At 51.1% G+C, this 70,519-nt stretch overlaps 1 protein-coding gene across 9 annotated transcripts; it reads right to left on the bottom strand.

The window, feature by feature from the left end:
* Nucleotides 1-215: 215 nt before the first annotated feature.
* NDRG4 (NDRG family member 4) lies at nucleotides 216-39,864 on the bottom strand. 9 transcript variants are annotated; one of them, XM_072826877.1, is made up of 17 exons: nucleotides 39,145-39,286; nucleotides 20,963-21,057; nucleotides 16,914-16,958; nucleotides 9,501-9,606; nucleotides 9,159-9,279; nucleotides 9,005-9,067; nucleotides 8,798-8,858; nucleotides 7,618-7,704; nucleotides 7,482-7,538; nucleotides 7,029-7,132; nucleotides 6,128-6,184; nucleotides 5,999-6,050; nucleotides 5,008-5,055; nucleotides 4,795-4,830; nucleotides 4,641-4,692; nucleotides 3,150-3,188; nucleotides 216-2,331 (listed from the first exon to the last, which is right to left on the bottom strand). In XM_072826877.1, the coding sequence occupies exons 1-17, from the start codon at nucleotides 39,179-39,181 to the stop codon at nucleotides 2,177-2,179; spliced, it is 1,215 nt and encodes a 404-aa protein (XP_072682978.1). In that variant the 5' UTR covers nucleotides 39,182-39,286; the 3' UTR covers nucleotides 216-2,176. The 9 variants fall into 9 exon arrangements, with proteins under 9 accessions (XP_072682978.1, XP_072682982.1, XP_072682981.1 ...); XM_072826885.1 differs by lacking the exons at nucleotides 216-2,331; nucleotides 3,150-3,188; nucleotides 39,145-39,286 and adding exons at nucleotides 3,960-4,354; nucleotides 4,444-4,518; nucleotides 39,731-39,864; XM_072826876.1 differs by lacking the exons at nucleotides 216-2,331; nucleotides 3,150-3,188 and adding exons at nucleotides 3,960-4,354; nucleotides 4,444-4,518 and having other exon boundaries at nucleotides 39,145-39,291.
* Between the last annotated feature and the right edge of the window lie 30,655 nt (nucleotides 39,865-70,519).

Here is a 70,519-nt window from a genome sequence, read left to right on the forward strand (position 1 = left end):
AGCATGTGATTCTTGATCTGAGTGGTCCTGAGTTCAGGTCCCCAGGAGTTGAGTTTTTTAAATAGAACTAGAAGTAGAAACAGCAATGGGAACTCCTGCATACTCAGTCCCACCTAAACCCAGGAAGGACCTCAATGCTGCCATCTCAAAAGCTTCCCGTAACGGGCCTGGCGGCACTATACTTGAATTCTTCACTTATTAGTTTGTCAACACAGTTAATTAACTCTATTTGACAGGGTTTTTATTTGTTTTACATTTTGTCATCTCAAAGTTTCATGACATCAGCCACCAGAATACATAAAGTTAGGTTCTTCACTTTATACAGAGAGGAAAATAATAAACTCCAGTAGAAGTTCACTTGACCAAAGAGACCACCTCTGATGGAAAACCACACCCAGGAAGACCCAATATACATACACACACACACACACACACACACATATATATATATATAATGTATAGATATTTATAGATATCTCATCTGAAAGAACACAGAAAAAAAAAATCCAAGGTCTGCAGCACTATCTACAGTAAAGAGGGATTAATTCTACCAGCTTTTCAAACAGTCACATTTGATATTCAAAGGAAGCACGTGAATGAATAGAACTGGGCACAGACTAACACTCCACCAGGCTCTAGAGCAGTCTAGTAATGGCTTAAGATTCTAGAAGGGTGTGATATGTGCAAAGGAAAGGTGGATGCAGGTGTCCGCTCAGCCTCAGAGCACCCCACACACAACTGTCCCCTCCACAGCCCTGCAGTTTTCATTGCTCTCTCTCCCCTTTTACTATTTCGTTTTGTGCAATTGAGTCTCTGAGACCAGTAGCTCCAGTTTTCAGATTGGGAAATTCTCCCTGTGTGGGTGGGTAGGATGTGTATGGCACAGTCCTAGGCTTCACGTGAACGGGGAGGGGACCAGGGTGTGTGGAGAGCCTTTCTCCTCTGCCTGGCCCTTGTTCACTTTAGGAACCTTCACCTCCCACCCCAGGACCCAGCAAGGCCCAAGCCACTCCAATAGTCCTGAGACGGTGATGTGGGCCTGCAGAAGTCTGCCTTAGACCAGTTATCTCCAAGTAAACTTCCTTTCTTAGTGATACCCACAGAAAATATTGGCATAGCTTGACCAGAAATCTAACACCACCATGTTTCCGGTGGCCTTGGACACGCTGCTGTTGATTAGGTTGTCCTCTATGGAATTGGGAATCAGCCACCATGGCCTCTGGCCACATACTGCTTCCCCAAGGCAGGCACCATGAAGTGGTCGGGTCTGCCCAACCCCGATGGGCTCTCCTAGCATTTAAGCTCAGCCCCCAAATCCAGTCCCAATGGAAACAGAGGATCAGGCAACTTTCTACCTCAAGGCCTTGGTACAGACATCGGACAAGGCCAGGAGGTGGTGTAGTGTATGGGCTGAGACAGTCTGTGGGGTTCCTGCCTTTATGGTCCTCTGTGTTCTGTCTTCCTTGGGCAGAGAAACTCTGTTAGTCCCTGCCTGCCTGGCCCACATCACCAGGCCAGCCAAGAGAGCACCAGGAAAACTGCTGCCTGGTAGGAGCACCCCCTTGTGGCTATGGTTCAGATGATTGTCATATGTGCAAAAAGACAAACAGATGTGCTTGGTGAGGAGATGGGGAGAAAGGGGCCTGCAGAACTGCAGGGTGCCTGCCTCCCACTGCTCCCCAGTGTTGTCTCCTGGTTGTCACCTCAGTACCTGAGCTGGACCCTGTGCTCCTGCTGTCCCAGCACACCACTTCAAAACCCCACCCCATCTTCAAACCTGTCTGCCCAAGGGGGTCATCCCATGCTTTCTTCCGCCTAGGATATCCTGGATCCTGCCCAGAGAAGGACTCCAGCTCTCTCCTTAGCAAATCCCCTTCCTCCCTCTACCCCGCCCTGACTGTGGGGAGTTGGAAGAGGGAATCTAAGTCAGCCAAGTTAACAAGGTGAGCTGGGGTGGGGGGAGGAGCCTCTCAAACCATCTGGACATTGTTCTGCAGCATCTAGGATGAATCCCCTCATCTTTTTAACAAAAAAAGAAGTAAACCCATTTCCTCCCCTTGGCCTTCACAAAAATAAACTAAAAGGGAAATGAGCCGGAGCGAGGATGGCAATGGGACATTGATGCAGAGGATGAGGGAGTGGGGGGCAGCTGGGTGGCTCTGCTGGGCCAGGGGCTTCAACAGGACACCTCCATGGTGTGATTGACCTGGCCCAGGCCCTCGCTGCTTTCTGAGTGGGTGCAGGCCTGCGGGCGGCTGCCATCCACCGAACTGGCACTGGTGAGTGACGCGGTCCGGGAGCGGGCGAGGCGGGTCATGCTAGCCGAGGGCACTGTGGATAGAAAAGGGACAGGCATGAGGACTGGCAGGCAGGGCTGAGTGCCAGCAGGCAGGAAAAGGACTGACGCAAGCAAAGCGGCCAGCAAGACCCGTTCTTCCAACGGCACAGAGGCCCATTTCAAGCCACGGCTCTGGCACCTACTTTGTTAAGCCAGAGGCATGCAGCATCAGCAACCGTAACTGAGCCAAAGAGGTGGGGGGTGACAACTGGCCAGAGCTCTGGCCAGAACAGGGTGATCCGACTGGGTACCCCTGAGCTGCTGCTGGGATGGGACGTTATTTCCAACGATACCTCCATTAAGAGGATGATGGGATAGGGGAGCAGGACTACTTCTGTAAAGGAGGACAAGGTGTGGTGGCCACAAACTGCCATAAGTCTAGTTTCTGTCCTTATTTGGACTTTGACAAGACTCCTGAGAGCAAGCTCAGGTGGGCAAGCTCCACCTTCCTGGACTCAACTGGCCACCCATTCGGCTCAGGCATGGCTGGGCACCCTTGCCCCTGTGGCCAGGCCCGGGCAGTACCTCTGAGAGGCTCTGGTTCCAACAGCCTGAGCTGTGGAAGCCACGTGGCCCATGGCAACCCAGAAACCAGACTGCTCTAAACCCCACCCAAGCCTCATGTGGGATGCAGCCCACTTGGCCCAGGATCAGTGAAAAAGCAGGACGCTCTTGGGCTTTGGAGGCGAGCAGGACATAAGAGAGTTCCCAACCACAGCAAGATGAGGCCCGGCTGCAGCACCACACAGAGGCAGGAGCAGGGGGGACTGGGGCGGGGGTCCATGCATCAGGGGAGGGGCCACAGGGCTACCTGCTCCTCCACTCAGCCTTCGGTCCTTCAAGTATGCAACTAAGAGAGAAGACAGAGCCAGAGGGGCGGGGCGGGGCAGGGTGGGGCGGGGGGAGACACAGAACATGGGTGAAGAGTGTGATCCGGCAAGGCCGGGGTGTTGCAATGGGTCGGAGAGAGAAGACGACAAGACAGCAGGCACAGAGTGGGCTAGGGCAGGCCCAGAGCCTCAGGAAGCCCACCCCTGCCACCCACCAGAGTAGCAGCCCCGGAGGGAACCCTGACACCACAGTGGGGGCAATCCTCTTGCCCCCTCTTCTCCAGCCTGGGCTGCAGCGCTGAGGGCCTTGTGTTGACAGGGCTTTCTGGGGCCCATATCTGAGTGCCAGCACCTGCACCCTTCTGGATCTGTCTCCCCAGGTACAAAATGGGGGAGGCCTGCACCAGCTCCTAAATCCTGCCCACCTCTTGGGCTGCCTGGTGGTATTTCTCCCAGGGCCTTGAGCATATGTCCCAGCCCAACAAGCATTGCTCATCTCCTCATCTCACAGGTGTTCACTGAGAGCCCCCTGGGCTCAGGCCCAACCTCTGAGTTCCCACTGTGTCCCACCGCTAGCTTCGGCCTCTCTCTGCCCCACTTTTTCACAGAGAGGGAGCGCCTCTCCTGGCTGGGCCCCCAGCCTTCCCCTGCAGGCCTTCCAAGGAGGCACAAGCTCCAGGGACTGAGGTCTGGGTGGAGAGATATTCAGGTAGGGGAGTTCTGCTTCCAGCGGGAGGGCCAGGTATGTTCGGGAAAGGGGAGGAATCAAGTTGATAAGGTGTGAGTGTGCTTGCGTGCATGTGTGTATGTGTGCGTGGGTTTTGGAGGTGCTCTTGAGCAATCTGGGTGGCTCATCCCTGCACAAGAGGTGGTTTGGAGAGGGGAGGAGAGTGGGCATTGCCACCCCACAGCCCCTATCATTTTGGGGTCTTCACATATGCTACCCCCAGGCTCAGCTGCCTTCGGCTCTCTCCAAACACCCAGATGGCCCCACGCGCCTTTGTCAGGCCCCAGACTTCAAGACCACTCTGCTGCCCCTGGGACCATCCACCACTTGTGACAAAAGCCCTTCTCAAGTGCTGTAGGTCTGGCAGGGGAATGGGTGGTGTGTATGACTCACCTTTAGGTAGCCTTTCTGGGCAGGCCCCCACCCCAGGCTCTGGTCCCCCAGGCCTGGAAAAAGAGCCTACCATTTCAACATTGCCATGAGAACGTGTCCCACAGCCTCCCCAAGGGCATGGGAGAGCCAGACACAGCCTGGGATCATCTACTCACAACTCAGGTGGAGGTGCCCTAGAGAGTCTCCAGTCATAGTGGGGAGCATGTGGTGAGTGGCACAGCATCTGGGCCCTGCTGACACAGATCTCATATGCCCCCAGGCTGCTTGGTGTCACCTGCTGCTGCTGGTGCCAGTCCCACTCTGCCCCCTGCCCACCAGTCCCCAGGGCAGGGGCAGGGGGAAGTTAACTTACTGTAGCCCATGCCTTGCAGGAAGTATTTGAAGGCCTCAGTCAGCTTCCCTGGCTGCAGGACAGAGGGACAGTCACATGCTTTGATTGGCTGCCTGGGATTGGGGGGAGGGGAGGCTCCTCCCACCTGGGCTAAGATGAGGGAGAGAGGGCTCACCTGTGTGACCTGGGGGAGCCCCCCGGAATCTGCCATCTGCAGGGAAAAGAGGGGGGTGAGCTGGGCAGGGGTCCCCCCACACCTTGCCCAGGCCACCCTGAGCAGACACACTGTCCTGCTCCCTCCTGCCTGCCCTAGGACCCCAGGCAGGCCCCTCCCTGAGGCTGGGCCCTTGTCTGGGGAGGAAGTGGAGGAAGGGGAGGAAGGTCTCACCTTCAGGAAGGTAGTGGTGGTTGGGTCCAGTTTGGAGTTGCACTCCACCTAGGGATAAGGTCAACACAGTAAGGCAGCCCCAGCCCCATATCCAGGGAGCCCCCCACCCCAGTCACTAAGGCAGGGTCTGTTGCCAGGCCCGGAGACTGTACTGGGGAGGTTCAGCGTGCAGGGGGCAGACACAGGTGGCAACGCAGCCCTGGCTGAGGCTGCCCCTCACCAGGCTGCCTTCCCAAAGTCCAAGCCTCTGCAGGTAAGGGAGCAGCCCTTAAGGGCCCTGAGACCCCTGGACTCCCACCCATGGCTGCTGGCAGGGTAGGCCTGGGGCAGGGGCAGGGGCTGGGCCAGCTCCTCATGGGGAGCCAGGGGCCCCCTTGGTGGGAGTGGCTGAGGAAGACCCAGGGACCACAGGGGTCAGGCGGTGAGGTGGGGGAGGGCCAAGCATCGGCAGGAGGCTGAGGCCTGCGCCTGGACAGCACAGCCCACACCCCATTCCCAAGCCCTCAGACATAGGGAAGGCATACTAGTTTCTGTACACATTGGGGACTGCCCTGGGGACTCCTGGACCCTCTGTGCTAAGGGGGACATGAAACCCCTGGCCGCCTGCCTCCAAAGTTCCAGTGGGAAAGGTTATAATCCCCAAATGCAGTGGGTGCAAGTCGTAGTCAAAGGATGCAAATGCTCAGGAGTTATTTCACAGTGAACGGAGCAAGCTGTAGAGAGGAGAGCTCTGTGTCTGGGCCTGGAGTGGGCGAGGTCAAGGTGGGACTGCACTGCGGGAAGGGAGGGGTGGAGGGGTTGACTGGCAGGCAGGTGGTCTGGCCCCAGCTCCCTCAGGGTTCCATGCCTCCCTCACTGGAAGGGTGGGGCTGTGCCAGGTGGGGATGCTTGGCTCTGAGAGCCGTTAAATCAGGGCCTGCCCCGCTGGCCAGAGGCCAGTGGTCCCTTCCCTCCCACCTCCCACCCCTACTCAGGGCGGCCCCAGACTCACCACCCCATCCTCAGCAGGTGCATTATCCCCCACCACCAGCATCACGGGGCAGCTGTAGACACAGAGGAAAAGAGCTGTCTGGACTGGGCATGGGGGGCAGGGGCGGGCCGGGGGGTGAGGGGCACTCACCGGAGCGTCTTGGCATTGGGCACTGTTCCAGGCCTGTTAATGTCCAGGTCTCTGCGGCTGCAGGGAGAGACAGAGGTGGAGGGGGGCCGTGTGCCCCGGGGCCATAGCCCATCCTCCCACAGCACCAGTATGGCCCAACATCCCAGGCTGGGCCCAGAGTTGGGGCTTAAGGTTACTGAATTGTCTCCGCTACGGAAAAGGCTTCACAGATCCCAGCTGGTAAACAGGGAGACAGGGTCATGCTCTGCACAAATAGGGGGGTCTTCAGGTCTCCCCTCAGGTGGAACTTCTCAGACCACCCCAATTCATGCCAGGGGGCCCTCGAATTTGGGTCTCTCTCCCCCTTGAAGCACAGTTCTAACATACAACGCCACCTGTGTGTGGACTTGCCGGGTCATAGCAGGAGGCCGGGCCTGATTCTCATTCTTCATGATATCCCCAGCACCATGCATAGGTGCTTAATAAATATTGGGAGGAGAGAGGAGGGAAGGCCAGTGGGCTCCAAGGAGCACAGCTTGAAAACCATGAACTTCATCCAACCTCCTCCTCATCTTCCGATGTCAGGCCTGAGGCTCAGGCTGTGGGGGTCAGTGATGTTGCCCACACCCCCCATGGCTCCTGGCTGGACAGCAGTGCCCCAACGGAGAAGGCGTGGAAGAGAACCAAGAACCAGAGTCTGCAGCCCTGCTTCCCCTCTGCCCTTCAAGGGAGGGTGACCCTGAGCAAGAAGTGACTCTTGTCAGAGATACAGCAAGCTGCTCATCCACAAACTGGGGAGAGCATGTCCCCTGCTGGCCTCCTTCTATGATTGTTGTACAGAGGGGACCCCAACAGAGTGAGCACTGTGTGGCCTGGTGCCGCAGAGCTGAGCTCCACCCCCACCCACCCCCATCGTCAATACCTGTTGTACATGTTCCAGAAGAGCTGCAGGTTGGCCTGGTTCACCACGTTCCCAATCTGCTGCCGGTAGCTCTGCACCAGCTCTGTGTTGCTCACCAGCTCCTCCTGGGGGCCCCCGGGGGATCAAGGAGGGGAAGATGTACAGTAGACAGGAAGCCACATGGTCTCAGAGGGGTCATGCAGGAGGCGCAGCCAGAGCAGCCCCTGTCCCCTTCCCAGCAACCATGAGGGTGTTGGGGGCAGGGCCCCATGAAGTGAGGGGAGGGCTCTAGCCAGGGGTGGGAGTAGGCCCCCCCACATCTGTCTCAGAGGAGTAGAGTGAGACAGGGCAGAGGTCACAACCCAGACCCCCTCCTGCTGCCCGGCTAGGAAGGGGACTAGAAGCCTTGGGCACCCCCGAGAGTGGGCAAGAGGCTCCCAAGACCACCAGTCCAGCCACTATCCACCCCCTTACCTGGCTGAAGAGGTGGGTTAGCACCGTATCAGGTAAAGTGCTGGTCAGGCCAGAGAGCTGTGGGCCGGGATGGAGACCAGTGTGAGCGGGGCCCCTTACCCCTGCCCCCTACCCCATCTAAGTGTCCCATGCTCACCTTGGTGGCCGCCCAGTCAATCCAGCCTTTGCCGTTGGGGTCAATGTTCATCAGCACCAGCCCTTCCACCAGGTCGGGAAAGATGAGCTGCCGTGAGAGGAAGATAGGGCTTGGGAGGCGGAATAATGCATAGGGAGCCCCAGTCTTCCCACCCAGAAGGCTGTAAGGAGGTGCTGGGCCTGCCTATCTCACAAGGGCAGGAGGGGCCCAGTCCTGGAAGGACTTCAAGATGCCAGTGGGTCATACAGCTGGAACCTTCCTGGGAGCTCCCTCCAGCTGCCCCTGCTTGTCCTCCTTCCCACTTGGAATCTTTCCAAATTCTTTGATCAACTTCGAACCTATGCCTATCACACTGATTTCCACTCCTTTTAACAGATCTTTGAGGATACTGCTATTGTAAGCCTGAGGAATACACATCTTCAATAAAGCATTTTGTTTTTTTGCTTTCATAGAAAAAGAAGTTGTAGCGGAGTAACAAAGTGACCTTTCCAAAGCCTGCATTGTGTTTGATTGTAAAAGAAATCGGAATGATTTCTTCAGGGGAGAATGATCACATATGTATGACACTGTTATCCTGTGGGGTTCATCTAGGGTGACAGGGGGTTGGCTGACAGTTAACAAGTTGGTGAAGTGCTGAAATCCGTACTGGGGTTCAAAATTCTTGCTCTTTTCTTTGGAAAAAAACATTTTAAATCCTGAACATTAAGCTTTTGTTTTCAGAGATGAGAAGCTTGTGGGCTCCTGCCCAACATAATGTTTCTGAAATGCAACTTTCTTTAAACCTTCCAAACTTTCACGTGAGCGTAATTTTTGGTTAAGAGATGACTCATGTTTAAATATTACCCGAATCAGTGCACAAATGATTAGGATAATCCTCCCTTAGAGGCCAAAGCAATTCTTTGTGTAGTTTGTGGATAACAGAAAATTCTCTGGCTAGTGGTTAAACACGTTATAATTTATAGTCTTTGGAGGAAATGTATTAAAAAAAATACCTCCTTTTTTTTCTAATTTCCTAGGATGAAAAACAGGGGGAAAAAGGAGCTTTTCTAAGTAATGAGGAAGTAGGGGGAGGGGAAGGAGCAGGAAGAAAGAGCAAATGTTCCTGTGGTTGAAGGGTTGAAGGGAGAGGGAGTCAGCCCCTGGATGGGTGTGGGGGTGGGGTGGGTGTTGGGAGACTCACCGCAAACTTGGCCAGCACATAGGCCCCAGCTCCCACTCCGATGCCAATCACGTACTTGAACCTGGTGGAAAGCATGGCTGGTCACTTGAGGGCTAGGGGAGCCACTTCCCAGGATTGCTGTCAGCTGGAGCCTGGTGGCCCTGCAGTGGCAGGAGGCACCCTCTGGCCCCCAGCACAGGGATAGAGTCTGGGGAGGGGGTTTCTCACCCAAAGTGCTGCACCACACTGGGGAGCATGGCGGCCAGCTGCTCCATGGAGGGGAACTGGTACCTGCAGGCAGAGGAGGAAGTCAGGGCACAGGTGCAGATGGGGCCACAGAGCTGCAGGGGGGGATTGGGAGGGGGTGCTCCCAGGTACCTACCCCTGGGGAAACTGTGACGCCCCCACCTGCTGACCAGGGGCATCCACGTGGCACACCACAAAGTGCTTGGTGATCTCCTGCATGTCCTCGAAGTTGAAGAAGGTATTGAAGCACAGCTTGTCTGCAAAGACACACTTCTCAGCGGGGGCTCAGCAAAAGGGTGGGGGGGCCACAGGCCTGAGAGGAGGGGCAAGGTGGAGGTGATCAGTGTTATGGGCCAGCAGGGACACCAAAGGCCCAAATAGCTAAGGTCACAGAACTCAGTGCAAATGGGGATCTGCGGGCCCCTGTGGGGAAGGTCGGGAGGCAGAGGAAGGCGGGATGAGGCTGGGGTGAACTTACGGTTAAGGCCCACGTCATGGTAGGTGAGGATGGCTGGGCGGTTCCCTTTGGGGGAGCCCCGGATCACCACATGCAGCAGGCCGTACGGTGTCTCGATGTCATGTTCCTGGAAGGGAAACAGCACTGGACACTCTGGGCAGCTCTCCCTCCTGGCCATGGGGTAGCCCGGGGGTAATGGGGCCTGTGCTGGGGCTCCCACCTGCCAACAGGAAGGCATCTCCTTCTCGTCACCCCCTCGAGCAATCCCCGGGGAGGGCGGACCAGATGGTGCACCCCTGCCTGGAGGTGTCCAGCTCAGGGACCCTCTGCTGACCAGTCCCTGGGCTGCCACTGCCCAGGTCCTGCTGCTCGCAGCCCTGCACGGTCCAGTGAGGTTCATCCTCTCCATTTTGCTGCAGCCCCTCAGGGACGGCTCTGTCACCCAGCGTGAGTCCTGCTCTCACCATGTCCCTCCTGCACTCAGGATCCTTCAGTGCCTACCCTGAAGGTGAGTGGCCTTGACAGTCTTGAATTACAGCCACCACCCCCATATCAGCCAAGCCCAGCCTCCAACCCCCCCACACCAGCCCTGGTTCCCACTGCCAGACTCCTACTCATGTTGTTCCTTCCACCTTGAATCCCCCTCCCCTCAACCCCCAGGGCCTCCCTTCCAGGCAGGGTAGGTTCAGACCCTCACCCCCACCCCAAAGACCTTCTGCAGTGACTACTCTGGGATCCTCCTGTGTTTGTGCCTTTGGTTTTGTGGCTTAGGCTTACTAGTCCTTTGGGAATGGGTGCTGGACACCATAGGAGGAGGCTGATGTGCTCAGACATCCTTAAGCCTTGGGGAAGTGCCATGCAGGCTCAGCAAACTAGTCACTTTCGGTCACTCAATGGACAGATTCCAAGAGGGTCTGTCAGAGCTGAATTATACCAGCCTTGCCCTGTACCATGGGGAACACTGGGAGTTGGCCCTGTACGTTGGAGGTGGGGCTAAGGTCAAGGGTAGGAAGAACATGGGACTGACCCCCAAATGTGGGCCAGGTACCAAGCATGTTATGCATACATTTTCCCCTTTTGCACATGGAGGACACTTAGGTTTAGAGAGAACCCAAGTTCCTGCTCCTGATGGAAAAGGGGAGACTCGGGAGACAGCGGACAGCTTCCTGGAGTCTGGTCTTCTTGGGTCGGAGCTCAGAGGACCACTGTTCAGGCCTGTGTCTCCAGGGGGAATGACAAGGCGGTGTCAACTCCATTGACAAAGGCCACACCCTGCGAGCCACAATTCTGCTGTGAGGCCCTGTTAAATAAACCTGATGTCCTTTGAGTGGGCCCAGGGCCACCACAGCCTTCCCACATCCCCGGCCTGTCCTCCCTCAGGGCCATCAACATGAGGAACACTTTCTGCTCACTGGCGGCTGACCAGCTACTTTTCATGTGTCTTCTCATTTACTTCTCACAGGGACTCAAGCCCCAAACTGAGAGGTTCAAAAGGAGAAATGACTTGCCCAAGGTCAAGTGCACAGAGGGCAAAGCAGGCCCTGCCAGCTGCCAGCCCCAGAGGCCAAGGGTATGCACTGAAGACACCACCCCAAAAATTTCCAAGCAGGCAGTTCTCTATAGCCGCCTGTCCCTGCCCTGGGGTAGGGGGGGCATGCTGCATCCCCCACCAGCCTCCATGCTCTTACCTCTGGAGGGCAGGGGTTGAGGGAAAGATTGGGAGGGTGGGGAGGGTGGGGGCAGGAGGGACGCCCATTGCACAAGACCTGCAATGCGCTGCCTCCGCGTGAAGGGTGGATCTCCACCGGGTCAGCTCTAGTGCTAACGCTGCGGGCTATGGGTCAGGGCCCAGGGTGCAGGGTGCAGTCCTCCACTGCCAGTGGCTGTGCATGGGGGTGTCTGCCCCCTCCCAGGCCTGGTGTGACCGCGCCGTCCCCGGCACCAGTCCCTGGGTCGTGGGACTGGGTGCAGTGCTCTCCCGACTGAGGCTCGGGGGCGCAGGTGGGATGGGTTGTTGAGGGCAGCGGCCCAGTGACTTGGCTGAACCCTCCCTCCACCAATCCAGGAGCTCTGACCCGTCTCAGCGGGCTAGGAGCCCCGTCCCCATCCCTTGGGAGCCAGATGCCCCACAAGAGGGGTGACCTGAGGGCCGCAGCCTGGCCTGCTCGGAGCCCGGGCCCCCAGGGCCCAGCACTCCCATTGGCTCCTGGTGACGTCAGAACCCCCGCCTCCAGGTGGGCGCCGGCACTGCGGCAGCCAGGGAGGGGGCTCTGACGTTCTCGGTCTCGGTCTCGGTCTCGCCAGTGACCTTGAGGGTTGCAATGGGAGGGGAGGCTCCCAGCCGGGTATCAGGGTAGCAGCGAGCAGGAACGGGTGAGGGGCTGGGGGAGGGGTTGTCTAGTGTGATTCATTCCATCAACCACATCAGCAGTTTGGTGAACCAGGTCTGCCGCGGGGTAGGCGCGGACGTGCTGCCTGGGTGCTGCCTGGGTGCGGGGAGGCCCGGTGGTCTGTGCTCCCTTGCAGGGCAGGCCCAGCGTGGGGGTGGAGGAGGACTTGTGCCCTGCTTCTCCCTCTTTGAAGAATAGCACCTAGGGGCACTGCTGCCTGGGCCGCCTTTCCCCACCCACAAAATAAGACACGGCGACCCCCTCCTCGTCCCCTTCCCGGCAGGGACTTCGGCCTGAAGGCTGGGTCAGCACCCTGCCCAGACCTCCCCGCCTCGGCCAGGCTGGCACCGAGGCTCCCTGGGGACGACGGCGGAGCTGCAGGCAATTCCCAGGGAAGGAAGGGGACGCCCTTCTGTTCCCAGCCCAGTGCAGCCACCCAAACCACCAGGACAATCCTTGCTGGGTCAGGAGGGTGGACGTCCAGGTACGTGTCTCCCCCAGGGCTGAGGCGCTCAAGGGCGCGAGGCAGACACCGGCCGGGCACCTGCTGCGAAGGGCACACGGTCAGGTCAGCGGGGTGCGCGGTTCGCACAGCCCCCTCCGGCCCGCGGATCCCAGCCCCTCCCCGCAGGCCCTGCCGGGCGCTGACTCCCGACGGCGGAGGCTGCCAGAACCTGCAGGTAAGGAGGGCCCGAAAGCGGGGCGGCACCAGACAGAAGCGGAGGGATGTCCCTTCCTCCCTACCCCCCGGCCGCCCCCAGAGCCCTCACTCACCCCGTCCCAGCACTCCGGCATCTTGCCGAGCGAGCGAGAAGGCGATCTGCCTCTCCCAAGAAGGGCAAACAAAGGCCTGAGTCACCGGGGTCCAGAGGGAGGGGACAGCGCCAAGGGGAGCCGGCGGCGGCGAAGCTGGGGCACCGCTTCCTTCCGGCCTTTATATGCGGCGCTGGCCCGGCCCCCCTCGGGCTTTCCAGGCAGCCACTCGCTCTCCAAGCCCCGCTTCCAGATTGGCGGGCGGGAGACGAACCTGGCTCCCATTGGCTTCCGAAGTCCTGGCTCAGCCCAGCTCCTGCTCCTCCTCCAGCTCCACCCCCATCCCAGCAACAGAGCATCCTAAAGGGTCCCCAGGCCCCGCATCCTGCCTGCCCCCAGCACGCAAGCGCGTGCGCGCACCCCCCCACCCCCCACCACAGCCACTGCTGCACGCGGGGCCCTGGGAAGATGAGACCAGGAGTCACATGTACAGGTGTGCCCTGTGTCAGGTACACAGGAGCCACTCACTGACACACACACCAACATAGGGCAGGGTGGGCTCACAGGCACGCCCCAGACCGTGCAGCCCTTGACCCATTCCCTGGGGAGCAGGGAGGGCCTGAGAGGGCCCCGTGCCCAGCCTCCACTTCAGGAAGGTCTGAATCCACCGCTTAACCTTGAAGGGATGGGGCAGTGACTGGCTGTCTGGGGGCAACCTTCTGTTGTGACCCTGATCCAGGGACTGCTCCTTCACCACTCCCCAGGGTCTCCCCTAGGGCACCCCTCATGCCCCATCCCCGTGTAAGCCCAGCGCTTGCCCTTGGTGCTGAAATGGGGCTTCTGGGGGCGAGGGGCCTGAGCTGATGGTAAGATGAACAGCATGGTGGGGAACACACCTGCTTGCCCTCCCCACCCCCATCCTACATCAAGGGGCTGGAGGCCACCAGGGAGAGGACAGGAGTCAGCCTGTCAAAGTGGACATGCCCACCTCCTGCAGAAGCTCCCCAGTTCTCTCTCCTGGGGCCAACCAGTGTGCAGCTTGGCTCCCAGGTCTCTGGGGAGCAGGATGCATGGGCCACCACAGGCTCCATGCCCTGTCCTCCTGATGGCAAGGACTTGTGTAGGGAGTTGGCAGGTAGAGGAATCTGGGGAGGAGGAGGCAAAGGAGAACAGACAAAAGGAAACAGGTCAGGGAGGGGAGCCCAGGAGGGAGCCCAAGGACTGAGAGAAGCAGAAGCAACACAGAGGAGGGTGCTGGGCACACAGGGGAGGGCAGACACAGACCCCATTCTGTCTCTCTGGTGAAGGAACATGCCAGTCACTCCAGCCTGCAACGCTAGCCCCACACACTGGCTGGCAGCCTTGTGGGGAGGGGGCCACCTCCCCATCTCTAGGGGCCCAGTGTCCTGGTCAACACCTGTCATGTGTGCTATTCCTGGCCACGTCCTCTGTCTGGGGCACACCAGTAACTCTCCATGCCCCATCTGTGACCTCTGGCTCTGGGGGCCCAGCGCCCTGCGCTGTCCCAGAGCAGCCAGGGTATGGATCAGGGTGTCCCACTGCCCCTGGGTACTCGCCAAGCTCCCTGTTCCCTGTAGCCACCAGCACAGCCCTGCCCCGTCCACATGACCCTCCTACCTGCTCCTTAAAAAGGATGGGGTGGGGGTGGGAGGGCATCTTCCCATTCTTCCTGCCACTAAACCCCTGCTCTTCCATTCAACTTTATGCCCAGTCAGCCTCTGACCTCTGAGTGGCTCTGCCACCCTTTGCCCTGGGTGAGAAGCTAACTCTGGATACTGCCCATTTCCAGCCATGGCCCCATTCCTGCTCAGCTCACTGGCTTCAAATCCACAGACCCGAGTTCAAGTCCTGGCTCCCCCACCCACCAGCTGGGTAACCCTGGGTAAGGCTTTCTCATTTCTCCATGCCTCAGGCTCCTCAATTGTAAACAGCAATTGTGCTTTCCTGAAGAGTTGTTATGAAAAAGAGAAAGAGCTCCAGAGGGGTTCCACAGACCCGAACTCATGCCCGCCCAGGCCCCTTGGGGAGAGACAGGGCAATTGGCGTGCCTCTTCTAACTGTTGACCCCTTCCCTGGAGGCTGTGCAGTAGTGGCTGATGAGGCAGGCTCAGGTCCTGCCAGCCAAACCTAGGTACCAGTTGTATCTGCCACTTCTCTACTGTTTAACCGTGGGCAAGGCAATCAACCTCTCTGAGCCTCCACACCTATAAATGGGAGAAGAGCTGTGCCGTCTGTGTAGGTAGCTGCAAGGATAACACGCAGTCCTCACACACCTCTGGAAAAGGATGAGCAAACTAAAGCATAGGGACATTAACTGTCCCACTCAGCTAGTAACCATGGAGTTTTACCAGCACCCTAGCACTCTGGGCCTTAGGTCACATGATTAAGAGTCGCAAATCCTTATCAGCCTATCTCCCAGTTGCCAGCCTCCTCCAAGTGCCTTACACGTGTCACCGTATTTTATCCTCTTAACATCCACTTTACAGACAAGGAAAATGAAGCACAGAGAGGTTCTGTAACGTGCCCAACATGACACAGAACCCAGAACCACACTCAGGCAGCCTGCCTCGGACTCCATGTGCTCTGGTGACCACACAGTCACAGAGAGCTTAGGAGCTGAGTGTCAGGCCTGGGGCATCGTCCCCCAACCCTACAAATATCCGGGGGGGTCCCAGCTTTCTTCACTGTACAAATAAGGCAGTGACGTGTGCTGGAGGTCACATGGCCCACAACTAGCAGGGACAGGCCTGGGACTCAGGTCTGTCTGGCTCTTGTCTGCCTTGCTCTCCTCCCCCTGAGATTGGCTGGGTCCATTGAGGCAAGGAATGAAAGAGGATAAAATCCCTGCCAGGTCTTGGCCCAGATAAGAGTCATCCATCCTCTTAGTGCTTTAAAAAAAAAAAAAAAAGCTAGCCTCTCTGCGGCACAGTGGAGTAGAGGAGTAGATGCCTTTTTACACATACTGCCCTTTACCAAGCAAAGGGTCCCAAACACTGCTGGCAGCAGTGCTGGGTTAGGTCCAGCCCACAGCTCCAGGATTTCCCTCTCCCCTTTCATGACCCCACCCCAGGTGTGTTTTGGGGGCTGGCAGTCAGCACTACTAGTCTGGTGGGTCCCACCTGGTGTCAGGCAGGGGCTGGCTGCTCCAAGATTTTATTTCCCCAGGCCCTCCTGGGGCAAAGGGGCTATTTATCCATATATTCCTGCCCTCATTTGAGTGGGTAGGACAAGAAGTCCCCCTTGAGGGGCCTGCTCTGATCTCTAGCTGGGCCTGGGGCGTCTCCTCCTTTCCCTCCTCCTGGGCTCCTGTCTATTGCCCAGACTCCTGGTCTCAGCTCCAGAGCCCTCTGTGTTTGGTGCTGGTGCTCCCCCACCCCCACCCCCGGGACATGAGCACGTGTGCACAGGCTGCTCTGAAGCCTCCTCTGGTGTCCTTGAAGGGGCACATGACCCAAGGCCTGAGGCATAGGCCTGGGATCTAGGTCCTTGCTGCAGCACTGTGTGCCTGGTGGTGGTGGTGGTGGAGGGGAGGAGCCTGTAGGCCACCCCACCTCTGGCGTCACCCCAGAGGTGTCCAGACAAGGAGGCTGGGGCTGTCATGGGGTTTGGAAACAGGAGACCAAACCAAATTAAAGTCAGGCCCCAGGAGAGGGTAGTTCCATCTAGCCAGGAGGAAGGTCCTAGAAGGGTCTGATTTTGTTCAGCAGGTTTTGACTGCCAGCAGGACTCTGTCTGGAACCCGCAGAGGTTCCCACTGTGTCTGCTGTCAGAAGTGATGTGTTCCAAGACCCGGAAATAAATGGCCAGGATGGGACTCAGAGGGAAGAAAAGGCTGGTCAAGGGAGTGAACTGATCACGCAGACGAATAGAAACAAAGAACAATTTCAATTTTCGCAAGGAATCTGGCATCAAACTAAAGAGGACACGGGTGTCCCGGCAACAGTTTCCATGGAAACAGGAGCTATTTCAGAGCACCAGCCCCGCTGGAGATTTTCCTCATTGGAGGAAAGTGCTGATTCAGATGACAGTATCCCATCTCCACCCCCCCACTTCAGCCCTGTTCAGGGAAGGAGCCAGGTCTCCACTAAGCAGGAGGCAGGCAAAGCTGCTGTGAACCACGGTGGGGGCAGGGGGCTGGGGGGAGGGAGGGATGGTGGTCCTGGAGATGCCAACCAGAAGGGCAGTGACCCTCCTCTGGGACCAGGCTGGGCAAGGTAAGGGGCTGGCCGGCTATTAGGCTCCTACCTTGGAAGGCCGAGCTGAGACCTACCTTCCAGTCTGTGTCCATAGCCAAGAGGAAGGTGTCGGAGTTCTCCTAAGGGAAGGCAAACAGAGAGGGTGCATGTCAGGCCCTGGCTGGCCCAGCAGGCTCACGGGGGTTCAGCCCCAAGCAGGCTCACTTGCTTTGTATCCCCATTCATTTTTAGGTTAACAGAAGCGACCCAGGGCTTCCCAGGCAGCAGGCCAGTTAAGGGCCCGGTGGATAAGCCTACGAGTAGCTACTCATTTCACTCTTACCTATTAATTTAAAATGTGAAGATTTCCATCTTACAGGTGGGAAGGGTGAGGCTTAGAGAGGTTGACTCACACAGCTAGGCAGTGGTGACAGCTCTGAAGCCAGATCCTTGCTGTCACCTTGCCCCACTGCTCCCTGCCCCCCAATACCCCCCAGCCATTGGGCCAAGGCTGCAGAGGCCGGGGAAGGAGGGCAGTGGTAGGCAGGACAACCGCACCCACTTTAGGGACAGGGGAGCTGAGGCCATGCAGCAGGGGAGCAACGCAGGGCTTTTCCAAGCTGCACAAAGGCTCTGCCTGGGCCTGTGGTGCCTCCCACCTTTCCAGACCTGCCCGCTTTGTGTTCTCAAAGCACAGATGTCCCCTGCTTCCAGGCTCATTTACCCCAAACAGTGGGCATCTTTGGTGCGCCGAGTCCCTCCTACTGGGCTGCAAGTGCCAGGCTGGCTGTGCCCTCTCCATAAAGCCTGGAATGGAGTGGGCTCCCCAAACCCAAACAGATCTGGATGAATAAGCCTGACTTTGCAAATGAGGGGAACTCAGCTCAGAAGCACCCACTGTTTGCAAGGCAGCAGAGGTGTGGAGTGGAAGGGGGCCCTAGAACTCCATGTGTGTGTCCTCTGTGGGTCTGGTCTAGGGAAGGCAGTCACGGCAGTGAGGGGGGTGGGGCAGCACATGTCCAGGACAAGCAGAGCTCCTGGGCCTCTGCCTTGTCTTCCACCGTGTCTGTCTAGAAACTTGTCCTCCCCTCCGCTCAGCTGTGACAAACGAGGCAGGCCACCTAGCTTCCGGGCCTCAACGTCCGTGAGGATCAAAGAGAAGTGCGGTGTCAGTTGTCACTCCTTTATACTCCTGCACTTGACTTTGTATGCTGCACAAGCTCCCTAAGGCTCTACCGAATAAATACACGGATAAATGAGACAATCAGAACAGGGGTGAGCTGCTAATGTACAAGAAGGAAGATGACCCCAAATCATGGGAGTAAAAGGGAAAAAATGAAAACCAGCAATTTAGATGTTTTACTCTCACAATAAGGAAAAGTTCAACCACCTGCTTTCTGGCAGTGGGGGTGGCGGGGGTGGTGGGAGAGGGAGACAGCACGAAAGGGTCTCACACTGCAAGAGGGAAGCCTGGTGTCCTGCAGCTGGGACTGTATCATACAGTGGCTGTCCTCTGGCCACACCTTCTGGCTCCTTCAGGGCCTGGGGGTTCTCCCTGGGTGTGGGAGGTGTCAGGGGGGAGAGGCTGCAGCCAGGCCACTCCTGGAACCTCTAAGAGAGGGGATGGGGGCTCAGGGAAGGGGACCAGGCTGGTTACTAATGAATCATCTCACCAGAAGATCATGCCCAAGTGGGGGAGGGCAGGGAAAGAGATGGGGAGATTGTTTATTCCAGAGGCCCTAAGGCTATAGAGAAGGAAGTGGTTTCTTTTGGAACAAAATCAACACAAACCATGAGGCAGATAATGGCAGGGTGCACTGTGTGCTCTCCATGTGCTGGGGACCCCCGGACGTGGGAAAGTCTCTGGAGGGGCAGGACCCCAAACCAACAAATGGCAGGAATGACACAAGCTAATACAGGGCCCCGGGAGGTCCTGGAAGGAGTACAGGAACCTTCGGAGGAAGACAGGTGGGAGAGAGGGCCCGGCTGGGAGGAGGCCCAGGAGCATGGGATGGAGGCAGAGGACCGGGATGCAGGCAGGGGGAGGAGGAGCAACAGCTCTCCCGGAGCCCTGGACACCTGGCGCCTGAGCCTCCAAAGGCAAGCGAGCCTGAGATGGTAAGAGCCCTGTGGGGTAAACACTGGGGTGCTATTTGCTCCTCACTCAGAATTTGCACAGACGGTTTATGAAGTCAGGGACACACACCCTCCAGCACTGCAGCTACACAAGGAGAATCAGGGGAATGGCGGGAAAGAGAATAGCTCTGGAAGGTGAAGCGCGAGCTCACCACAGTCTGCAGCCACCAGCACAGGGGCTTTGGGAGGTTGGGGACAGGGCTGTTATGCAGGCGGGACCAGGTCTGTGGCCAGGAGAGGAGAGAAGCTGCTGGGGACGCAGGGCTGAAGCGCAGACCTGGTGGGGACCTCTGGTCCTGTTGGAGTGGGATGAGGTGAGCGACAGCAAATGCACCCAACAGAAGGCAGGGCCAGGCTGCTGGTCAAGGTACCACACCACCAAGTCAGGGTGGGAGGGAAGGGGCACAGGGGCAGCTCTCAGGAGACGAGGGGAGGAAGGGCCAGGCAAGGCCATGGTGCCCTCTGTCTGTCCTCTGGGCCTCGCAGGGACATACAACAGCATACACCTGCAGGCGACACCTCCTCTGTGCAGCCGCTGCCTAAACCCACGCCTCAGCCCTAAAAACACTTCAATATTTTAATGTCCTGACCAGCAGCAGTACAAACACTAAAAGCAAGGGTTTTTTTTTTTGCCCAGAAGAACAAAAGCAAAAAAACCAAAACCCTCAAACAGGAAAACAAACAAAAATCCCCCCAAGCCACATATTAAAAATTCCAGGCTTTTTATAACAAAATTTAAAGTAATCAAAACACACAAAACTTTGTTTTTTAATATATATACACAGTACACGGCTGAAGCACCTTTGACTTTTCTCTCAAAATTTACATTTGTAAGAAAACACAGCCCACTGTGGTAACAATTTGGTGGGTGTGAACGTATGTACACATAGAGGTCTGTATGTTTTCCCCCACGGAGTAATAAAAAGGTACCTTCAGTTTGTTGATGCACTTTATAGGAGAGCTTTTCCAGGGAAAAGCCTTAGGGGCACCGTCCACTACTAAGCCTCACAAGCAGGCCAGTCTCTGCTTACCTCAGAAGGGTGGTAGTTGGGAGGAGGGACTTTTTCAGGAAGTTCTGGAAAACTTCCTTATTCTCAGGTGCATCCCAATCTGTGATGACCTGACCCCGCACTGAAAGCCTTCAGTGTGCAAGGCTGTGCTAGGCCCGGGGGAAGACTGGGAATAAAATGGCCAGGCTCTCTGTTAGGCCGTATCAGACCTAGTGTCAGAGGGGTGGGAGCACAACCTGCAAAGACCCGGGGGCCTGACACTCAAGGATTCTACAAGCAGTCCACCCACGGCTTTTCCTTGCAGAAAGGGTAAGGGAGGCCAGGTCAGGGGTCACCCACAAGAAAACGGGGTACAAACAATTGGAATCTAAAGCCTGGTGCCCAGGAGGGGGCTCTCTGGGACAAAAACAACAATCTCAAGTGCCTTTGTCCCACTGCTCCTGACAGCACCATGAAGAAAGAAAGGCCCTGCCTTTCCGCTGCTCTTCTGCTGCCCACTGGGGACCCCTGTGGGGATCCAGGGCCTCCCAGAACCGACGTTGAGTATCTTCCCCAGTAGCTCTGCGACCTTGACCAAGTGGCTTAACTTTCTGTGTCTCAGTCTTCTCATCACTGAGATGGGAATAACTCTCCTAAAGAGACTGCCCGGGATCCCTGGGTGGCGCAGCGGTTTGGCGCCTGCCTTCAGCCCAGGGCGCGATCCTGGAGACCCGGGATCGAATCCCACATCGGGCTCCCTGCATGGAGCCTGCTTCTCCCTCTGCCTGTGTCTCTGCCTCTCTCTCTCTCTCTCTCTCTGTGACTATCATAAATAAATTTAAAAAAAGAGAGAGAGAGACTCCCAGCCTCGGAGACAGCCCGCGCCCCCGCGGGGGAGGGGTCTGCGGGGCGCGGGAGGACTCGGGCGCGGCTCCCCGACCGGCCGCGGGCTCCTCCGCGAGGTTTCCTTCTTGGCCGCGAGGTGGCGCCCCCCGCCCGGGAGCGCCCGGGCCACTCACCAGCTCGGCGGCGTCCTGGCCCCGGAGCAGCGGCTTCTCCTCGGGGAATCGCAGCTCCTGCAGCCCGGCCATGGTCACGTCGTGGAGCAGGAGCCCTAGGGGAGGGCGGGGGAGGACGCGGGTTGGGCCCTGCTGCTGAATCTCCGGGTGGACAGGCGGGCAGGGGCACCGGCGAGCACACCCCGCAGCCGCCCCCCGCGCCCCGAGTGCAGGCCCCTGCGGGCCTGCGGCGTGGGGGGGCCCTCCGCAGGCGGGCGAGGCTCTTCTAAGACTGGCTCTTAAAAGTTAAAACACGTTCAGCAAGAAAGAAAAGAGAAAAAGCACCACAGGATGATCCTTAAAACAATGCCAGGGTGAATTCTGCACTTACTGAGCTGCAGAGAGATGATGTGGGGAGGTCAAATGCAGGGCGGGAAGCAGAGGGAAGCCCTCTGTGGTCGGAAGTGGACAGTGAGGGCCTGGAGGGCATGGCTGTCCGGGGGCCTGGGAGGAAAAGCCTGGGTGGGGATGGCCCTGGCAGTGGGGCAGTCTGTGTACAGTGAGGATGAAAGAGGCGGTGCCAGTTTAGGCCAGCCAGCAGCAGGGAGGGATGACCGCTCAACCCACAGCCAGCAGGTGATGGATCCCAGGCCCTAAAGGCTGGGTGTCCCTGGGAGACTGATGAGCTTTCAGTCTGAACTTCAAGAAAGGGTTCTCCGTGCACATGTGTGTATGCGTGCACGCCTGTGTGTGCTTGGAGGAGCCCGTGGTGGGGGCGGGGGAGGCGGAGATGATCTGTGTAGCCTGGCATTGCCATCCTCACTTGGATTTTAGGACAGAATAGATTAGAATGTACCAAGAGAAAAAGCAGCCAAGGAGGTGAACTGGAAGTCCGTAGAATTAACACTGACCAATAAATACGCGAAAAAATTTTAAGGCTCACTAGATGTCAAAGAAATTCAAATTAAAACACGATGCTTCCCCCCCCCCCCCCCCACCGAACTGGCAGAGTCGGCAGTGCTGGCAGTGATGCACCCAAAATGGCACTTCTCTTACTGCTCGTGGGTGTATAAACTGCTACCTCTTTCTGGAGGGCAGTTTGGCAAAATGAATTAAAGTAATTTAAAAAGGTTCATGTTCTTGGATTTAGCAAGCCTCTCCCTGGAAGAAATTTCCTAAGGAGGCCAGAGAGGGCACCTATTGATTTACCTGTAAGAATGCTCACCACAATGCCTTTTAAAATAATAATAAACTTGAAAAAGCTAAATGTCCATCCATAGGACATGAGACAAACTGTAGGTCAGTCACTTGTAAACGATTATGTAATAACACGGGGGAAATGCTTGTGTCCTCATAAATGGGAAAAGAAGTTATAAACCACACAGTATCACTGAGATTACGAAATAGGAGTAGCTCCACAACAGACAAGCCTAGGAAGATGTACACCATAAAGGTCATAGGTGTCCTTCCCAGGCAGAGGACTGAAAACCAGGCTATGCGACCTGAAATCTAGAAAAACCAACATTTTTAAAGACTATATGAGGATCACGATCATTCCTTCTTCTTGCAAGCATTTCACTGCTCGCAAAGTACTTTCCTTGCACTATTTCACATCGCCCCTGAGGGAAGCACAATGGGGAAACCAAGAAGTTCCGTGGCGTGCCCAGATAGGGTCTTGGGATTCCTATCTGGGTCCAGTGCTCACTCTATGGCACCACAGCTGCGTGACCTGGAAGGATGGATTGCTCTCCTTCCTCTCATTCGATTGTCCTCCCTCAATTCTATTTTAGTCTTTTTAGGGGTAAAGCCCTTGACTTTCCCTTCTGCCCCTGAATCCCACCAGCTGGTTGATCAGAAGGCGCCCTCTGCCCCACCCTGCGCCTGCCCGTCCCTTCTCCCCGTGGAAGGCCCAGGGACTGCAGAGTGGGCACAGTGGCCCTTGGGACCCAAGGGCGAAGGGAATCATCAGATGGAACCTGTTTCTGTGGCAGAATGTCAGGACACCGGCGGGGGGGGGGGGTGTCTCCAGACCTTCCCCGGGCTTCCTTCCCTCCTGTGAGAAGCAGGAAGCATCAGTCCTCCAGAGTATTAGGAAGACAGTGCCTCAAGATGTCATGGGGTCTCCACCTGAGTCTAGTTTAAGATTTAGATGTGCTGAGGGTAGACTGGGGGCTGTTGGCCGCCCAGGCCTCATGGAAGGCTAAGAGAGAGTTCTGCAGGGCCCCCCTAGGAGAGCCTCACCCCCAGCATGAACAGGCCAGGCCAGAAGGTCCCTGCCCACTCAGCCCCCCACCCAGGCCCCGCAGCTCTGTGCCACGCTGGAGAGGCTCTTCCCAGTGGTTTCCGGGGAAACCAGCTAACACAGTGCAGATGGGCTGTATTTTTAGAAAGGCATCCTCTCCCCTCCCCGGTTCCCTTCCATCCTTTCTCATGTGTGCACACTCCTTCATCCACCCGGTTGAGGGGGGAGGGCTGAAAGAACCCCCCCCCCCCGAAAACTCTTCCCCCATTAGGACTTTTTTTAGCTGCAGTCTCTCTGAATAACCAACTCAATTAAACCGCCTGGCAGCACTGGGGTGTCCCCACCCTCACCCGGAGCCTGTTATGAAACCACTCTGGAGACCACCCTCCCCAAGGGTGGTGCTATTGAAAGGGCTGAGGGTGGGCAGTGCCGGGACAGATGGCCCGTGATGGAGGGGGCGGTGGGGACAGGGTTGGGAAGAAACCTCATAATCCAGAGAGCCAGGAATGTCGGGAATGTCGCAGCCTGCAGAAGACACAGGCAGCCCAAGGCCCAGCAGGGGGTGATGTGGGGCTTCAGAACAGACATCCCCACAGGTCCAGCATAGAAGGTTCCTCCTAGGAAATTTAGGGTTTAGAAAAAAAAAAAAAGCAGCTAGATGCTAAGTTGAAGGAAAATGAGATTCCTTATCAAATCAACACATTGTACACCTTAAACGTACAGAATGTTAAACAGTAATTCTATCTTCATAAAGCTGGGGAGGGGGAGAGAGATTTCTATCAACCTCCTGCAAAGAAGCCGGGTTCAGGTGGCACAGGGTAGAGAGGGGTGGGAGAGGGGAGTGGGTGACCCCAGGGATCTGGGAAGCAACAGTGATGGCTCTTCTCACCCTCCTATTCTTTCTCCCCTCAGGCAACCTAGTATGTTAGATCCAAACAAGCTTGGGATTATTCTTCTGCTTTCTCGGGGCTTAGGAGTCACTGGAACCCTGGCCGGTATTTCTTCTGTGTCACTTCTCTGAGGCACAATGGGTATCACACACAGTGCAAGTGTCCCACTCACAGTGAGTGAGATTTTGGGTAAATCACTGAAAGGATGTTATCTGTGAAGCAGGAGCATGGGTGATCCTCTGCCCACTTGGGAGGTGCACCAGACAATGGGCAGGAAGATGCCTTTGCAATGGAAGCTTTCGGTACCCATTTGATGAGACAAAGAACTTAACACAGGTGACTGGGGGCTTCCTTGACCTCCTCTGCATATTTAAGGCAGCTCAGAGCTCTTTTCTTGCTGTCATTTGCTCGAGGAAGGATCCAACCTAGTGGCAGAGGCCACACTGATGTTCGTAATAGAGGGCAATGCGGCCTCTTTGCCTGCATGACAGGGACATGTCACAGTACAAGGGGATCTGGGAGTGGACAGGGTCTCCTAAGCAGTACAAATGTGGGTGCTTCTTTCAGAGGAGGTTTGTTTCTTTCAAATTACTTTTGGTTCCTGTTTTGTGCTTCCTTCCATGTGACTCTATGCTGAGGCCTGGGCCATGTAAACCCTTGGATGTGTTAGGGTTAAAAATATAAGTGATTAGGGTGCCCAGGGTGCTCGGTTGGCTAAGCAGTTAAGCATCTGAATCTTGATCTCAGCTCAGGTCATAATCTCAGGGTCATGAGATTGAGCCCTGCCCCAGGCTTTTAGTCTGGTTAAGATTCTCTCCCTCCCTTTGCTCCCGCCCTTCAAAAAAAAAGACATACATGTGCAAGTGATTACTATGGTCATTCTTGAAATTATTCAATATATTCATATTATTCAGTATGTCAGTTAAACTGATCGACAGTAGTGACCCACTCTAGTAAAGCAACTGCTGAATGAAAGCACTGCTCAGACACTGGAAGGGAATGTCTTGGAAATATACTGTGGGGATCTTTGCTCTCTCAGCAACTAAGGACTCCAACCAGTGTTTAGTGTCCAGGAGCCAGAGAGGAGAAGGGTGCTGTGCAGGGACAGTGCTTCCCCCCGCCCCCAACACCCATTGCTGTGCCACTGAGCAGCATGGGAACTGCAGCCAAAGAAAGGCAAGACAGAAAGAGAGTGAAGTTAGTATATGGGAGAAACTATATGGGGCACCAGACCCCACGGGACAAGAAGAAACTGTACTGAGAGAAAAGAGGCGGGATTGTGAAATGGTTCATATTCTGTCAACTACAAGAGTGATGGAGCCTCTGGCAGGTCACGGTCAAGGTCATGGTCCAAGGTGCCCTGTGTATGCTGCTTTCCTGAAAGTCCCGGTTGTGAGGTCCCCTTACTATGGGAAAAGCCACAAGCAAATGAAATAAGCTGCAACCAGGAGCAGAGTCAAACTGGGCCTGGCCGATTCCACCCTCTGGGAAGGGTCTCTGCACAGATAACAAATGGCGAATGACATTGCAGAGGGCAGCACAGGACTCCTTCAAGCCTGTGCACCCAAACACCTTTCCATCTTTCCACCCTCACCACACCAGCACCATGGTTTGAAAAGAATCCCCAGAAATGAGGAATTCAACTTCCAGATGCACTCCATTGGGAGTCTGGCACCTTATAGATAGCTGGTCCCTTCGGTCACTCTCCCTGTCCCTATCCTGACCTCAAATGGCTGGGGCAGCACCAGAGGGTGGAGCTGGGGTGAGGACTAGACCTTCCTTCATTATCCCCCCCTTCACAGGCCAGAAAACAAGGAAGGCACAAGGTGGGAGTGACTGGTGGCAGATCTGGGAAGAGAACCCAGAGCCTCTGCTCATAAAGCCATACTCCATGTGTATCCTGCCTCCCTTGGCAGGCGTACACAGGGCATATCACTTTTTGCTGGCTCAGCCTTTACCTCTTATCTCTCATGTTGGCCCCTTGGTTTACGCCCAGCCTGAACCAGACCAGATTTCCTGTTTTCTTCCTGATTTGAGTCTATGAATTCCCATCTCTCCACAACTACCGTCACTCTGACAACACACACACATACACATCTTTCCAGCACATTCCACTGTGCTTCTTCCAGTGCTTAAGGCAGCCATATGTGGATGCTGACACTCATAGCTAAGGATCCCAGCTGACTCCTTGGGCACATTCTACCCACAGCAAGCACATGCCTTTGTTTGGGCTGCTCCCTGCAACCGCAGTGCTTTTCCCCATCGTATACCCACATGACAACAGAACCAATCACTAATATTTTCTGCTGGCCCTTAATAGGTTTTGTTGAATGAGATGAATGAATGACTGATTCTTCACTTAGATTTCAAGTATCAAAAGACTGATAGCATTCAGGGCTGGTGAGGTTGTGGGGAAATAGCACAGAGTTTTATATACTGTTGGCTGGATTGCAGTGAGTTCAACTTTATTTGGAGGGGAACTTGGTAGTTTATAGAAATGCAAATATCTGTAAACTCTACAAAGTCTATCTTTAGGTATTTATCCCAATCACAGGACACACTATGAGGCAGTGTGTGCAAGGATGCACTGTTTGGAATAGTAAAAAAAAAAAAAAAAAGTGGAAACAGTCCAAATGAATGTCAAGAGAATGGGACATCTACACCTGGAGCATCAAAGCCATTTAAAATATGAGGGATTTCCATATTTCTTTTTTTTTTATTTATTTTTATTTATTTATGATAGTCACAGAGAGAGAGAGGCAGAGACACAGGCAGAGGGAGAAGCAGGCTCCATGCACCGGGAGCCCGATGTGGGATTCGATCCCGGGTCTCCAGGATCGCGCCCTGGGCCAAAGGCAGGCGCCAAACCGCTGCGCCACCCAGGGATCCCCGATTTCCATATTTCTATTGAAATAGGGAAAGCATTCTAAAATATGCAGTTAAGATAAAAAAGATATCGCAGAATATTAAGTATTAAACAAACCCATTTAAGCAAAACATATATGCACCACAGGTCCATATATTTGCAAATTAAAATAAAAGCCCTCACATGATTCAGGGGAGCTGCAACAGTGCTCATATGGGTTTGGAAGGATATAGCAGATTTTTATTCTACCAGCAGATTTGATCAGATCTAAGATATCACTGATTGTAACTCAAATTAACATTTTATGTACCCATAAAAGAGAAAAAAAAAAAACACTGCCAATTAAGACATAACACGTTATGCCCCCTTTTAACTTATTTTGAAAGAATTTCAATCTTATAGAGAAATTGAAGAAAAAACAAAGCACAGAAATTTCCCACATACCCTTCACCCAGCTTCCCCTAATGCTATCATGCTATAAGACCAAAACACAACCAGAGGAAGCAGGAAATAAAACACTGATACAATAGAGTTATCTACAGGCCTTACATGAATCTCATCAGTTTTCCCAATAATGTCCCAATCCAGGATCCATGTTGCATTTAATCGCCATAGGGCTGGGGACAATTCTTCACTCCTCTGTCTTCGACAAAGTCCTCCGACATTGACACTTTTGAGGAATACTGATGGGTTAAATCTACAGAATGCTCCTTAGTTTGGGTTCATCTGTTGTTTCCTCATGATCAGAGGGAGGTTATGCATTTTTGGCAAGAATAGAACAGATGCTGTGTGCCTTTCTCACTGCATCCAATCAGTAAGCAGGTGATGTCAGTCTATTTTATTTCTGGGGATGCTGCCCTTGATCACTTGATTAAGGTAGTGTCTGCAGGTTTCTCTACTCTATAGTTAGTATTTTTCTCCTTGTGATTAATCAATATCTTGTGGGAAGATACTTTGAGAGTATGCAACCTCCTGTTTCTTATCATACTTTCCCCACTAATTGCAACCATGGATGATTCGTGCCTACCAGTAATAACTATCCTGTCTTCTTTTTTAAAAAAGATTTTATGTTTTTATTCATGAGAGATAGAGAGAGGCAGAGACATAGGCAGAGGGAGAAGCAGGTTCCATGTGGGGAGCTTGATGTGGGACTCGATCCCAGGACCTAGGATCATGACCCGAGCCAAAGGCAGACACTCAACCACTGAGCCACCAGCAGGTACCCCCTGTCCTATTTTCTTAATGGCATTTTCTATCATCCCTTCTGCATTTATTAATTCAAGTTCTCCTGTGAGAAACAGCTGTCCTTTCTCCTCCACTTATTTATTCAATTATTCATTTACATCAGTTTGGATTATGGAAACTTATTCTATTCAATGGGTTATAATCCACTCCTATCATTACTCTGTTGTTTCAACTACGTCAGATTTGGCTATTGGGGATTCCTCCAAGTTGGGTTCTTTTAGAACCACCCGCAACTTTTGAGTAGTTTCTAATTTTCCAGTCCCTTATGATGTTTGAAACTCATATTTTCTCTGCTTGAATCCTGGAATCAACCCCTTCTCCAGGGAGCCAAGTTTCTTTGTATTGCATATTACTGTTTAGAAACCAAGATCTGGGTACTATGTATGCTCATTGTCATTGGGGTGCCACTGTTCTAGGCTGTCTCAACAGGCAGAGTTAGAATATGTATGTAAGTATACTAACACATACACACGTCTACAACCATCTGTGTGTGTACATAAATCTGAAATTGATATTGATACATTTGATTCCAATTTACCACAGGCTTTTTAAAAAAGAAATCTTTAAATTCTTTTTTTTTAAGTAGGCTCCATAGCCAACATGGAGCTTGAACTCATGACCCTGAGACTGAGTCACATGCTCAAAAACTTTCTAGTTTTCCCTCTTTCTAATTTTTTCTGCTGTGATAAGAAAACTGGCTTTCATTATCCATAATACTTATGCTTATTTGTTCATTCCTCACATACACAGAAAGTAATTTTAGAACTGATGCTCCTATAATGAGTTCTTATTGGTCAAAACTTTTTGTACTTTAATTATGTTTTTGGACTTTACTCTTTTAGACTTATACCTGAATTTTTAAACTTTTTTTTTTGAGAGGGGGAGGGGGAGAGATAATCTTAAGCAGGCTCTGTGCTGGGCGTGGGATCTCACAACCCTGAGATCATGACCTGAGCCAAAATCAAGAGTAGGCTGCTTAACAGATTGAGTCACCCAGGCACTCATAGACCCAGATTTTTAAAAGTATCTATCACTCTTATAAATTGAAAAGGAACATACACATGAGATAAATTGTTTAGGATCTTCCTAAAACTTCTCTACATTCAGGGTCTGATGCCCCTGAATCACTCCGTCTTGAAGTTGTTGCTGCCTGCATGCTTTTCCACAGTCCCGGCTCCTCTGACATCAGGTGTGCTGGCGGTGCCCCATTCCCACCAGGGCTCCACTACTGTCTCCAGGATTTCCCTCCGAGCCTCAAACTCAGAGATGCTTGAGGCAGCAATGACAGTGCTGCTGAGCCTGCCTCACCAACACAGACTGCATTTTAGATGTTAAAGTGTGAAAAAGTTATGCATCTCAGAGTTGACATAATAGAGCTCTTTCATAAAATTTCCTTCTACTGAGGTTCAGCACCAACGTGGGAGCGCTGTTTCTTAGTACAACATGGCCCCAGGGATTAAACATAGACATCATAAACCTCCAACCCGCAGACCAGGACCAAGGAGAGATGGAACTAGAATCCCAGTAACACATCTCTGTGGGCAGCTGCATAGGGAACCAGTAAAAAAGTCCCACTGTGGCAGAGACTATTAATTCTGTTCTCCCCTTCTTCTTTAGGAATAAATACATCCCCAAGGGACGCCTGGGTGGCTCAGTGGTTGAAGCATCTGCCTTCAGCTCAGGGCATGTTCCCGGAATCCCAGGATCAAGTCCCACATCCAGCTCCCTGCAGGGATTCTGCCTCTCCCTTTGCCTATATCTCTGCCTCTCTGTGTCTCTCATGAGTAAATAAATAACATGTTAAAAAAAAGAATACATTTCCACATTTTCCTTTCTTTTTTAAACTTGGTATCCATCCATCCACCTATCCATCCATCATTCACTTAATTAAAGTATGTTCCACACCCAATCTGGGTTTAAACGCAGACATCAAGACTCTGACATCAAGAGTTGCATGCTCTACTGACTGGGCCAGCCAGGAGACCCTACATCCCTACATTTTAGATGCACATGTGTATTATGGGAATAAAAGTTATTGGCCACATGACAACATTCTGCCAGTAAGATGTAAATGGAAGCATGTGACTTAAAAGGAGGAGACATGCCATTCTTCAATCCATCCTCCTTCCTGCTGGCAGGAATACAGATGTGATGGTGGGAGCTTCAAGGGCCATTCTGGGTCCTGGGTGGGGGTATCGTAAGGAGTCTAGGTACTGGAGAATCATGAAGCCATGATTCTGAATGGCCTATCTTTAGACTGTTTATAAAAGAGGGAAATACACTTTTATCTTAATATATTATCTTGGTTTTTCTTTTGTTCCATATTATTGAAACGATCTAAATGTGGGGCATTTTTCTTGGAGGCCCACGCAAACATGCTGAAGGAGTGGAAAGCAAGGGAAAGGAAAGGGGTAACCCAAGAGAAACCAGGAGAAAGCTAGAGCTCGGCCAGAACTTGCAGCTTCCACTCCCCTGTGGGCAGCACAATCCACGAGGCAATCCTTTCCGTTAGCTCTTCGACAAATGGGCCCAGCCCCCCCCCCCGCCCCCAGTAACTGTGCTGATATGGGTAACCACGACTGACCTAATTAGTTAAAAAGCCGAGTCTGGCTTTTTTTTTTTTTTGCCACAGATTCTGTGTATTTGCCTCATTTGGCAAGTTTCCCAGAAACGAATATATACTTGTCCTGGATCTTTGTACAAGACTCAAAGAGGTAAGCTAAGGCAACAAGCCTTGTTCAGCTCAGGGGTCTGTAATGTGGCCTGAATTAAAGACAGAGGAAGCAGCGTTCTTGCTGGGCATCTGTTCACAGGAAGCCCCTATTCCTCTGAAGTGCTGTAACGCATCAGCGTTGGCAGGAACACCACTCACCTAGTAGAGGACTCACTCCAAGCGGCTCTCAGAGTCTTCCTGCCTCAAACACAATGTCTCAGAAGAGGCCCTGTGTCAGGACCCACTCAGCACCCAGGTCCCTTCTATTCGGAAGGGCACCGGCTTCCTTTTGGGAAACATCCCCCCTGCTCCACTGCCAATCCAGGTGGTTCAGGCAGGGATAACCAACCCCCCCCAGGCGTGGCCAAGTGGCTCAGATGGAAGAAGTCCCTCCTTCATTCACCCACCAGATACTGACTGAGCACCTATTATGTGCCAGGCACTGTTCCAGGACCGGCGATGTACTGCTGACCATTACAGACAAAATGTCCTGCCTTTGTGGAATTTTCTAGTAGAGGCAGCAATCAACAAGTCTAAGTATATGGTGTGTCAGATGTGCCAAGTTCGATAGAGGAAGCAGTGTCAGAGAAGGGGCTAGACAGCAAGCTGGGGGCTGCGTTCTGAAATGGGGCATGGAGGTGAGGGAGAGGGTCCAGAGGGCAGGTGTGGAAGGGCACCGAGGGCAGAGAGAAGCGCAGAGGCTGTGAGGCAGGCATTTGCCTGTTCAGGTCCATGCGAGGAAGCCAGTGTGGCTGGAAGAGGGGTGGCGGGGAAGGACCTGGGGACAGAGAGATTAGGGCAGGAGCATCAGATCCTATTCTGCCTCGAATGTTATTTAAAAAACTCTGGTTAAAAAAAAGAAAAAAGAAAAAAGAAAAAAGAAAAACTCTGGTTTTTCTCTGAGTGGGGTGCCCTGGAGGGTTCTGGCACTTGAAAAACTTCCTCCACCTGCTCTGTGTGGTCCAGATGTGGGGGTGGAAACAGGAAACAGGTGGAAACAGGGAGACCAGTTGCAAAAACCCAGAAGAGACTTGACAGCTACAGTGGAGAAGTGTTCAGATTCTGGGTGCATCCTGAAGGCGGAGCTGTGGGCCAGCAGGTATGAGGCATGAGGGGGGGACAAGAGTCAAGGGTGACTTGGGTTTTGCTTGAAGCTGTTGGAGGAAGAGAGCTGGGAAGAAGAGGCTGGGGAGGGGCAGGCTTAGCCTTGGGCAGGTAGAGTGGCAAATGTCTGGGCTGCGGACTTTGGGCACAGTGCCCAAAGTCATGAGACTGGATGGGGCCAGCCAAGGGGTGAGTGAGCCCAGAGAAAGGAGAGGAGGGGAAAGCTGTGAGGCTGGAGGGCGGGGAGAGCAGTGGTGAGGGCTGGAGGGTGGGAACCAGGTGGACACAACAGAGGGCCCGCTCTCAGAGACATACAGGGAGGCCTGTGAGCTCCAGGCAGGACCAGGTCTTTGCTGGCCTCCCTGGGGAAGAGAGACTCTTCACTGAGGTGACGAGGAGGATGGTCTACGAGCCAGCAGCTGCCTCGCCATCTCAAGGCACAATCTCGAACCCAACCAACTCAAAGACCTGAACAAGTAGGAGTGGTGGGGTTGGGGGTGGGCGAGTCTGGTGGCCCATGTGCCCTGGGTCCACCATGCTGCACAGACACCCCCAAATCCCCTCTGTGTTCAGTTTCTGCAGTCAAGATGTCAGCATCTTCTCTCCCACATGGCCCAGCACCCACCCATCCAGCTAGCCTTACACGGGGCTAGCCAGGTCCAGCGTTGGGCTGGAGGGCTCACAGGCTTGGAGGCAGGACTCCCCACCACACTCCAATGGCAACATCATGGTCCACTCCAGCTGCTCAGGGCGTTTCCAACCCTGAACATCCTAGGGCCTACGACCCTCCTGGATGACCACTTGGGATTGCAAGGGACTTCCACTATACGTCCACTATACGTCCCCTCTACCCTATCCTAGTATGCTGAAGAAAACTCTGGAGCTGGTCAGGGCTTTGGAGCAGTGGGCTTAGAGTTCTCACCGTAGGCAGGAGGAAATGCAGGAGCAAGGGCTCAGGGTGTGACAGACGGGATTCTCCAGGCAACCCGACGGACAACCGGCCAGCCTCACTGTTCCCCTCCCAGGCCCTGAGCCCCAACAGGCCATCTCTACTCCTGAATACCAACATGAGAAGGATGCTTAAAAGCTACTTCTGGGGGATCCCTGGGTGGCTCAGCGGTTTCGCGCCTGCCTTCGGCCCAGGGCGCGGTCCTGGAGTCCCGGGATCGAGTCCTGCGTCGGGCTCCCGGTGTGGAGCCTACTTCTCCCTCTGCCTGTGTCTCTGCCTCTATCATAAATAAATAAAAATAAATCTTTAAAAAAATAAATAAATAAAAGCTACTTCTGGCACTCTTAAGCCTGGCCCCTGGACTAGGCTATCGGGAAATGGTCTCCGTGCAGAAAAAGGTCCTGGCTATAAACCACAGACTTGGCTGTGGAACCCCCCGGTCTAGGGAGATGACATCCCAGAAATATTCCCCCTGTCCCCTCCAAGGAGGCTGGGTACCCCCATCACACCCAAGACAAGGTGTATCAGCAGGCACACTTGCCCTGCCATGTCTCTCCTGAAAGGTGAGCTGAAAAAGCCCTTAGGTCCTCAAAGGTATTTGTTATAGGGCTTAAGAGCTAGGATCGTTCTGGCTGGAGTGTACATCCCATCCGTGGTTTGGAGTTTAGCCCACTTGCGGATTAATGCAAACGAGAGCTCTTCCGTCACCACGCAGAGACCAGGTTTGTGTCAATGTTTATGTGACACGCTTAAGCTGACAAAACAGCATCACAGTGCTCTCTCAGCTGACCCCTGTGGGCTCACGGGCTCAGCCCGAGGTCACACGGCCAGGGCTGGTGGTAACCAGCTTTCCAGACCCCAAGCCCATGGTCTGTCCCCTTGTCTGTGCTGCCAGCCCCCGCGGAGGCAGCGAATCTCACCTGCTGACACCCCGGAACTGGGTTCCTGGGCCGCTGTAACAAATCACCACAACCTGGGTGGCCTCAAACAAGACCTATTTGTTGTCTCATGGTTCTGGAAGTCAGAAATCCAAACTCCACTGCACCAGGCAGAAATCAATGTGTTGACAGGACCACTTCCTCTGGTTCTAGGGGAGAATCTATTTTCTGTCTTGCCCAGCTTCTAGAACTGTGTTCCTTGATCCATGGTCCTCTTCAAGGCTAGCATCGTGCAAGGGAAGCTTCTTCCTGCAGGCATCTGCCTCCTCCTTCTGTGCTCTGCTAGACTCCCCCTCTGCTGCCCCTTTGTAAGGATACACGTGGTTGCATTTAGGGCCCATCTAGCTAATCCAGGACAATGATCCCATCTCAGGTGCCTTAACCTAATCACACCTGCAAAGTCTCTTGCCTGAAGTAACATTTACAGGTTCTAGAGGTTAGGATCTGAGTATGTTTGGGGTTTGTTACTCAGCCTAGTGCACCCCCTCCCCATTGGTCTGCAGCCCTTTGTGTGTCCTGGTGACTTTCCTCCTCCCTCCACTCAGGGAAAGCCCACTTCAATATCCACCTTGAAGGACTGCTCCACGCTCAAGTTTTCCAAGAAGACACCCCCCTCCATAGCACTGGGCTGTAGCTCTTCCTCAGAGTTCCCATGGGGTTGATTTCATCAGAATCCCAGCAACAAGCGCGTTCCCCTCTGTGTTTGTTCATTTTTAGTTTTTAAAAATAGAACTTGAGTTTCATGTAACACACATTCACTGGGAAAAGTCAGAGACACAGAAGAGGAAAAAGAAGTAAAAAGCACATATAATCCCTAAGTTGCCAAAGGAAAGCACCGTTAACATTTTTACTTATGTTCTTTCATCTTTTTTCACCGCTCATCAATATGCTGAATAAGGATTTTTCTGAAGACAAAAAGAAAAACAAAAAACAAAAACAAAAACACACGGTTTTGAAACATATTTTTGGACTCCGGAGCAGATATCCTGGTTCAAATTCCAGCTAGCCACTTACCATCTGTGTGACCTTGGGAAGGTTACTTAACCTCTCTGTGCCTCACTGACCTTATTTACAAAAAGGAGGAAACAATAGCATATCCCCTGTAGGATTGTTAGGATGATGAGTTAATATATTGAAAGCACTCAGGATGGTGCCTGGCACATGGCAAATGCCATACAAATGTGAGCTGTCATCACTGTTGTTATTATTAGATAAATAAGGGAATGTTGGTTCATGTGGCTAAATCACCTCTGGTAGCATAATCTGCAGCTGCTGGGGTTTCCTGGTATGACGGTACTTGCATTAATTTAACCTCTTCTGCTGTTAGGCATTTAGATTGTTCCAGGGTTTTTTCTTCATCTTCTATAAACAACTATGAGATAAACATCCTTGAACACCTCTGCACACATCTTTATTTGTTCCTAAAAATTTAACTGCTGAGTCAGAGATCACACATATTTTTAAACTTTTGAAACATCATTGCCAACCTGCCCTTCAAAAAAGTTGCACCAGTTTACCCTACGCACACGCGGTTGGGCAGTGTACACATCCCCACACACCCCACCTTCACCTGGGGTCCTGGGCCTACCTGCTTGTCTCTCCCTCCTGCAGCTCAGGCCTCCTCACCCCTCTGCATGTCCCCCATACCCACATCACTGCCTGCCCCCCCCAGCCAGCAGTGAGGTTTGCTGAAATGGAGGAACTGGAGATGAGGTTTGGGGATCCTATTTTCAGCCTCCTGGATAAATCTGTGCTTTTCATTTACCCCCACATGTAAAAATGTGGGTCAACACACCTGCCAAGAATCCAACGCTATTTAAAGGTAGTCTATGAAATTGTGTGGGACTACATATTCCATGCATTAAAATGACACCATAATTCCAGACAGAACGGGCAAAAGTTTTGCTTTTTAATCACACATTGAGTGATTAAACTTTGGATATTTTAAAACATTTCCAGCATCCAATATCAAGGCTCCCAAGGGACCATACCAGAGCCCCAAATCTGCCATTCGAGAGCTCTCTCTCGGGATTCCAAACCACCTTGGAGACAGATCCTTTAATTACAAATGCACACAAGCCATCACCTTCCTATTTGGAGGTAGACTAATGTCCCACTTTCCCACATCACACTGAGAAATAAAAGCTACAAAAGGCACCAAGAGTCTGCCCTCTGAGGACCACAGCAAGCCTGTGTGTGGACACAGCAGTGTACTGGGCTCCTTCTCACAGTGCTAATGATGGAGGGCCCTTATTCCCATTTTCTGATCAGGAGACCAAGCCTCAGAGAAATTAAGAGTTTTTCTGAGGAGCTAAGAACAAGAGAGAAGACTCTGACATTACAACTTTTGATCACCAAATCTCTGCCCTCTCTACATTTCAAGATACTGAGGGTGCCTGGAAAATGCTGGCCACCATATGCATCAGTCACCCATGAGACTTCCTAGAATGGCCCTGACCACCCAATTCTCTCTGCAACAAAAAGACATGCTCAGGGTGGGCATGACAATTTATGGACATCCTCTGAATCCCACAGGTGAGGGGCAGATGTCAGAACTGTGACATCTGACCAGCAGGGCCCAACTCCAGACACCGTGCCCCAACGTGTCCGAGAGGATGGGAAGCTGAGGTCTCAGCAGAGTCCCCCAGAGGCACATCTCAGGGAGATCTGGATTGTGTGGAGAAGCCAGAAAAGGAAGTAAACCTCCTGGAAGAAGAGACCCCAGGACACTGAGGAGCGGGTCATGGACATCAGCCCCACAGCTGCTGCCATTTGCTGAGCACGAGCCGGACACTGTACTCAGCGTTCACGCTCTCACGGCTAACTGCTGAAGAAAACACAACCAGGTGGGTACCACGACGATCCCATTTTACAGATGGGAAAAAGAAATGCAAAGCAGCTCCAAGGCTGGCCAGAAGCCAGGCAGTCTGCACACGAGATGACTCAGGGCTCAGGGCTGAAGCTGGGCTCCACCTCTCTCCAGCTGTAGGAAGAAGTGATCTCACGGGGCAGGGGGCGTGGTAACAGAGGGGAGAATGCGAGAACTAGAACAGCTGGAGAAACAGATTCAGCAAACAGGTTTAATGAAACAACTCCCTACTGCTGCCATGGGGCGGGGGGAGTCACAGGCCTCTAAGAAGGTATCCTGGAGACACATGCGATGGGTGGGAGATGTGAGCCTGGACCGAGTGGACGATAATGGAGCGGTTGCTGTGTGCCGCCACAATCTTCGGGCAGGAGAAATGGGTCAACGTCTCACAGGTGCAGGTGAGCAGGAACAATGGGCAGGGGAGAGGGACAGATCCAAACCTCCTAGTGGCCAACCAGCCAGAGGAGGGGGGAGGTTCTCCATTATAGGACCAGCCAAGACCAAGGAACCAGAGGGAAGGTGAAGCCCAGAGGTGCCCACCGGGGCCAGGCCCCTCACCCGTGCGACCTCCGTAAGCCTCAGGCCAACTCTCAGAGGGAGGGGTCGACAGTTCCACCTCTAGGACAAGAAAACTGAAGCCTGAGAGCTTAAGCAAGCTTTCTGAAGTCACACAACTGGCCAACAGTGGGATGGGGATTTGAACCCCGGTCCGTAGGACAGGAATGAGTTGGAAGTATGGCTGCAAAGACCACGCACGAGGCAGAGACTGAAGGGACACACTGAATCCCGGGGCCTGGTGAGGAGTGCAAGGGGGTGGGAGACAGTGCCCAAGGGGCTCCCGTTCCAGGTTCCAGCCTACTGGGGGTCAGAGAGTCTGTCAGCATTGGGCAAGTCTGTCTGATGAGGGAGGAGAGGCCTTGACCCCTGTACTCAGGAGACAAAGGCACATCACACTGCACGAGGTAGGAGGGTAAAGCTGGGCCCCCACTGGAGCGTCCAGACCCGCCTCCCAAGAGCATTCTTCCTCCAGGCCCTTCTGGGACCAAAGAAGAGAAGGGGAGGATCCAGAAGTTCTGCCTTCCATGTAGGGCTCTAAACACCCGAGCGGTTGTAAAAACTTTTCCCTCAAGGGCACTGGCAAGTGCAGTGTCCTGCCGGCTGGCCTGCCTCAGGCTGGCCTGCCTCAAGCGAGCTCTACAAGGAAAAGCTGGCAAGGGACTGGAGGGCAGGTCAGCCCCGCTGCTCTTGGGCTCAGGTGCGGCACTGCTGAGCACCTGGCCAGATTTTCCCCCCGCTTCACAGCAGCCCCCCATCCCTTGTCCGTGAGTCTTTCATGAGCTGCAGGTGAGTTAGCTCTCTCACAGACCAAAACCTCAGCAGACCTCATTCCTCCAGCCCTTGCATCACTCCCAGGGCCCTTGTGTAAGCGGGTCCCCCCGCCCCCAGCCTGGAATGCCACCTCTCTCTCCAGTAATAGAAATCCTCTCTTAGGAAATCCTAGCGTTCCTTAGGATCCACTTCTAACATTGCTACATGCTCAAATCTCTCTGCTCCCCTCCAGTGCCCTCAGACTTCAATCTGTTTCCTGAGTCTACCCCCACCATGCTGTCCCCTTCCCTGTAACAGGGTTCTTGTGCTCTGTTCTCACACACCAGACAGTTAAGGTCCTGGGGGTCAGAAACCAAAGCCTTCCAGGTGCCAGAGGACATGCACGGGACTCCACATATCCACACAGTGCACACTGAGCACCTCCACCTGCCGTGGGGTTGTGGGTGGGGAATGATGGTGCTCCAGGGGGTTTCCCTTTCTAGCCCCTTCCTCATGAACCTCTCTGGGACCTCAGGGCTGGGGGAGCTTTCCCACCTTTCAGATGCCAGGTCCCCCATCCCTGCTCTGTTTCCTGCCTCCACTTCTGGGCATACTCAAGGATCCTCTGTAGATCTCCAGCCACAGCAACCTGGATGCGGTCTCCAGCAGGGGTGTCCCACTGCTTCTCCAGAGGGATCCCAAGGCTGAGGGTCCCATCTGGTTTCCCACTTCCCACACCACTTGGCCTCTACTCCCAGGAATAAACTTCTGCAAGGGAGAGGCGCTCAGTTGTCACAGGGAGCAGGAAATAAGAGGCCTATGGCCGGGCTCCTGTGCCGGCAGGGCCACACTGGGTGGAGGGCTCGGGCTGCTGGGGGACTCTGAGCGGACTGGAGCAGAGCCAGGCGGGCGCAGCCCCACGTCTCCTCCCGGCGCCGGGCTCGCACCAGCGGGCGTCCGCACCCTTTCCTCTGGTTCGACCCGAGCAGCCCCGAACCCCGAGCAGCGCGCCGGGCTCCCGCTCCAACTCGGGACGCCGCGGGAGGCGAGGGCCGCGCCCCGGGCCGGGCGGGCGGTACCTGTCAGCAGTTCGATCCTGTGTCCCAGCACCTTCATCCCTGCGCCGCGGCGGGGAGCGCGCTCGGCCCGGCCGGAGAGGAGTCGGGAGGCGAGGAGGGAAGCAGCTGCGGAGCCGGGAGCGAGGCGGGCGGAGCTGCCGGGAGCCTGGAGCGCTCTCGCCGCCCCCCTCGCCGCGCTCCCCCCTCCGAAACGAGTTAAAAAAAAATCCAACAATTGCACGACCGCGCACCCCTAAAAGGCGCGCGCCGCCACCTGGTCGGGGTGAACTCCGGGAGGCGGAGGGGGCCGCGGGGTGGATGCGGGGTCACTCCCGTCGGCGGCGGAGGGCGAGCGGGGGGGGGGCGTCGCGCTAACAAAGAGGCCCTGCCACCCGCGCCTCCCCCAGCGCGACACACGGGGGTCCCCGAGTCCGTCTGGAAAGGAGGGAGGGGGTGCCACCCTCGTAAGCAAAATGTGGCCCGCGCGAGGGGGCGCGTGGCTCGCGAGTCTCAGGTCTGCCGGGGTGTGGGGGGGGGTGGCCGCAGCCCCCGCGGGGGGAAAGGGGGCGGGAGGCGGGGAGACGGGCCGAGGGCGCCGCCGACTCACCGAGGGTGATGCGAGGAAGAGCGACGCGCAGGCGGGGAGCCGGGCCTGGGCGCGGCGGGTGCGGGTGCGGGCGCGGGTGCAGGCTCGGGTGCAGGCTCGGGTGCGGGTGCAGACGCGGGTGCAGGCTCGGGTGCGGGCCGCCGCGGCCGCGGGGGGGGGGGCGGAGCCGGGCTGGGGGCGGTGCGCCGCGGGGGCGTGCCCACGTGGGTGTGGCGGGCGTGGGCGCTCGGCAGGCAGCGGGGACCCCGCGCCCCAGGCCGCCCCGGCCCCCCCGGCCCCGGCCCCGGCCCCGGCCCCGGCCCCGGCTTCCTCCTCCTGGGGCGGCGGGAGCGCCCGAGCCCCGCGGAGTCCCCGGGCGGAGCCGCAGCCCCCCTCCTTCCGCGGGCGTCCGGGGAGGCGCCCCGCCGCTGGCCCCCGCCCGCCCCCCTGCCCCCGGCCGCGCGGCGTAGGACCCCCGCGGGGGGGGGGGCGGCCTCCGTCCCGGTCTTTGTTTAGGTTCCCGACGGGAGCCCCCTCCGCCGCTGCCGCTCGCGCCCCACCTGCCTGGCGCCTGGGAGCCCGGCGGGAAAAGCCCAGGGCGGTCGGAACGAACCAGCAGCTCAGGGGCCCTGGAGCCTCGTCCAGTTTTCAGAGCCCCGGGGTTTCCTTGGAGGGGCTCATAGGGGCGGGGGAGGGAGTGATGGTTTCCAGGCAAAGATGTTCTGGGGCCCCAGGGTCCCGCTCGGTGCCTCAGGGCTCCTGCTCTCCTCAGTTCACCCTTCATTGTCTGAGCAGGAAGGGGGAGGGAGGACTGGCCTAGCCTTGTCTTCCTCGGGCTCACTCTGGTCTGGCCCAGTTGCTCTCGCCTGTCACCCCAAAGGAGGCAGCGCTGAAGTCCCTAGATAGAGTCCTACTGTAGGGAGCAGGAAAATTTGATGACCTGAAAGAATTTACTTGGTCAAGACGCTCAACAACAGTGCTTCTGGAGACAGGAGTTTGTGGAGGCCCACCCAGTGATCTTGGCCACCCATCCGCCTCTCTCGGATCACACAGCCTATTCTGCGCAGAGTCAATGAGTTGGACCTGTCATCCGGAGGTCCAGGATGACATTGGGTGGGAGGTCAAGAAGATTTGCAGTACCTCCTCCCCTCTGTCCGGGCTGGCTTGTGTAAGGTCCTGGCTTTCCTTCAGCTCTGGGCTGTGGAGGAAGCTGCCATGACATTGAATTAACTGACTCATCTGTCTTGAAGATGCTGGTAAGATTTGGTGGCCTGAGATGGGGTACATGCTCCTGCTTGGAATACAGTATATTAACCACATAAAAGCCAGCAAGCTTGAGTTCGCCTTACAGCCCCCCAGGTCTCACCTTGGGGAAATCCCTGCCTCTCACTCTACACCTTTGTAAGAGGGCTGTGGAAGGTCGGTGGTGACAAAGTAAACCTGTGTGTCCAAGACATCCAGGAGACTATGGTTCTATATATGCCAGTCCTTAAGAGCACAGGCAGGTTCTATAATTTCCTGGCTGTGTAATGTCCAACAAGTTACTTACCGTCTCTGAGCCTTCATGCCATATTCTGAAATTGGAATGATGAACCTTCAGAGGGTTCTTATAAGAATTAAATGAGAGGACATAAAGAAAATTTTAGTGTAGGGTTCGTTGTGTGGTTTAAGTGTTCACTGAATAGTTGCTGTTGTTATTGATTAAATTGTTATGACTGTATTAGAGATTCAGGCTTCCCTGAGTTATACCTTTTTCTTTCTTTCTTTTTTTTTTTTTAAGATTTTATTTATTTATTCATGAGAGACACACAGAGGCAGAGACACAGGCAGAGGGAGAAGCAGGCTCCCTATGGGGAGCCCAATGCAGGACTCAATTCTAGGACCATGGGATCATAACCTGAGCTAAAGGCAGACACTCAACCACTCAGCTACCCAGGTGCCTGAGTTCCACCCTTTTCAATAAATTCAGACCTAGCCATCACAGAAAACTAATTGTTAATATTCTGGTAGCATAATTCATGAGGCCTAGGCTGTTCTGAATTCCTTGGGGGGGGAGGGGAATACAGGCCCCAGGAGGGTGTTAGGGCTGCCTAACAAAAGCTTTGACACTATGACATGTTTGTCTGTGCAGAATGGCGTCTATGAAGGCCTTGAAACGATGTGCACAATCCACAAGGCTCAGATAATTCACGAATCCCAAGCGAGCATTTAGGTGGGTCAGGTTGTAGGTTTGAACACTTAAAAGCAGACAATATAGATGAAGAAATGTAAGAACCCTCACCCCCAACCCCTGGGGAGTGGGGCTATTGCACCAAGCACAGGTGCTTAGAGAGGGGGTCCTGGCCCCTTCTGGAGGAGACAGGCCAGGAAAAGAGGAAGCCCTGCTGAGGCAGCAGAAGGGCCAGCTCTCAATCTCTTTTGCTCCCAGGCTCTCTTCCTCTTTAACACCTTGTGCAGGAGGCATGATGCTTGAGGACAGGCCAGATGGTGGGGCTTTGAACAGAGGAAAGCAGAGCAGGGTGGAGGGCCAAGCTGGTGGCTGGGACTGGGGACCTCTACATTGTGTCCCCTGGCCTCACTCCTAATTACCTGAAAAGTGCTGTGTAAGTCACTGCCTGTGCTGGACTTCCCCTTTGCCATCTGTAAAATGGGTAGGAGACCTGCCTGCACCTCTATTGGAGACAAGACACAGCATTTCTGAAGATCCCTTTGAGCCTTCATTTCCCCATCTGGAAATTCTGGATACGTAACTGTCTGGGCAGTTGCAGGAAATAGAGCCTGATGCTGGCTAGTTGAAGCAGAAAAATGCTTTGTTAAAAGGAGGGCAGGCCGCTCTTGCGATCTCAGGATCGAGGCCCAACACTGCAGTGTTAGTCTGCTGTCAAAACCGCCACTGCCATCCCCAGGCACAGATGCTGTGGCCAGTGCCACCCGTGGGCAAGGACACTGGACACTGCCGTCCAGCGGGACCATGGCTGCCTCTGAAGCCTGAGGTGGTACTGCTGCTGCTGCTGCGCCCTCGCTAGGAGGGACTCGGTGTGGCCCTGGCTTCCTCATGCTACTCGTTTCTCAATCACAGTCAAGCCTGGGCGTGTCTGATCCGAGGCACCCAGAGCAGGTCATCTGCCAAAGCTGCGAAGGAGGCTGGGAAAAGATGCTCTCAGACCCTCTAGGACGAGGGGGATCTGCCCTACAGGAGGGACAACTCAGATGCCTGTGGCCAAAAATGTGACAGCACCTACTTCCAACGATGGCGGACTTGTGAAGCCACTGTGAGTTTGACGGATGGCACACACCACATCTGGTCGCTGAGATTCATATCACGCTGCGAACCTACAGTGTCAACTGGTGGTGCTCCTCCATGGTTGAGTCTGATTTTTCAGCAGGTGAAAGACAAAAGGACCTTGAAAACACTATGGCTTGCTGCCCTTCCAGATACAGAGGCAGCTCTGGTCCTGTTGCCAGGAGGACAGGTGACTGGGTTTTTCCATTGTGGTGATGATTTGGGCTGAGTCACCATTCCTCTCCAGGCCCCTTGTGACCATGACTGGAGCAAGTAAGAAGAGCTAGCAGGTGGGATCGGAGGTGCAGATGAGCCCAGGGCCACAGAGGCTTGTTCTCTTAGCAGGGGAGGGTGATGCAGGAACTGCCCCCCACTCCCCACTGATACTCCCCACTCACTGATCGTGAGTCCAAGGGCCTCAGGAGGAGAAGAGTGGATCCCTTCTCTTTTATAGGATTGGTTGAGTGCCTCTTTGGTGCCAAGGCCTGTGCTGTGGGGTACATTAGAGAACCAGAGCTGACCAGGACATTGACCTTGCTAAAGTCTATGCACCTGATGGAGTGCCATCTTAGTGTCCCATAACCAGGTTAGCGTCCCATAATTTAGGTATGATGTCGACTCTGCTAAAATGCGTGATTGAGGTTACCATGCAGCATGGTGGGGTCCTGCAGGGCTCAGCAAGGGCTTCTTGGAGGAAGAGGCTTCAGAGACTGCAGAGATGGGGAAAGTGGGGATGGGGAGATGCCATCCATCCACCATCCCTTGGGTCACCCAGGCCTTTTGCAAAGCTCGGGGAGGCTCAGAGCTAGACACAAGGCAGCCCTGCCCCTGCCAGGAGCTCCTGAATGGAGGTGCAGGATGCTGGATGTGCGAGAGCAGAAGGTAAAGAAACTGGAACAAAGAAGTGGGTGAGAACGAGCATCTAGTCTCTGGAATTTCACCAGGCACCAGATTACCTGCTCCCTGCTCCTGGGCCACCCTGGGCCACTCACTGGTGGACGTGTTGTCTTCTTTCTCCCATGCATGCAAAGACCCTTCTCCTGCAGGTAGTCGCCCTTGTGCTCCGGGTGACTCCAGACACCTTACCATCTTACCCCCGCCACCCACCCCAGAGGAAGCAGAACCCTCCCCCAGCCCCGGAAATTTTAATAGACACATGAAGCCCCCCAAGTTTGTGCTGAGTCAAGACAAGGGGTGGATCTGGCAATATTTTAAAAAATTCTAATAGTGACATATATTCAATGCAGAAAATTTATAAGATGGAGAGGGAATTCCATTGCCATGATTCCACTGTCTAATGATAATCAGTGTTAACATGTTAACATTTCGGGAGTTATATCCTTCAGCAGTGTGTGTGTGTGTGTGTGTGTGTGTGTGTGTGTGTGTTCGTTTCCCCCCAAAGAATCATACTGCACGTATTATTTCCATGCTCATTTATTCCCTCTGGGGTATATCATGAACATTTACCTTGATAAAAGTTATTCTACAGTAACATCACAATAGCTGCATTGTCCTTCTTGTGTGGGAGCTTCATTCTTTTCTTGGCCACTGTCAATCGCCAGGCATTCAGGATATTTTTTCATTATTGGAAACAAAGTTGCAAGCAATCCACTCGAGACCGGCTTTGCCCACATCTCTTGGATGACCTCCTAAGGCCACTCTGCAGCAACCTTTTGCCTGGCTGCTTAGTCTCTTGACTTCTGCTAATGCCAGCCCATCTGTCTTCAGAAGGAGGCCCATGGATGCTTAGAATCCCTGATTGTTTTCACACCTATGCAGGTTCTTGGGGGGAATTCTGGGGAAGGAGTGAACTAGTTGTCAGCCCTCACCTTCCTGATTGTACCAATGCCATTTTAAAACCTGAGGCTTTGGGGGATCCCTGGGTGGCTCAGTGGTAAACTACCAGCGCTAAAGCGCTGCCTTTGGCCCAGGGTGTGACCCTGAAGACCCCGGATTGAGTCCTGCGTCGGGCTCCCGGCATGGAGCCTGCTTCTCCCTCTGCTTGTGTTTCTCTCTCTCTCTGTCTATCATGAATAAATAAATCTTTAAAAAGTTGAAATCATCCTTAAAAAAATAAATAAAACCTGAGGCTTTGATCTTGTACTTACTTGTAAGATGTTACCAGTGGGAACACAAAGTGAAGGGTACATAGGACCCTATCCCCTCTCTCTCTCTCTCTTTTTTTTTTTTTAAGATTTTATTTATTTGAGAGTGAGAGAGCACAGCAGAAGGAGCAGCAGAGGGAAAGGGAGAAACAGGCTCTTTACTGAGCAGGGAGCCCATTTTGGGGCTTGATCCCAGAACCCTGACATCATGAACTGAGCCAAAGGCAGAGGCTTAGCTGGCTGAGCCACCCAGGTGCCCCACACATAGGACCTTTTGCAACTTCCTGTACTTTTTTGCAACTTCCTATAAATCTATAATCATTTCAAATAGCAAGTTTTAAAAAAGACAAACTGAGGCAGGACTGGGGGTAAGCTATTTGGCTCCAGTCTCAGGAACTAATGTTTTTATGTCCATACTTTGTCACAAGGACCAGAGTTAAGTTTGGGTTAATTGAGCTTGCCTCAGTTTCCCCTGAAGGGTAGGAATCATTCTAGGAGGAGGCAGACCTGCTGAGGGGGGGTGGTGCTCCAGGCTGTCCTCTGTCCTAACTCTCCTGCTGGCCCTGAGCAAGTACTCCCCGCCTCAGGAGAGGAGGGGACCCAAGAGCTGAACAGCCTCCCTGTGGTTGGGCTCCAGCAAGTTCCCAGGTAGAGGAGAGTCTGGCAGGAAGCAGACAAAAGCTGAGGTTCTCTCTCTTGGAGAAGAGCAAAGCCATTTTTCTTCACAAAGAGGACACACATGTCTGGAGGAGCCTCTGTCTGAAAGTTCTGGGGAGAAGCAACCCCTTTTCTGCAATGTGCTTGACTGGGCTCAGGCCTGAGTTACACCGGGTGCGTGCTGCTGGTACACCTGGGGACTACTTGGCCTTGTGGCTGGACTGCCCCGGGACGGGGGCTCCCTCCCCTCTCCAGACCACAGCAGGCTCCGCAGAGTCCTCCGGAGTATCACCTGATACTAGAAACTGAAGAAACCAAGGAAGTGACGAATGATGCCATGTCATGGGCCCCCAAGTCTACCTTTGTGCTCAGTGATTTGCTAGGAGAACTCACAGGGCTCAAAAAAGTAGGCGCCTGAGTGGCTCAGGGGTTGAGCATGCCTTTGGCTCAGGGTGTGATCCCTGAGGCCTGGGATCGAGTCCTGCATCAGGTTCCCTGTGGGGAGCCTGCATCTCCCTCTGCCTATGTCTCTGCCTCTCTCTGTGTGTCTCTCATGAATAAATAAAATCTTAATAGCTTTTGTGAGTTCTTTTCTTTTTGTATCATTCACAGTTACCATGGATTTTAATTGAAAGATATGGAGTTAAATCAGTGAAGAGAAAAGGTGCATGAGCAGTGTCCAGGATCCACCAGGCACAAGCTTCCAGGACCTCCCACTCCCTGCCAGTGGAGTCACATGGGGACAGACTTACTTCTTCTGGCACCAATGTACAAGAACATGTGCCAAGTGTCAGCCAGACATGCTTGCCTGAGCCTTGGTGTCCAGGTATTGGGCTTGGTCACATGAGAACGCAGCTTCAACATGATTGACCTTAGCCACTCAGTGTCCAGGCCCAAGAAGTCAGTGATACAGCATGGCCTGGGCCTTAAATGCTCCCAAACATGCATTCTCCTTAAGTCACATTGTTACTGCAAACCATGTGGGCTAACTAATACTGTGTGGCCCAAGGCTCCAGACATACAGAAGCTGCTATTAGGCAGGATATTCCAGAGCCTCAGAGGTTATCTCTCCGGAGCTGTCAAGGGCCAGCCAGTCCTTTCTTTGGAATGTGCAGGATCTGAGCAACCCAAGCTTAGTAGGCTAGACCCTTACTAAGAGTCTAACTTGGGTCAGACCCTTACCACATGGGCGCCAGTCATTTATTCTGCCAAATGGAAACCCAAACTGCCCTCCATTATCTACATGATTTTATAAAAGAAAGGAAGTTTAACTCTAGGAAGGTACGCTGAATATCATGATGTGATATGGGTCAGTGCTCCCCAAGAGAAAACAGTTGGCCCAATTTTGCTTGCTTTGAGGATGAGGTAGGGGGCCAGGAGCCAGCCATCTAACAGGAAGCCTCCATGTGTGTTTTCCCTTTTGATCTATTCAGCTTTGTGCCCAGGTAAGGAACAGATGAGCTGAGATGCTCCCTCTGGCTCCTGCACAGCTCCTGAGAAACGCCTGGCCCTGCTGAGGGTGGGAGGGCACAGTCTGGGACCCTTGTATAAGTGTCCAAGCCCATGCATCCCTTTTGCTCGTGGGGCTTGCTGCTGTTGCAGTTTATCCTGGGAAAGAGAGGAATGTGTTCTTTTTAGCAAATGCCCCGCCCCCTGCCCTGGCCTTCACCTGGGGCTCTGGCCTCCCTAAGTCGAATCAAGGGTAGACCAACTATTCTTCCAAGGCTCCGCCTCATCCCGTTTTCCTGTGTGCAGGCCCCATGCATGGGGCTGAGCCATCAGGGCTGAGGCTGCTGGCCTGTGTGGTCCTCCTAATGTGGAGTCAGACAGCCCTTGGTTCCAGCATCTACTACCTGCGTGACCTTAGGCAAGTCTTCTCGTTTATCACATGGGTCTATGATAAAGCCATGAAGAGTTAAACGCTGTAACTGAAGAGGCCTCAGCCCGGGGCCTGGCACCTTGTCAAGGCCCATTGGTTAGTGGCTGATAGGATGATGAGTCTTGTGGCTCCAGGCACAAAGTGTGGGGCCAGTGAGGATTCTTGTGATGAGTAAAGTAGGTACAGTGACATATCCAATCACCCTAGAGCTGGATGCTGAGAAATCAGGGGACCCCTATGGCTTCTGGATTTCTGGGGAGGAAGCACAACTCATATACACACATAGCATGAAGAGACCTGGTGTGGTTTCAGGGTCTCATGAAGATTGAGAGGCCTGTTCACCACAGGGTCTTTGCACATGCATTCTCTCTGCCTGGGACCCTTCCTTTTACTTTTGACACTGCCCCTGGCTAATCCTGCTTATCCCTGGGGTGTCAATTTAGATCTCACCTAACTCCCTGATTCCCTGATTCCCCTCTTCGTGCTTAATAATAATATACCAGGATTAATACTCTACCGTTCATTAAGCCCTTACTGTGTGTCAGGCATAGAGCCACTTTATTTTTCTGACAGACCAGATTCAGCGTGTTCAGGGTGGTATGGCCAGACTATTTTTCTGATCTTACAGATAAAGAAGCAGGTATAGAGAAGTGAAGTAAATGGCTCGACCACCTGAGCCAAAGGCAGACAATCGACTGAGCCACCCAGGTGGCCACTAATCAGGTGATTTCAACATAGAAAGGTTGTCCTGTATTTTCTGAGTGGTCCCAATGTAATTGCAAGGGTCCTTAAAAATGGGGGAGAGGCAGGAGAGAGCCAGGGACGGCACTGGGAGAAGGATGTGGCTTGCCAGCACTGCTGCCTTGAAGATGAGGGAAGGCCACCAGCCAAGGAAAGCAGTCTCTAGAAGCTGGAGAAAGCAAGGAAGTGGATTCTCCCCTAGAGCTTCCAAAAACAATGCAGCCCACAGATATCTTGAATTTGGTCCAGTGAGACACATTTCAGATTTTGGACCTGGAGATCTGTAAGAAAATACATCTGTGTGGCTCTAAGTCTCGTTCTCGGTCACCATCAAAACCCAGGCCAGTCCCTCCTGATGCCAAAGATGACACCTGGTGGTCACTTATTCCATGACCATCGAATTGAATTGGATTATGACTGTAAGCACCCCACTTCCTCTCAGAAAAGACACATAAAAGGGCTTTTTAAATATTTTGGGTTTATTACAGTAGAGGCCTAATGGGGAGGTCTCAAGCCTTAAGATGGGTTAGAGTTTGAGCCTGAGACAAAGCCGTTGGCTCAGCAGACTGGGTTGGGCGGGGCCACAGGGAAGACATGAGCTGCCTTCTAGGGGAACAGAGCCACTGGCTAGCAAGGAAGCACTGATGCTAGGCAGGGAGAGTTAGCATCCTGGAGCACCCACAGCCTTAGGCCTAAGGGTGCCATCTCTGGGCACTGCACCTGCTGCCTCCATAGTCATCAGGGACATCACATTCTGCAGGGAAGCATCCTAAGCGCGCCCCCCCACCCCCCACAGCAGCTCAACTTCCCTGTCTCAGTCATCTCTAGTTGCTCTAACAAAAACTAAAGGCTGAGGTGTCTTTTCTGTAGTTCTGGAGGCTGGAGGTCTGAGACCTGGGTGCCAGCATGGTCAGGGGCTGGTAAAGGTCCTTTCAGAGTTGCAGACAGCCGTTTCCTCCCATGGTGGGGAGCGGAGAGAGCCCTCTGGAGTCTCTTCTATAAGGTGATTAACCCCCTTAGGAGGATTCCACCTTCACAACCTTGTTGCCTCCCAAAGGCCCCACCTCCTAATACCATCCATCACCTTGGGGGTTAGGATTTCAGTATATGAATTTGGGGAGGGAACACACAACCAGTCCCTAACAAGCTCTGGCATGCAAGTACCATGGTAGTGCCAATTGGCCAGAGGAGAGAACAGCCAGCTCTTGTATAGTTCACTGTGTCGGGCACTGTTCCAAATGCTAAGCATCCTTAACCCCTTCCAGTTCTCCTCAAAACTCCATGGGGCAGGTGCTATCATTATGTCCATTTTACAGATTAGGAAACAGAGGCCTAGAAAGGTAAAGTCACTTGTCCGCTCACATAGCCCATGGTTGAGAGTGAATGAAGGCAGTGGGGCTTCAGAGTTTCTGTTTTTACCCACTGTGATCTCCTGCCTTTCTAGATGGCATAGTGGCCACAATAGCAGGAACACTACACAGACCTTTCTGTTCACACACCCTCTCTCATTATCCTTGAGGTGGCCAGTCATTATGAGTAGGGCCCCTGCCTTACATCGTGGGAAACAGCTCAGGAGAGGGAGGCACCCAGCCATTCGAGGCAAGGGTGGGATTCCTGCCCCTGGCTCCTGGCTCCAAGTCCAGAGTCTCTCTCTTCTATCAGCTCTCCTCTGCCTTACTGTGATGCATTATTTATGACCCATTACTCACCTCCTGCAGGCGCCCAGATGCTGCCTGCCACAGTCGTGACCTCGCTGTGTCCCCTGGAAAGGACCAAGGGCAACTCCTTGCCCTCATCCTCCCTCTCTTCTCTCCCTTCCCCCCATGCAGCTTCTTTGGGTCTCAGCAGGATCCTGGTGTCTGGCACAGCCTGTCCCCTCTTCCCACCCACGAGAACCACCTTGTGAGCAGTTTCCTCTTTGCCAAGCCAGCCGACACTTTCAGCAAGCTCCCAGCTCTCTGAGCAAAGCAGTAGCAGCAGCAAAGTCCAAACTCACCATCCCCCCCACCCGACATGGCCAGCACATGCAAGTGGGTGGTTGGTATGTGTTCGTGTGCGTGTGCGTGTGCGTGTGCGTGTGTGTGTGTGTGTGTGTGTGTGGTGGTGGGGAAAGAGATAAAGTACTAACAGCTGGACACCTCTGACATACCTCTTCTGGGTCTTGCACCAGAGAGCCCAATGAGAAAGGATGATTTTCTTCTCCCTTCTTTACTGGGGGCACTGGGAAGAGGTGTTCAGGTGGAGGGTTAGGGTTGGGGCAAGACACCCTAAAACTGCTGGACCCCACAGTTCGGAGCTGTGTGACATTGAACAAGTTGCTTCCTCTCTCTGCACATTATTTTCCTCCTCATTAACTACATCACTGGATCTTTACAGGACTAACAGAATGTGTAAAGCAATCAGCAAAAAGCCTAAGGCCAGTAAATGCTGATAAATGTCTCTGGACAATGCACCATATCCTGCCTCCCTGTAGGCAAGGCAGGATGAGTTTGGATCACGGGCTCTTGGGAGAAAGGGCCCCTGGAGGAAAGGAGAAGCAAAGGGTTCCACAGACCAAACTGGCTGGTATCTAGACAGTAGCAGGGTCAACTTCCCCTCAGTTTTCATGTCTATAAAATGGGTAATAACTGAATTTAGCAGTTGCTTAACATCACCATGGAATTCTGGAAAAGGAATTAACACATAAAACCAGAGAGCAGGCATCTCTGTCTTTCTCCTCCCCATTTTATTCTTTTATAAAGATTTTTTAAAAAAAGTAATCTCTACACCCAACGTGGGGCTCAAACTCACAACCCCAAGATCAAGAGTTGCATGCTCTTCTGACTGAGCCAGCCAGGTGCCCCTCTCCTTCCCACTTTTAAACTCAAAACTCTCAGGTCCTGAGAGCAATGAGACAGCTGGGGTATCTGTGTGGTCAATCCAGTGAGCCCCAAGTGCCAGCATCCCCATCATTGCATCGGTACTTGGTGCAGCCAGCTCTGCGTACCTAGACACCTAAACACCTCCTGGTCCACAGGGCTGCTTATTCCAGATATGAGAGATTGACGGCGATGTTGTTTGCTATGTATCCCTCCCCCCCATCCTGCTGCCCTTACCCCCCTCCTCAGGTGAGTGTTAAGTTTCTACCTCTGTTGACCTCAGGCTTGGCTGTGATTTGCTTTGGCCAATGCAATGCCAGCAGAGGCCACACATGTACTTTTGAGATTGGGTTGGCTCTTGCTCTCTCCTGCCTGTTGACTTGTAAAGGACACACAATGTGTAGCCACTGCCTATATGACCTGGGCCACAGAATAAGATGCAGGGAGTGTGGCCTGGCAAGGCCCTAGGGACTGAAGCAGAGCTGTACCAGCCCATCTACAGACCCCCTAAGCAAACCAAAGCAAACCAAACCAAAACACAAACACTCATGAACGTAAGCCCCTGAATTTTGGAGATGGTTGTTATCCAGCAGCACTACAGCAATAGCTGACTAGTTCACTGGGATCAATCTATTTTCTCAGAGGCTCCTGAGGTTAGCTCTGCCTGTTTTATTTTATTTATTTATTTTATTTTTTACTCTGCCTGTTTTAAATCTCACTGAGTGGTTTCTTGCCTCTAGTGAATCAGCAAGAGTCTTATGTTAAAGTTCCAAGTCATTTTGGTGACCTTCACAGTGCTCAGTCCCTCCCTTCTCCAGAATCAGCTGTGAGCCTCCTGGATGCACGCCTGTTCTTGTTCCTTCTTATTCATCATAGGAGCAACCACAGTCATCACCTGCAAGCCTTGAGTGTAGGCCACAGACTGCTAATTCATCTGAAATGTTCTATATGTTTGTCACCACTATCCTACGAAGTAGGAATCTAGATGATTCCTGTCTTATACATGGGAAAGCCAAGGCGTGGGGAAGTTAGGAAACTTGCTGGCAATCTTAGCGCCGGTAAGTGGTAAAGCAGAGGCTGGCCCAGATCTCCCACCTTGTGTTCTTAAGCATTTTTCTGAGGTGCCTTCTGGTGCCAGTAGAAATGCCTGCTTTTCTAGGACCACCGCTCCCCAAGCGCCTTCCACACAGCCCTTTGCCAGGGCCACCTTCCAGTTTCTAGTCCTGTAGCTACCTCCCACCTGCAGCGAATGTACTCAGTTCCTGCCGCCAGGAGTTAATTATTTCCAAAAAGACATTTGGAAACTCAGCTGTGTCATGTCTAATGTGTTCCCGTGTGCTAATTAATAATTCTGTTTTTCAAATATGAGTGTGCTTTAAAAATTTGTTCACTGGGCTGTCATTTTATTACCCTCCAGATATTTTCCCAATGTTGCTATTTTTCCTTTGAACCCATGCTCACACAAGCCCTGTAGATTTCAGAGCTGGGACTTGCGTTTTGTGACCAGAAAGTCTGTTCACCAAGGGCCAGAGCTCAGCTGTCTGGGTGCCCAGGCTCAGCAACCAGACAGGACAGTCTGAAATCAAAAAATAAAAAGTACCGGATCATTTTTAAAAGAGGCAGCTTGGGTTCTTACTGGTGCATTTGGTTCACCAAATGCTAACAGTGGTTAATTTGGGGTGGTGGATTTTTTTTTTTAAGATTTTATTTATTTTAGAGAGAACGCACGAGCCAAGGAGAAGTGCAGAGGGGGAATGAGAGCGAGAGAATCTCCCCAGACATTGTGCTGAACGCAGAGCCCTATGTGGATCTTGATCTCATGACCCTGAGATGGGGCTCTGAGCTGGAACCAAGAGTCAGGTACTCAACCAACTGAGCCACCTGGGCACCCCTGAGTGGCAGATTTTAAGGGAGTTTTTGTTTCTTTATGTGTCTCTGATTTTTTTTCTTAATGTGTCTCTTGTTTTACTTCCCATGATTTTTACATAAGAGGATGTACATTCCAATAATAAAACAATAATAAAGTTACTATCATTAAAAATAATGTGCATTATCAGATCCTGAAGGGATCTGATCCTTCAGGCAGACCATCACAGCAAGTCTGGCTTTTATGAATTTGTGAAATAAACTTTTATAAACTTGTTAAATGAACTTTTATGAACTTGTTAAAGCCAGTCAGAGAAGCAGAAAGTGAGCAGAACTCTGCTTAAAAAGAGAAAACAATGGGGTGCTTGGGTGGCTCAACTGGTTAAGCATCTGTCTTCAGCACAGGTCATCATCCCAGGGTCCTGGGATCCAGCCCCATGTTGATCCACTGAGTGGGGAGTCTGCTTCTTCCTCTAACCCTCCCCCTGCTTGGGATCTCACTCTCTCTCATACTCTCTCAAATAAATTAAATTTAAAATATTTTTTTAAAAAAGAGAGAAAACAAGATCCAGGCTATTATGTTCACTAAATAATTTTTATATTTTTCTCTTTTTCAAAAAGATTTTATTTATTTATGAGAGAGATTCACAGAGAAAGAGGCAGAGACACAGGCAGAGGGAGAAACAGCTAAACTGCTGAGCCACCTGGGCTGCCCAGTGTTTATTCCTCTTAAGAATTAACTAGATCTGGGGATTCCTGGATGGCTCAGTGGTTTAGCACCTGCCTTCGGCCCAGGGTGTGATCCTGGAGTCCTGGGATCAAGTCCCACATCGAGCTCCCTGTATGGAGCCTGCTTCTCCCTCTGCCTCTCTCTCTCTCTCATATGAATAAATAAATTTTAAAAAATTAACTAGATCTATCTATCCATCCTTCTATCCATCCATGTTCTTTTTTTGTCTTTCAAGGTAAACTGTGGGCAGCAGTGTGATTCCATTAACACTTCAGCATACACGCATTAATTAAACTTCAACCTTTTCTGTTTTTTTTTTCTTTTAATGTAAACTTTATAGTGACATGCAAAAATCTTAAGCACATGTTTGTTGAATTTTGACAGATGCATACACTGGGGTAACCCAAATTGCTGTCAAAATATGAGATGTTATCGTCACCTAGACAATCCCTTCATGTCCAGCCTCAGGCAATCCTAGTCTCCACCTCCCAGAGACAACCACTGTTCTGATTTTTCCCCACCGTAAATTAGTTTAGTTGAGGCTTCTCAACCTCAGAGCCATTGAGATTTTGGTCCAAGTAACTCATTGTTCTTGGAGGTTGTCCTGTGCATTATCCAGCCGCTCCTAGACCTTAATGTCATTGGAATATATCCTCTTTCATTTGGCTTCTTCCATTTAACATGATATTTATGAGATTCATCCATATTGTTCTGTGTATCATTGTTTGTGCCTCTTTTACTGTGGAGCGGAATTTCATTGTCTGGCTACCCCACACTTGATCCACTCTCCTGTTGATGGACACCTGGGCCATTTCCAGTGTTGGGGTTATTATGAAGAAAGCTGCTATAAATATTCTTGTGCAACTTTTTTGGTTGTATATGTTTTCATTTCTCTTGGCTAATTACTAAGAGGAATTGCTGAGTCACAGAGTAGGTATATAATTAGATTTTTAAGGATCATCATCATTTTGTTTTCCTAAGTGGTTGAACCATTTTATATTCCCACAGACAAGTTATCAGAGTTGTACCAGCTCCACATCCTTGCCAACGTTTGGTCTTGTCAGTCTTGAATTTTAGCTTTTCTGGCGAGGGTTAGCTTTTCACGGTGGTTTGAATGTGCATTATCCTGATGAATAATGATGCTAAGCACTTGTACTGTTGGCCATGTGTGTATCCTCTTTTGCAAATGCTCTGTTCACATCTTTTGCTTGTTTCACATTGAATCATCTACCTGGCTAGGACTCAGTTATAGCACTATTCCTGCGTGCTAGGAGCTGGCCTGGGGCTGAGCTCCTGAGGGCATCATAGCATCCTGGTGAACCCAGCGCACCCTGGGCTAGGGGGTGGGGCTTTGCTCTGCCTCCCCTCCAGCAAACCCCACCCCCCAAGTGTGCCTCCCTGGAGAGCAGTGAGCAGTCCCCTGTGCCACCTTCATGTGCCTTTGTTATGGGCTGTATTGTGTTCTCTAAATTCATATGTTAAAGTCCCCAGGACTTCAGAAGTGTTTTTAAAGAAGTGATTAAGTTAAGATGGCATCATTAGAGTGGGTTGTAATCCTCTAAGGTGGGTGTCCTTATAGAGGACACGTGGATGCAGACAGAGAGATGATGTGAGGACACAGGGAGAAGGAGGCCATCTACAAGCCAAGGGGAGAGGGCTCAGGAGAGACAAAACCTGCAGATACCTTGATCTTGGGCTTCTGGCCTCCAGGACTGTGAAAACATAAATCCCTTTTGTGGGATTTATTCACCCCCCCCAACCCCCCCAACCCCCACCCCCCACCCCCCACCCTCGGTCTGTGATACTTGTTTGAGCAGCTCTAGCTTCTGCATACGGCCTCACTGGAGAACAGCGAGCCTCTGCTAGCGTCCACCCTGGCAGGCGCTGGTCTCGGGGCGCTCACCTTGTTGACAGAATCAGGATTCCCTCCTCAAACAAGCGTATGGCTGAACAATGATCCTTCTTATTTTATGATTGAACCTCTGATCCATCCGTTCTGCTTTCTACATCCCTCCAGGTTTGAGCCTTATCCAGGGGCAGAGGGCTTCTTCCATCTCTCATCTCCCAGCCCCCGGGTGGCTTTGCCTCAGGACACTCCCTGGCAGGTCCCTGGTGTTCTGGTTCCACTTCCCTGTCAGGGAGGTAGGATTAATCACAGAGCCAACCTGGAAGGTGGTAGGGAGGCCTGATGAGGTGAGGCTGGGCGACTCAGTACTGGCTCACAGTACGCAACAGTGTTTGGCCTGTTTACTGCCAGTGGCCCCTCCTTGGGGAGGGACTGCAGCCTGGGTGGGGTTACTGTCCTCAGCTTTCACTGGACAAGTGAGGAAACCCATAGTCTGAGAACCCGAGGGACTTGGGGCTGAACTTCAAAGTTTAGAGGAAAACAGTCTTTAAAAAGCTGTATTGTATCATCCCACAAACTCTCCTTGCTCCCTAGAATACCACGGAAAAAATAAGCCTGGAAGAGACGTTGAGGTGTGACTCCTTACACGAAAGAAACCAAGCCAGAATCAGAGGCACGGTTTCCTGCAGCAAGAGGAGAGTCCCCTGGGCAGCCCCGGTGGCTCAGCGGTTTAGCGCCGCCTTCAGCCCAGGGCGTGACCCTGGAGACCCTGGATCGAGTCCCACGTCCGGCTCCCTGCATGGAGCCTGCTTCTCCCTCTGCCTGTGTCTCTGCCTCTCTCTCTCTGTGTGTGTGTCTCTCATTAATAAATAAATAAAATTAAAAGAAAAACGTCCCCATGAATGAGAAAGTCCCAAGGGGGGCCAGGGGAGCAGACAGGGACAGGGGCAAACCATGGCTGGTGGCCGGTGGCCTCTTGCAACTCAGAGATGTGCTTATTTATGCAGTGTTTACTTTATAAAAAATCTTTGCAAACATTTAAAAATCAGGGATTCTCTCTCTCCTCTCTCTCTCTCTCTCTCTCTCTCTCTCACACACACACACACACACACACACACACACACACACACACAGTCTAGGTATCAGGCATCTCCTGAAGGCTCAGAAGATCAGGTCATACCGGCCACTGGCTGGGGCATGAGTCCCACAGTCCCACCCTGCCATCCTTCTCACTTGGCTCATTTCACTCACCAATGTCTCCTGCTTGCCCCTCAAAGGCACTGTTTGGGATCTCTGACTCTCAAGTGTTAATGCTGCCTTTTACAGTGGGGAGTTTTCTCAGGATTCTCCATCTGGCAGCCTTGGGTCAAATTCAGGGGGCCTATGAATTTGGGTGGCTGTATTAACTACGTATTCCTGATGTTTTAACCTCTGGGGACTTGCCAAGCCTAGAGAGATTGTGCGTCCCAGGGCTAGTTAATTCCTGGAGATGGCAAATGTCTAGCCTATGAGTACATCTTTCAACCTAAAACCTTCTAAATCTAAACCCATACCCCAACAACCTCTTTTTTTTTTTTTAATATTTTATTTATTTATTCATGAGAGACACAGAGAGAGGCAGGCACAGGGAGAGGGAGAAGCAGGCTCCGTGCTGGGAGCCCGATGTGGGACTCAATCCAGGGACCCCAGGATCACACCCCCAGCCAAAGGCAGGCGTTAAATTGCTGAACCACCCAGGCGTCCCCCCAACCACCTCTTTATTGGGCTCTTAACACTCTGGGCCACTATTCTCACATCTTCACCTCCCCAGGGCAAGGTACCAGCAACCAGAGATTGCTCCTACACCTCAGAGCCGCTGAAAGGATTCAAAATAGATGATTCACTGAAACCACAACAAAGGCTTGTGGCCTTGGTTTCCTCTTGCTCCCCCAGCCTGCTGACTGAGCCCAGGGCCTCCCCATGTGACCCATCTTCTGGGGATCTGTAACGATCTCTCCCTCAGGGCAATCATCTCTTAATCTTCTGGCTTTATTATGCTTAATAAAATCTACATTTTAAACCAATGCTAACAAAATTACACCCTTCTTTTCACTAACCTCTAACTGCAAACCCCAGTAGGGTCAGCAGAGCCAGTGCCCCGGTTCCAGTGATACTAGGCATTTTCATATTACTTTATGGTTATTGCAGATGATTTGAAATATTGTTTTTGTTCATTGCTACTTTGAAATGATGGTAGTCAATAAGTTTGTAGAAAGATGGGGAGTGGGGCAAGAGGGCTTTGAGCCACCCAGCCTGGCCTCCAAGCCCTGGCTGGCCTCCTGTGAATCAAGCAGAGAAATCCAGGACCAGAACTTCAACCTGAAGAGGGAGACGATGGTCCCAAAGGGCAGCCCTGAAGGGCGGCAGGGTCACTAGACCAGCTGGGAGGTCCCAGACTCGAGACTGCAAGCCACAGATTTGCTGCATCCTCTATTTCCATGCTTCTGTGTCCCCACAGCCCAAGGCACATACCTCTTATGACGTCCAAGATGTACCATATGGTTTTAAGTGGCCGTAAATCTCATGGGGAGTTATTCCTTTCAGCGCTGATTATACAAAGAGAAAGTCTCTGTTTGGTGCTGATGGTCTTAAAAATCTCTCTAGCTCTTGTTAATGGTTCTTACCAAAGAGAGACAGGCCCTAGACTTAGAATTATTTCCTCTGTGTTGTATTCGGACTTGCCACTGTGCATTGAAGTTTTAAAGAGTGGGTTACTTGAAATAAAACTGGTGGCAAGCAAACATGGTGAAAATCTGAATGACAAATTTGAGACGCACTATGCCAAGTGACGTCCCAAGGTCTTTTGAGGTCTTGGGAAATTCTTTGCATAATAACCATCTCCATACTCTGATCTTCTGTGAGGTCTGGTCATTCATTCATTCATTCATTTCCATCGTATATTGACATCTCTGTGTGCCAGGCCTGTTAGTTGACAGAGATCTAGCAGCTTCCTGCCACTCCCCATCTGGACATGGGATTCCTTTTACTGCTTTGCCAGCTTCTTTCTGAAAATGTACCTTTCCTTGTCCCTCTCTTGACCTAAGAATCCCATTCCTGGAGGAATTAAATGCATTAATCCTGGGGTTAGCGAACACGCCTGGAACTGGGGCCATCCCAGGATATGGGGGTGGGAGGCTGAAGGTACCTAATGGGATAACCAGTCTGCCTGGGTGGCCCCCTCAAAGGAGGGGGCAAAGGTCAGGCTCTATCTGGTATCCACAAAGCCACTTAGGTGAGCATCTTTTCTGCCCACATTAGATATTCTCCAATGCTGATGACAAACCTGCCCCTTATTGATCGTCCCCACCAGCCCTGAGTAGTCAGGCACAACCTGGTATGCTGTGGTCTTGCTGTACTCCAAGTTTAGAAATCTGCCATTGGTTTGGGTATGTATGTGTGTTAGAACAGTTGTATGGGGCGGAAATCTAACAAAGGGGCTTATAAAACATAATTTAAGGGGCACCTGGATGGCTCAGTCGGTTGAGTGGCTGACCCTTGATTTCAGCTCAGGTCATGATTTTGGGGTTGTGAGGTTGAGCCCTGCGTTGGGCTCTGCAGTCAGTGGGAGCCTGCTTGAATGTTCTCTCTCTCTCTAAAATAAATAAATCTTAAAAAATAATTTAAGAAACCGCTAATCTGCTCATAGAGCTGGGAGGTGTGGGGATAGAGCTAGTTCAGGCACAGCTAATCCAGGGATGCAGATGCCACAGTCCTCAGTTCCTCCTCATTTCTGGCTCTTGTTTCTCCAGTGTTCACTTTACTTCCAGGTTTTGTTTCGTGGCCAGATGGACACAGGAGTTCTGGCACCTACCTCCTCTCCAGTTTCCGGTCCAGCAGGAACTCATGCACAACCAGGGTTGCGTCCAGGGCTTCGACTTGGCTGTGTGCCTGCTCTTGCCTGGGCCAGGGGAATGGGAGGCATGGACTGGCCTGGGCCAAGGAGGATCCTGGGAACTGGGCTCAAACTCAGCTTCTCTGTGACCATGTGAGTCAAAGGGGTGGCTTCCCAGAGGACAATAGGAGTATAGGTATGGGCAGGTAGAGAATGTTGACAGAAAACAATAGATGTTCGTGGCTTCTTATGGATACTAAGTGGAGGAGTGAGGCTTCGATGGGGGGCTGTTGATCTCCATGCTTCCCTGGTCTGTGACCCATGTGTATCCCATGGCTCCTCCTTGCCCTACCACCCCATGCCTGGCAAACAGTGGCCACTTAATACCTGTGTGGTGAAGTGACTTTCCTGGTGCCATGCTCTGCTCACCTGCCTGCTGGGGCACCCTCTTTCTCTGGGCACCCACCCATTTCGTGGCTTCTCCCACTCTAGAAATTGGGTTCTGTCCCAAAGGTGAGCCCCTCTCAACTTCCCCTCCTCTTTCGCAGCAGAGCTTGGTCTAGAGTAAAACATGAGGAAAGAATCCAGCCCACACGGTTACGGACACACACACACACAGCCTGCAGGTTCTAGACATCCCTCAGACTTGGAGGGGTGGCTAGGAAGGGACTGGGAGCCCTGCAGTGGGCTTCCCCTGGAGCAGGGCTTGTGGGAACAGTGACCCGGCACCAATCCCACCAGCTTGGGGCTGTGTACACAGGGAGTCTGATGCCAAGCGGCAGAGGAGCTGGGTGCTCGGCTTGGGCCGCAGGTGGGCGGGCGCTGCAGTGCCAGTCACTGGCTGTAAGGAAGCTCAGACAGTGGTGGCAGCTCCCCAGCTGGCCGGTACCCAGCCCTGAAGCTATTGGAAGAAATGAACCCAAAGCTGTGGAAGTGCACCCTCTCACCATGACTGGAGCCAGGCCATCGTCACTCAAGCTGCCCTAGCAAAATGCCAGAGACTGGGTGGCTTCTACAGAAATTTATAATCTGCCGCTTCTGGAGGCCAGAAGTCCAAGATCAAGGTAGGTTTCATTCTGAGACCTCTCCTCTTGGCTTGGGCGTGGCCACCGTTTTGCTGCAGGCTCACAGATCCTCTTGTTCCAGTGTGTGAAGAGGTAAGGAGGAGGGAAGCAAAGAGATATGCAGGTTCTGTCTTCCGTTAGGGCACTCATGTCACCATGAGGGCCCACCTTCATGACCCCCTCAAATCCTAATTACCTCCCAGAGACCCCAGCTCCAAATGCCATTGCACCGGGGGGTAGTGCTTCAACCCAGGAGCCTAGGGGACACTTTCAGCCTGCCGCACCTGTGGGGTTCCTCTGTGCCCCGACCAGCCTTGCCTGCGTGGTACTCTGCGCTATTTTACAAATGAGGATGCTAGCAGGGGTGAGGGACAGACAGGCCCAGGTCTTGGCGCCTGCACTGGCAGGGTTTGAACCTGAGCTCACCTGGCTCCAAGCCCACACACTAAGTCGCTGGGCTCCACAGCCCTCCAAGGGCCAGGAATCTGCACTGACCAGGCTCCTGGAAGCCAGGGAAGTGAGCCTGGAGCAAAACAGCAGCACTGCCACCACAGTACTAGGGCATCCAGCAGGTCAGCTGGTCTGAGACATGAAAACATGTAGGAACCCCTTGGCCTGTCACCAACAAAGGAGACCAAAGTATGTATGTATGTATGTATGTATGTATGTATTTTTAAAGTTTGAAGTCACTGCTACATGTTTTCATGTCTCAGACCAGCTGACCATGTAGGTCTCCCTGGTTCTGGTGGTGGCTTCCTCTCCTTGACCTTTCAGCCAGGAGAGGTACTGGTGTCCCACCGGGGCTAGTCCTGGGTGCACCACTGTGCTCACACCACTGTATAGTCCCTTCAGCAATTCCCTTCCCTCACCCGTTGGAGCGTGCCATGTCTGGGTGCACCTGACAGGTACCACGCTAAGTCCGCCCCCTCTTGCTCACTACCTGGGTTGTCACTGTGTTGTCTTCCTGCCCTGATCACTCTCTGAAATTAACTCAGGGGCTTACTTTTTGAGTTCTTGCTTCTCCCCATGGACTGTGAGCATCATAAAGCCAGGGGCCTTGTCTGCTGTGTTCACCTTTGTAGCTCAGCAGAGTGGGAACTCAATCCAGAGTCAGTGGATGATTACATAAATAAATGGCAAAGTCATTGAACTTGGGTCCTGTCACTGCTAATTGAGTGTTCTTCCACCTTATATTCTAGAAGGGAAATGAACCAAAGAGTCTGACATCAGACCTGCCCTGAGGAGGTTTATTATTCTAGTAAAACATAATGATTATACAATAATAATGTTAAGATACTTACCATTTACTAGATAATGGTCCAGTTCCAGCTACTAACCTTCCCTTCTCCATTTCCTATGGTCCTCCATGATCACACCAGGACATGGGGACTGCTGTGAACCCTGTTGACAGAGGAGGAATCAAGCCTGAGGATCAGAGAGTTGCTTGTCCTTCCTGGGTAGGTCAGCTGCAGGCTCAAGGGCTCAAACAGCAGGTAGAGGAAAAACCCTAGGAAGGAGGAGCTGTCCCATCCACCGCTGTGGCCCATGACAGAGCCTAGTACATGCCTGGCCAGCTCCCACTTAGCATGTGATAAATGAAGGAATGCTCAATGGATGGAGAAACCAGAAATTACTATAACGGCAAGTGGGGGAAGCCCTAGGAGTTGGCTATCCCTTCTACAGCCACTTTGGTAAAGCAGCAGAGGATTTCTCCTTCTCTGTAGACTGATTGAGCCCCAAACTCTGGGCATATCTTGGCACATTTGTGCACTGGTTGGGGGGGTATGGGTGCTGCACTAGAATGTAAGCAGTGGCAAGGGTGAGAGGAGTCCAAGGCCAGAGTCTTGCCAGCCTGGCTCAATTGCCTGAGGTCATGAGGCCAATACCATAGAAGAACCAGGACTTGAACCTGGGGCAGATTCTAAAGCCCTGAGCCTCATCTACCCTTGCTTTAGAGTAGACACAACCAGGGGCCTCTGAGTGGCACAGTAATTATGGAGATGGTCACTTATTTGTCATCTCATGCTTCTGGGCCACTGGGAGGGACCCACTCAGACTTTCTTCTTCTTGGCCATTGTGGTCCTTGTGGTCCGTGAAGTCCTGGGGGTAGGGGAGTGAGGGTGTCTGCTGTTCTTAGGTCAAATGGAGAAAGGCACAAGGCTAGGAGCACATTAGGCTGGCTTTCCTGTGAATTCTTCCCATACAAATTAGGTGCTGAAGTTGAACCTTTTTTTTTAATTTATAATAGAGGCTTTTTCCTACTCTATTATTTATGATGGTACCTCTCTTAGCAGCCTTTCTCTGAGATTTAATGGGCCAAATATACCTGGTCTTTCCATTCTCTGAGAGCACATGGAATGGAAATGAGAACAAGGAACTAGTCAGTAATGTGATAGGGGCAATTCTAATATTTCACTGTTTGTTGACACAACATGAAGTTTAGGAGGAATCAAAGTCCTGCCCCGAAGTCAAAAACAGACCAAGGACTCAAGAACAGGATGGAAGAGATGTGATGGAAGAAGTTTTAGGTGTTCAGTTCATTTTCAGCTCGATGAGCATAGTTTAATGTGAGATTCCCAGATGTGCTGATCAAATCTAGAAAACGCTTACTTTGCTCCAGTCAGCAGGGTCTGGAGTGATGGGTCATTCTGGGATTGACATTTTGAGAAGGACACAAACACCTTAGAAATTATCTGGAAGACAGGGCCTGGGATACAAACCATGGGTACGTGAATGATGATAAATGAATGAAGAGAATGGCCTTATCTTCTGAACCAGCAATGTCATTTCGGGTCTCCTGTTGAATTATTTTCTCATTGCTGCTATGACAAATTATTACAAACTAGTTGATTAAAACAATATATATTAAGAGGACCCTGAAAAGACAGTGGAATAGGAAGCACCTGAAGTGGGTCTTCCCACCTAGACAAAAGTTGCATGGACAGGGTCTGTCTGATGTGTTTTGGATCTCTGGAATCTATTGAAGGCTTATAACTTCCAGGGGAAGGGTTTGGACAGGTCAGTTATAGTTTACTTGGTCAGTTTCAGCTCAGAGCTTAGAAGTACCCATCCCTCAACCCCATGGTAGACCACTGTGTCCATATTCCTGGAACAGCTTATAGGGGCCAGAGTAGGAAAAAAAGGACCTTGTTTTCCAAATATCAGAGACCTATGCTCTGAGTGCTGATTACTGCTTTTGATCACAGAGGTGTAGATAAAGGGACAAAGCACCACTGTTGTGGCATCTCCCCCTGTTGCTGTAACCCCTCCCCCTCCAGCTGAAGTGACTTCCAAGGGATTTAAAGGTCCAGCACCCTTCCTCTACCCCCTTCACATTTACCTTTTTCTACTTCTGGGAGCCAGATATTAAGGCTAGGACAGTGTATCAGTCAGGGTTCTCCAAAGAAAAAGAACCAATATATTATATGTTATATGTAGATATAATAAATCTCCTATATATATGTACCTAAGGATTACTTCCTGCTATGGAGGGTTAGAAGTCCAGTGACCTCTGTCCAGTGACCTCTGGAGAATCTGGAAAGTCACTGGTATCACTCAGTCTGAGGCTGAAAGCCTCAGAGGTGGGGGGCCTGCTGGTATGAGTCCTTGAGTCTGAAGGCCCAAGAACCAGAAGAGCAAATATCTGAGGGCAGGAGAGGATAGACATCTCAGCTCAAGAAGAGAGAATTTGTTTTCTGCTACCTATTTGGATCCCCAAGGCATTGGACAATGCCTGCTCACATTGGTGAAGATGGATCTTTACTCAGCCTACTGAACCCCTTCTAATCTCTTTTGGACATACCCTCACAAACACACCCAGAAATAATGTATACCATTACTATTTGGGCATTCTTTATTACGGTTAAGCTGACACACAGAATTAGCCAATCACAGACATTTAAAAACAACTGCATATTTAAAAACAACTGCATAACAACTGCATATTTCCACAAAAATGGAAAATGACCACACATGTCCAAGGAAAAGCTAAAAAAGACCCAAGACCTTAAATTTACACTTTTGGCTGATCCTTGGCACAGAGACAGTCTATAGTAATCAAAAAAGAAAAACAAAAGCCATAAAGTTAAAAAACAAAACATGAGCAAGTCTGGGGAATGAAGAACATATGATCTCCACAGTTACCACATTATTAAATTCAAATGTCCAAATTTTTTCAAAAAAATTATAAAGACTACAAAGAAACAGAAAAGTACAATCCATCCAAAGGAAAAAAGTACATCAACACATTCTTTCCCAAAGACCTGGTGGCAGTTATACTAGATGAAACAAGAGTCTTAAAACACGTTAAAAACAACTATCTTAAAGATGCTCAAAGAAACAGAAGGAAGATGTGGAGAAATTTAAGCTAATGATATATCAACAAAATCCAAATATCAATAAGAAGATAGACAGCATAAGAAGAAAAAAAGTATTTGAGCTGAGAAGTACAATAATTGAAGTAAAAAATTCACTAGAGGGATTCAAAGGCAGATTTTTTTTCAAATATTTTATTTATTTATTCATGAGAGAGAGAGAGAGAGAGAGAGAGAGAGGCAGAGACACAGGCAGAGGGAGAATCAGGCTCCATGCAGGGAGTCCAATGCAGGACTTGCTCCCAGGAGTCCCGGGATCATGCCCTGAGCCAAAAGCAGATGCTCAACCACTGAGCCACCTGGGTATCCCCCAAAGGCAGATTTGAGCAGGCAGAAAAATCTTGAATGATCTTGAAGATAGGACACAGGAAATGATCAAATCTGAGGAAGAGAAAGAGACTGAAGTAAATGAAGGCTGAGGAACTTGTGGGATACCGTCAAGTGGACAAGATACACATTGTGGGAGTCCCAGAAGGAAGAGCCAGCATAAAAAGAGAAAAAGAATTGGGGGTGGTGGTGGTTAGAGAGAACATTCAAAGAAATAATGGATGGGAACTTTCTAAATTTTATGAATATAAATATCCAATAAGCTCAACAACCTAAGTAAAATGAATTCAAAGAGATGCACACCAAGACACACCAACCATCAAAAAACAAAGACAATCTCAAAAACAGCAGGAGAGAAAAGCTACTTATCATGTACAAGGGATCCTTGATAAGACTATCAGCAGATTTCTCATCAGAAACTTTTAGAGGCCAGAGGGCAGTAAGCAGATATATTCAAAGTGTTATAAGAAAAAACTGTCAACCAAGACTCCTATATCTAGCAAAACTGTCACTCAAAGAGAGGAATGAAGACACTCCCAGATTAAGAAAATGGAAGAGGTCTGTGGCCTCTAGACCTGTCCTGCCAGAAATGCTGAAGGAAGTCCTACTGGTGAAATGAAGAGACATTAAACAGTAACTTGAAGCCATAAGAAGAAACAAAGACATCAATAAAGGTAAATACCTGGCCAATTATAAAAGCTAGTATTCTAGCAATGGCTTGTAACTCCACTGTTTCCTGTGTGATTTAAGACACTAATGCATTAAAAATAATTATTTACATTTTGGGATATATAATATATAAAGGCATAATTTTGTGATAACATCAAGAGTGGAGCTGTAAAGGAGCAGTTTTTGTATATTATAGAAGCTTGTATAAATTTAAAGTAGAGTGTTATAACTTTAGGATATCAAGTGTAATCCCCATGGTAACTACAAATAAAGTAGTACACAAAAGGAAATGAAGAATTAAAAAAAAAGTCAACACAAAGGGATGAGGGACAAATGAGTTAAAAGAAAAAGCTCTAAGTTATAAAGAAAACAAAAATGACAGAAGTCCCTCCTTACCAATAGTTACTTTTATATGGACCAAAGATCAAGATTGGCAAAGGTGGATAAACACATGTGATCCAACTATATGTGGTCTACAAGAGACTCACTTTAGACTCAAACATTAATAGATCAAAAGAATGTAAAAGGTATTCCATGCAAACAGTCAACAAAAGAGAACAAGGTGGTTCTACTAATAGTCTACAAGTGACTTCAAATAAAAAAAAATGGGAAAAAAAGAAAAAAGAAACAAATAAAAAAATGGTTACAAGACAGGGATCCTGGGTGGTTCCGTCAGATAAGTCTCTGACTCTTAATTCTTGCTCAGGTCATGAACTCAGGGTCCTGGGATTGAGTCCTTTGTCAGGCTCTGCACTCAGCATGAAGTCTGCTTGGGATTCTCTCTCTCCCTCTGCCTCTTTCCTTGCTCATGCTCCCTAGCTCTAAAATAAATAAATAAAATATTTTAAAAAATGTTACAAGAAATAAAGAAGGACAATATGTATTAAAAATCTGAATACACCAAGATATAACAGTTACATATCTAAGGACAATCAAAATAGACAAAACAAAAAATAATTAATGAAGAGAGAAACCGTTCTATAGTAATAGTTGGAGATTTTAATAGCTCAATTTCAATAATGGATAGAGCAACCAGACAGAAGGAAATAGATACAATAAACCAACTAGATCTAACTGATATAGAACACTCTAAACTACCACCAATAGCTACACATTCTTCTCAAGTACACAGAGATTTTTCAGGATAGACTATATATATATATATATATATATATATATATATATATATATATATATATATTAGGCCACAAAAATCAAGTCCCAATAGATTTATTTATTTATTAGATTTTATTTATTCATGAGAGAGACACACACACACACACACACACAGAGAGAGAGAGAGAGAGAGGCAGAGACAGGCAGAGGGAGGAGAAGCAGGCTCCATGCAGGGAGCCCGACATGGGACTTGATCCTGGGTCTCCAGGATCACTCCCTGGGCTGAAGGCAGCGCTAAACTGCTGAGCCACCCAGGCTGCCAAAGTCTCAATAGATTTAAAAAGATTTCTCCAAACACAATACAAAGTCAGAAATCAGAAGCAGAAGGAAAACTGGAAAATTCAACAAATCTGTGGACACTAAACACACTTGTGAACAATGGATCAAAGAAATCATAAGGGAAGTTAGAAAATACTTAAATATGAAAACAAAACAAACCCACAAAATACAAAAACTATAATGCAATGAAAACAATCCTAAGGGAAAAGTCATAGTTATAAACAAACAAGAAAGATCTCAAATCAAGAACCTAACTTTACAGCCTAGGGAACTAGAAAAAGAGCAAACTAAATCCAAAGCTAGCTGAAGGAAGGAAATAATAAAGATTAGAGCAGAAATACATGAGATAGAAAATAGAAATGGGTGGCCTGGCTGGCACAGCCAGTATAGCATGTGGCTCTTGATCTTGGGGTTGTGAATTCAAACCCCAAGTTGGGTGTGATTACCTAAAAAAAAAAAAAAAAAAAAAGTAAAATCTTAAAAAAAGAAAATAGAAAAAATAGAAGGGGAGGAAATCAACAAACCAGAAATTGGTTCTTTGAGCAAAAATTGACAAACCTTTAGCTAGATGGACTAAGAAAAAGAAAAAGACAAATGACTAAAATCAGAACTGAAAGAAGAGACATTACTACTGATTTTACAGAAATAAGGAGGACACAGAGACTACTGTGAACAATGGCTGGCCAACAAATTGGAAAACCTAGATGAAATGGACAAATTCCAAGAACATAAAACCTACCAAAACTAAATCATGAAGAAATAGAAAATCTGAACAGACTTGTAACTAGTAAGGAGACTAAACCAGTCATTAAGAATCTCCTAAAAGGAGCACCTGGATGGCTCAGTCAGTTAAACATCTGCCTTCAGCTCAGGTCATGATCCTTGGGCCATGGGATCAAGCCCTGAACTAGGCTCTCTGCTCAGTGGGAGTCTGCTTCTCCCTCTCCCTCTCCCTCTGCCCCTCACCCTGATCGTGTTTTCTCTCACTCTCTCTCAAAATAAATAAAATCTTTAAAAAAAGATCTCCCCAAAGAAAAGCCCAGACCTGATGGTTTCACTTGTTAGTTCTATCAAACATTTAAAGAACTATCAGCCTTCCTCAAGCTTTCTAAAAAAAAATTGAAGACAAGGGAGTATTTCCTAAGCCATTCTAGGAGGCTGGCCTTGCCCTGATACTGAAGCCAGAGACACTACAAGCAAAAAAATAAAATAAAATAAAATAAAATAAAAAAACCAAAACTATAGACTAATTGCCTTTATGAACATTGTTGGAAAAATCAACAAAATACTAGCAAGCTGAATTCAGCAGCATAGTCAAAGGACTATAAACCATGATCAAGCAGGATTTATTTCCCCAATGCAAGAATGGTTCAACATACAAAAATTAGTCAATGTAAGACACCACACTCATAGAATGAAGGTGGAAGGGGACCACATGATCATCTCAATTGTTGCTGAAGAAGTATTTGACAAAATTCAACACCCTTTCATGATAAAAACACTTAAAGAATAGAAGGAAACTACTTCAACAGAATAAAAGCCACTTAGGCAAAACCCACCTCCAAGCATCATACTCAATGGTGGAAGACTGAAAGCTATTCCTCTAAGATCAGAAACAACACAAAGATGTTTACTCTCACTACTTCTATTCAGTGCAGTACTGAGAGTTCCAGCCAGAGGTGTTAAGCAAGAAAAAGAAATAAAGGGCTTCCAAGTTAGAAAGGAAGTAAAATGATAGGACCTTATATGTAAGAAACATTAAAGACTGCACAAAGAATAAAAGCCTGTTAGAAGTAATAAGTGAACTCAGCAAAGTAGCAGGATACAAAGTCAACACATAAAAGTCAGTTGCATTTCTGTACATTAATAGCGAACAATCTGAAATTATAAAAGTTCCATTTATGATAGTATCCTAAAGAATACCATACTTATGAATTAACCAAAGAGGCGAAAGATTTGTACAATGAAAATTATAAAACATTGCTGGAAAAAATAAAGGAGAGATGCATGTAAACACATCCCATATTCATGGATTAAAATACGTAATACTGTTCAGAGGTCATTACTACCTAGAGTGATCTGCAGATGCATTGCAATCCATCAAAAATCCCAGTGATGTTTCTGCAGAGATAGAAAATTCTATTCTAAGATTCATTTGGAACCTCAAGGGACCTGGAATAGCAAAAACATTATTGAAAAAGAAGATCGAACCTGAAGAACTCACACTGTATGATTTCAAAACTTACTGCAAAGCTACAGTAATCAAAATAGTGTGGCATTGGCATAAAGACATATAGAACAATGGAGTAGTATAGAAAGCCCAGAAAAAAACCCCACATATATATGGTCAAAAGACTTCTGACAAGTGTGCCAAGCCTGTTCAATGGGAAAAGGACAATTTTTCTAACAAATAGTATTGGGAAAACTAGATGGCCGCATGCAAAAGAATGAAGTTGGACCCTTACCTAACATTACATACAAAAATTAACTCAAAATGGATCAAAGACCTAAATATAAAATCTAAAACTATAAGACTCTTAGAAGAAAAGCAGGACAAAAGCTTCATGACATTGGATTTGGCAATGAGTTCCTGGATAAGATGCCAAAATTATAGTCAACAAAAGGAAAAATAGATCAACTGAACTTCATGAAAGTTAAATTTTGCACATCAAAATATACCATCAACAAAGTAGAAAGGCAACCCACAAGAATGAGAGAAACTATTTGCAAATCATATATATATGTGTATATATGTGTATATATATACACATATATATATGGTTTAATATCCAGAATATATAGAGAACAACAAAAGACAACCTAATTTAAAAATAGACAAAGGATGGGACATCTGGGTGGCTCAGTCATTAAGCGCCTGCCTTTGGATCAGGTCATGATCCCAGAGTCCTGGAATCTAGCCCTGAGTGGGGTTCCCTGCACTGTGGGAGCCTGCTTCTTCATCTACCTCTGTACACCCCCACCCCAAGTGCACACATGTTTTCTCTCAAATAAGTCTTCCAGAAAAGTGGCATAACGTGAACTTTTGAAAAACAGGAGATACTTGTAAACATATGGCCAACAGCACA

This window comes from Canis lupus, chromosome 5 (assembly GCF_048164855.1).
Source record: "Canis lupus baileyi chromosome 5, mCanLup2.hap1, whole genome shotgun sequence".
In the NCBI taxonomy this organism is placed as follows: Eukaryota; Metazoa; Chordata; class Mammalia; order Carnivora; family Canidae; genus Canis; species Canis lupus.

Excerpts from the sequence above, each read along its gene's own strand:
- NDRG4 (XM_072826876.1), bottom strand. The coding sequence starts at position 39,181 with ATGAAGGTGCTGGGACACAGGATCGAACTGCTGACAG. Across the intron at positions 6,051-6,127 it reads CCCAATGCCAAGACGCTCCG|CTGCCCCGTGATGCTGGTGG; the intron begins GTGAGTGCCCCT and ends CTGTGTCTACAG. Across the intron at positions 4,355-4,443 it reads AGGGCACCTCCACCTGAGTT|GCTCTTTTTCCAGGCCTGGG; the intron begins GTGAGTAGATGA and ends TTGAAATGGTAG.